Source organism: Solanum verrucosum, unplaced genomic scaffold (assembly GCF_900185275.1).
Source record: "Solanum verrucosum unplaced genomic scaffold, falcon-dt-bn FXZP01000159.1, whole genome shotgun sequence".
Taxonomy (NCBI): Eukaryota; Viridiplantae; Streptophyta; class Magnoliopsida; order Solanales; family Solanaceae; genus Solanum; species Solanum verrucosum.
This window is the reverse complement of record NW_026020705.1, coordinates 1,375,477-1,447,565: the sequence shown is the minus strand read 5'-3', so window position 1 is coordinate 1,447,565 and position 72,089 is coordinate 1,375,477. Positions and strand designations below refer to the sequence as shown.

General features: G+C 35.1%; 1 protein-coding gene and 1 pseudogene across 1 annotated transcript; both read right to left on the bottom strand.

The window, feature by feature from the left end:
- Window positions 1-14,809: 14,809 nt before the first annotated feature.
- Window positions 14,810-57,502, bottom strand: LOC125812429 (E3 ubiquitin protein ligase DRIP2-like; annotated as a pseudogene).
- A 6,536-nt stretch (window positions 57,503-64,038) lies between these two features.
- LOC125812411 (E3 ubiquitin protein ligase DRIP2-like) lies at window positions 64,039-68,964 on the bottom strand. The gene is made up of 7 exons (XM_049491908.1): window positions 68,856-68,964; window positions 67,599-67,698; window positions 66,390-66,837; window positions 65,010-65,575; window positions 64,863-64,913; window positions 64,282-64,354; window positions 64,039-64,206 (listed from the first exon to the last, which is right to left on the bottom strand). Exons 1-7 carry the CDS (start codon window positions 68,962-68,964, stop codon window positions 64,039-64,041), a joined length of 1,515 nt encoding a protein of 504 aa, XP_049347865.1.
- Window positions 68,965-72,089: the final 3,125 nt, after the last annotated feature.

Here is a 72,089-nt window from a genome sequence, read left to right as displayed (position 1 = left end):
CTCCTTCAAGCAATCGAGTGGGATCATTCCTTTAGAAGAAACTGACATCTCATTAACAAGGGGTGCTTTCTTCATAAGATCTCTGATCTCTTGAACTTCAACACCCTTTCCCGGTGCACGAATCACTTCTCCATCTAAAAGTCCTTCCATCATATCTATCTAATTATCAATTCAAGACTTTTGGTGTTATACATTCTTTGTCAATCTTTTAACCAACTTTGTCAGAGTTGGGAATTGTTCCTCAGGGGAAGAAGCAGCGGTCAACATTGTTTGCATAATCATTGGAGATGTAGGAGAGCAACATTGATTGTCGTGTAAGTTGATCTTCAGTGGACTCATGTTACACGATGCATGTGGAGATGATTCATTGGTTGAATCATAGTTCTCTCTTGTGGTAGATTTCTTCAAACCAGATTGTTCAAGTAGAGCCAATGTTTTCTTGATCTTTTCAGCAACACTAATTCCTCCTTCTAAAGCATTTGTGGAGGAACTTAGTCCTTTTGGAGTTGAAGACCCAAAAATAGGAGTTTATGTGACAACACTTGAAGTGTTTGTTGTCCTAGCATAACAACGTTGCTCCCCGTAACAGCTCCAAAACTTCCAAAGGAAACACCAAGAATGTCATCAACTTCAGTAAAGAACTTGAAGCTAATGGCTTTAGAGGCAGTTGATTAAGAGTTGATCTTTATGGAAGTCATCTCAATATTTTTTTTATTCTGAAAAAGTTGATATGAGAGGTAGAGATGGTCCCACTGGGCATGCCAATTTGTTTGCAACAAATTTTAAACATATGGAAAATAAATAAACCACGCCAATAAAATATGAAGAAACATGAATATTTTATTGATAATAGTGCGGGTACAACTCTGTTCCTCCCTTGGTTCTACTCTCGTAAGATTTATCCATGATTCGAGGGCCGTTAGTGGCGAATTTCTCAAACAAGGAATATTTAGATTTGACCTCTATATTAATATTCCATGACTTTTGTGAAATATTTGAGATGCCTTTTAAGGGAATTTAGTACCCTTTATATAGGTATGAACTAGGGTTTAGGGTAGTAGCCTCGAAGAAATCTAATTGAAACCGAACACACCTTCTAGAGTCTCAATTCGAATTGAACACGTCTTGTAGAGTCCCATACCGATTGGGTCTGATCATTCACAGTTAATTCCAGTAAGCAAGATATAAACAATTAATTACAACACAGTAAGCATACATATACATGATGCATAACTCCAATATCATTTTAGGAACAATATACAATTCCCCAATAGCAATGGCATGTAGATACGAATATAGTAGACACAAATGGTTATCTCATGGAACCCATGCCTAAACTGTTAGTGTGTCGGAACGTGACACCCGATCCAATATATATATATATATATATATATATATATATATGTGTGTGTGTGTGTGTGTCGGAACGTGACACCTGGTCCAGTCAGAACAAACACAGTCACAATCACACCTGTTATGCCGTAATTTTACTATCCTTAGAAAAATCACTCTTTGAAATGTTCGAAGTATAAAATAATTTGAGAAGAGTCGCCACTCAATTTTTTAAAGAAATTAAGAAAACTTAATTATTTAAAAAGACTCTAACAGATTAAGTCTTTTAAAATTTAGAGAGAAAATGGGTAACAGGTTCTTATTTACGCTTCAAGAAGGTTTCTAAGGCATTTGAAGCTCCCGCTAACACGCGATTATCCTACGACTTGGTTAATATATTTTTTGACTATTTTTAGGAAGATGTGTTTGACATAAAAAATAATAATTTACAATATTTGATTTGACTTTGAAAAAATAATTAAATAAGGGACACATTTTATTTTATTTTTAAAGAAAAGGACCTAAATTGACACATTTGAATTAAATTGCAAGTGATTAGAAATTTAACGAAACTAGATTAGAAATAATTTAAACCAATTTGGTTAATTAAAATATGAAAACTCTTTTAAATTAATTAAAATTTTAACTAAAGATAATCAATAAAAGTATACGAGTTGATTAAAAATGAAATTTTATTAAAATAAACAAACATAAAGAATATGGTTCATCTTTTGGGACGCACTTTCGATAGTGACTTGATATGTATGCTTAGGGGTTCTAGAAAATTTCAAAAGAGTAGGCTAGAACATCTTCAAATAAAGCAACATATTCATACAAGCAGTTATGACACAAACAAATATTGCGCGTTCTAAACTAATATGTGACTCTTTTGTGTCAAGGGTAGACCTAGCGATTTGAAGGATGTGTAACGTCATTTGAACATTCCATTGCCAAATTTATACAAATTTTACGAATAAAACTGAAAGGGGATACATAATAGGGAAAGGGATACGAATAATCAATCCCACGCAGGGGTACAATCTTAAACTATGCTTCCATAGGCGGTCCTTCTTTTTTATTCTTGTCATCTCCGAATGTACACGCTTTTGGATGAAATGGTACCTTGATACTTCTTCGACTTGAACAAACTATTAAACTCCCAACCCCAAGAGACAATGTTTTGCCAAATGATGTATACATCGTTCAAAATTTAAACACATAAGCATGATTGCCTCTTATTGATCAATGGGCCAAATAGACATACGGTGGACTTCTAATGGCATCTTAGTTCAAATGTGCTAAATTGAGAGATTTGGTTTCGTTGTACGCTAGTTGACTATGAGTGGGATTTATTCGAAGTGGACTAGTGACCCAAGCGGACAACTTAGGCTGGGGCAGTTAGCGACCTTGCCATCCAGTGGCCAACTATATTCATTAGATTACCTCAAGAAGCAATTGGTTAACGAATGACTGTGGCCCGCATAATCGTCCTTTAAGTGAAAATAAAAAAATGTTGTTTGACGGAATAGATGATGTGCATGAAATGATAGTTGATATCACAATTTAAGCAAATAAGACACATATGAGGCAAAACAATTCAACAAATATTAGCAAATAGTAAAAAATAGTCAAGTTATTATGGGTAGAACCTAATTAATTCCCCAGCAGAGTCGTCATTTCTGTTATGCCGTAATTTTCACTATTTTTAGAAAAATCACTCTTTGAAAATGTTCTAAGTATAAACAATTTGAGAAAAATACTTAGAGAAGAGTCGCCACTTAATTTTTTTTAAGAAATTAAGAAAACTTAATTATTTAAAAAGACTCCAAAGAAAATAGGTAAGAGGTTCTTATTTACGCTTTAAGAAGGTTTCTAAGGCATTTGAAGCACCCGCTAACACGCGGTTATCCTACGACTTGGTTAATATATTTTTTGACTATTTTTAGGAAGAAGTGTTTAACATAATTTGATTTGACTTTGAAAAAATAATTAAATAAGGGACACATTTTATTTTATTTTTAAAGAAAAGGACCTAAATTGACACATTTGAATGAAATTGCAAGTGATTAGAAATTTAACGAAACTAGATTAGAAATAATTTAAACCAATTTGGTTAATTAAAATATGAAAACTATTTTAAATTAATTAAAATTTTAACTAAAGATATTCAATAAAAGTACAAGAGTTGATCAAAAATGAAATTTTATTAAAATAAACAAACATAAAGAATATGGTTCATCTTTTGGGGAATTTAATTAAGTTAACCAACAATTTTAAAGTTAGAGTCAATACACAATAAACAATAAATAATCACAATTAAATAATTTAAGAGTAAGGAAGAGATAGAATTTGGGCCTTTCTTGGGCCAAAATCATTGCTACTTTTGGGGTTTAACCCAAAACCCATTTTTGTATACACTTGTTGTATATCAGTGTATATAGGATGTATACAGCCCATTTTTCTGCTTTTCGAGACCTGTACGTCAATTCCAAAGACTTGTTCTTCGATATCTCAAAGTTGGCTAACTTGATAAGGGGTAAACTTGAGCCTTTATGGCTCATCCCGAAGATGCAAGAGAGAGGTCCACCATGGACTCGGAAGGGGTGAGTTCATACAAAAAACTAAAGCAAAGTAAGCAACATATGACTAAAGGAATATGGATTTGAACATAATTTCAATCAAGTTAAACAAGAAGAGAATCTGGCAACAAGACCACTGACCACATTATTAAAATGAGCAAACATGTTATTTAATACATATACCAAAGCAGGAACTTATTCATTTTAGACTTATTGAAGAAAATCACAAACACATGACCAACTGACCATTCTGAACACTAAAACAAAAGAAAACAAGGCAACATTACTCGGGGTGAAAGTGATAAACATCACAACACAATTGACTCTTCAACAAGAACAAAATCAGAGAAAAATGACCCAAAATTTACTTTAAAAGATTAAAATATTGCCAGCCAAACATGCTTAAAGATGGCAATCACACTACAAACTACGATAAGTGCAGGGTAACATAATGTACAAAACACTTATACACTTAAGCACATGGATGCTATGTTTTGCCTAAGAACCAACGCATTGAATGATGCTTCAGAATGGTTTGCATTTAAAATAGGGAGATCCCATCAGAATAGTGATGTAAGGACAAGATGAAATAGAGCAAAAAAATCACATTTCCAAACCAAATGAGACTAGAACTAATCTAAGAATAAATCATGAATAAGAGAACAAGAGTTCAACTACAAGTAGAACCAACTAGCATCTTAAAGGATCAAAACTTCAAACAAACCAAGCTAGTGACGGTGAATAACTGTAAAGAAAATCAAATTCAATCAGGTAGTAGAAATTTAAGCTAAAAGAAGATGAGCTACATGTTACAAGTATGAAAAGCGACATCGAATGGCATCTAAGCGAGCTTTGAAGAAACAGAACCACACTTGAGATTATTAGTACACAAAGTTGACACAAAACATCTAAATTATGAATTACATACTAAAACTAGACCAAAAAGGAAGAAAGATTTCCTTTTTCCGGGCAGCGACTGGGACAACGAGCTTGACCGTGAAGCTTTTACACCACAGTGAGCTTAACTCGAACAAGAAAAGAATTGATACAAAATAAAAAATTTCTCTCAATTTTTTGTCCTTTCAATTAAAAAAATAAACTTATGTTTTAGATTGTAAAAATCTCTTGTCCCCAACTTCTCTTAATCCTCTTCTCTTTTCCCCACCCCAAACATTAAAGAAGATGGAGGTTTATATAGAGGGATTTGAGGTTGATTTAGGGGGAAAACGGTCAAAATTTTGAATTTGAAAATTCATATGCCCTTTTCAAGGCCACAGTGAAAGGAGATGGGAAAAAACTGTGACTTCCGCGAAAGAGGGAAAAGGAGACGTGAGGGCGGCTGATGTCGACGTCTCAGAGTAGCGTCTTTTCCCGAGTTTACCAGATTGATGCGTATGGTTTCGTCCTAGTCGCATGAAGAAGACGGGTATAGGGGTCGTAGGGTATGGCTATTGTACGATGTATTGTTGTATTGGGATGGGATGGGAATTATTTGGGGTTGGAAATTGGAATTGGGCCTACTGGAGTGAAACAAAAGGGCCCAAAATTGTTCTTGAATTGGATTTGTAGAAAGTGTTTTGAGAAATTTACAAATTAACCAATTTCATTTAGGATTTGACCACTTGAATTGTAATTGTGATCTAAATCGGCTTAGAAATATAGCCAAATTGAATAATTGGTAAGTTTGGCTAAAATCTAAATAAGTCAAATTAATATTTAATTAATTAATGAACTTCTTAATCTTAAAGAAATAAACTAATTAAATCGATTATAAAATAATTAATTTAATTACAAACTAATTAACTCGAAATTATAAACTATTGAATAATTAGACTAATTAACCAAATAATCAAATAAACAAAATCTTTTTGAGAAACGATTTTCGAATATTCAAAAAAATGAAATAAATATATATAAAATCATATAGAAAAATAAATAAATATATATATATTATTTTAAAATTTATTAAAAAATGACAAAACTACTTAAAATGACTTGAAAAATATTTTGAATTTTATAAAGTCAATTATTTTAAATCATTTGGAATTTAGGAAGCTCGATGATAAATTTATATTGTGGAGTCCAAAATTGGGTGTCAACAACACCCATAATGAACAATGCACATGGTCACATAGTCAAGCAACAAGTTCATGGCATGTAATTGTTCATACTTAATCATTTCCTTAGATTCAATTCATGGTTCCCTATTCACATACATGCATGCATACAATGGAGCAATTTACAAGCATATATAACACAACAGGAGGTTGAGCCATCAGCTACCCCTATTTCCCCGAATGAGGCTTTCCCCAACGACACACATCTCATTTAACAGCTAGGGGTACATGTACAACCACCACTCTTTTTATAGCCGAAGGCCTAAACATGAATTCTACCATCAATTAGCAATATATTACGTAGGGAGCACGGGTTTATGACTACTCAACTAAGTAAATCTAGCCTACCTGGGCGCCAAGCAGCTGCAAAGGGATTGTAGCTCAAATCCTAGCTTCCGGACAAAGAGATGGTGGATTTTTTCAGAGAATTAGTGAGTTGTCATCCACCTTGCGCTAGAAATCTATTCCTCCTTCCTTCCCAAGCCTAGAGCAACCTTTTGAGGGTTTCTGGGGAAATCCTCACCTCTTTTTGGCACTTAGGGAAAATGAGGAAATAAGACTTTGCGTCATTACCCTGACCATCCCGCTTAGCTCTCCCATCCCGCTGGGGCGCCGCCGCCGTAGCAGCATCACCCCGCTTTGTTGGGACATTGGGCCTAGCTACTCACGATGTTTTTCCCTTCTTAATTAATGACAGTTCGGGCTGTTACAATAGATACCAATTTACCCTCGTTCATCCCCGAACGACAAGCGGAGGAGTAAGCACAAATTTATTTGGAGTACTTTGAAACTAACGGATCGGCCCGTCATGGGACGTGAAAGATAATGGTTCCCAAGGTTTAGGAATAGATGGATCTTTACCCAGGGAACCAACTAGGGAAATGGGGCAATATACAGAGGAAAAGAGACATGCCCAATTGCCTAGCCTAACCCTGCCAGAGCGGTTGGATTCCCGCTGAGGTGGGGCCGCTGTGGCGGGACCCTTTGGCCGTGGTGGGAGGTCGGGATCAATTTTAGAAGGGAGAAAGGGGAATGCTTTCCCCATTTCCTCCTATACCCACTCAAAACTCCAAAAACTCTCTCAATTGCTTGGCTCCAAACGTCAATCTTAAGGTAATGTTCTTGCTCCCTACTCTAATTACTTTATTACCTTCTTAACAACGATTGTATGAAAATAGTTGGTTGGGTAGAATGGCCTTGGGGTAGTTTTCAAAATGCTTACGTGGGTTGGTTGATTCAATACGAAAAATGTAGTGTGGACATTTCCCTTACGTTCACAATGTCTCCATAACGTTCTGAGAAGGATTTTGTGATAATATGGCTGAAACAGTTCCAAAATGGGTGGGGGAAGTTGAATAGTTTTTAGGTGTAAAACTTGAATTGGGGCACCATTTTGGGGTTGAACTGCAGGGGTCTTTGTATAGCTAGGTAATAGGGTACTCTAGAAACATTGATCTGGTGCAAATTTTGTTAAAAATGAGGTTTTGGGGAAAAGGGGCGCCATGATCGTGGCTTGAAGTTCGACCCATCCCGCTGGGGCGGCCTTCACCCCACTGTGGCAGCTTTTATCCCGCTATGGCGGGGCCACTGTGGTGTGATCCTGCGGAACAGTGGCCCCTTGCCACTTAAAATATATATTTTTTCCTTTTCTTAGCCCAGGATTGACTAATTCCATAGAGTCCTAACGTGTATGTTTCATGAATTTTTGCAGGCTTGTCTAACCATGGCTGGAATCAATGAAGAAAACTTGCCCTTCGTCCGGTTCCCCGATGTTGCAAGTTGGGAGAGACACCATGATCACTGGAACACCAAATCTTGTGTAAGAGGGGTTTCCACCTGCTGGGCTTAGCGGAGAAAACCCCTACCTTCCATGCCTAGCTGATGGAGTTTGGTTGGGGTTCGCTAACAGAGGCTCCCCCTACCGCACGCTCAAGCTGGGTAAGGGAGTTCTATGCCCTACTCCCTACCGTCCGCTGGGATGAACATCACCCTACCATATGCATCAACGGAGACGACATCCCTTTGAGCACTTAGTTCGTTATTGAGGTTCTCGAGGTAACGGAGGTCTCCAACTTAGAGTACGAGACCAGACTTAGGGAGATGGATTTGGGTTGGCTACGGGATACACTGTTTGAGATTGTACGCTAGGACCGGGTTTACTGGGCTACTACAGAGGGCATCACCAGTACTCACTAGTCACTGGATGCCAAGAGATAGTTGCATATGGTATCTAGGAGGATTCGCCCTTCTGGTAACTGCACCAACGTGACCTTCTCCCGGGCTCTAGTGGTGGCTTATGTTGTGCAGGGGATTGAGGCTGAATGTGGGGAAACAGATCATATCCGAGTGGAAGATGTTCTACAGAGGGAAAAAAAAGGCATTCTTCCTGCCTGGACTAGTGACGGTGATGTGCAAGCGGGGCGGGGGTGCCACTCTTGGACACTGATGAGGTACTTCTTATGGATCCCCCTTTTCATCCTCTTTTGATCAGGCAACCTTCCACCCAAGGAAGGAAAAGAAGAAAAGCAGATGGGGCCGGCAGCAGCAGAGCAACGGCTGAGGCCGATGACGAAGGTTAGGATGATGATGAGGAGGACGACACTCTTCCAACACAATCTTGGCCTCCACTTTCAAGCACTCGTATGGAGGAGGACCTGACGGCCAACCAGAGAAGGTTGGGAAGCTCTTATGCTAGCACCTCGACTTCAGTTCCACCCTTCACTTCCCTCGAGGTTGAGATGCTCTGTTGCCAGCTGCGATAGAAGAAAAAGAAGAATGTAAAGAGGGATCGTCTGATGGGCCAGATGTGGAAGACCATTAAGTTCATTTTCTCTTGCGTCGCCCCCTAGAGGGAGCTTCCTAGGTTCGAGCTAGAGGACTTTTGGGAGTTCTCCTAGTTGAGCGAGGCGTGGACTGGCGAGGTAGCCCAGAGGACCTAGATTCAGATGTTAACACTCCCCCTCCCCATGGGCCTTGATTTGGGTTTGCCCCACTTGGGCATGTAACAAACGATGTATATATTTCTCTTTTTGCTTTTCCTTCAGTTTTTTAAGCACATGATGCTCGTTTTGCTATTTTCATAGCATTAATTAAATGCTAGGTCATTATAACTCACTGTTCTATTGCGAAGTACTGGTTGGATTGCGGAAATTAGCCCATGCACGATTCGGGGTCCATAGGGGAAACAAGGGAAAAATAGGGGAGGCATGGCTGAGATTCTATCTCGTCCTGTCCCACTCTGGCGGTCCCACCCTGGCGGGATGATCCCGCCCCAGAAACCATGACGGGGTCAGTTTCCAAGACAATACTTCCTGGGAGTTCTCCCTATTTCTAGAGTTTTTCATTGATTCCTAGGGTCATAGTTAAGAATTTAGGATAACCCTCTTAGCTAAGATAGGCGTTGTCCACTCCAAGGTCAACCATCGGTATACACACCAGAACCTTTTCCCGCTAATTTAACCTAACAAGCATGCACATCCTAAGAATATGACTACTAATTATACGGCTTACAATCAGTTGCAAGACACGTCAAGGGAACCTTTCATAACAACAAATTCCTCTATTTTGAAAACATAACCCTTTTTCTTACATGGTTCCCGACCAATCCTGATTGCCCTGAAACCCGAGTTTCCCTACAGTCACAAATCGATCTTTTCCCTTACCCTCTTAAACAATGGTAAGTCCATGCACAACTAACAGTTGCATTCCCTCTCATAAGTATATCATGTCACAAGTCAATAATTAGTTTTACGAAGCACATCATAGTTTATCTGTAGACCTTTGCATGTAACCCAGTGATGACTTTTCCCTTGATAACAAGTTCACGAAAACCCAAGCAATCGTAACCCACCTACTTTCAAACTTTTAGGCAAGTACACTGCACACATCAAAATCTAGACAGACAACACTATGCACATAATCATAAATTCAAGTTACATCACACAAGGAAGTCAAAATTATTAACTTAATTCACTTCATGGATGACCATTAGCTGATCTACCATGCTTTTATACAGCCTTTAAGGCCATATACTAATTGGAACCTTCTTGGTTCCAATTTACCTTGCTTGTGTCCCTTCAGCCGCGACTACGACATCCAGTTCACTTTGTTGAGATTCCAATTGGAATCTGAAGATACCAATTGGACTCAACCCATACCACAAGTGACAACCCGCACGGAAGGAGAAAAGAAATATAACGACTTCGTAGAATGCTTCATAGCTTCCTGAAGATTAGATGTGGACATCAACACACCAATCCACATGAGTCTATTTCGTATTTTGCTCTTGTACAGGGAGACCGACAACTTGGGCTCTGATACCAATTTTTCACAATCCAACCCATCGGACTGTGCAAGCATTTACTCTAACACCTAAGTAGGAGGACCCTTGATCCCCAAACGGTCAAAAATATGCGAAAAATTAAGAAAACTGGAGATAAAAGGAAATTCATGGGATTGTTACATAAATAAGAGTTTAAACAATCCAAAGTTAAAAAAAATTGTAAAATAAAGTTTAATGCCCCCAGTGATCTAGTCTAAACAGGTACAATAGCTTCTAAAATTATAGGGTATAAAATACAATAGCTAATGACACAATTTTCACCACAGGGAAGGAAGAGTAGAAGTAGTTGGAGATTGTCTTCGTCTTCACCTATGAAACATCGGTGACCCTGCAACCAGACTATGCCAAAGGCATACCAAGAGTAGTATTATTACAAAACACACGTACTGCTAGGCATCATCGGTCAACCCACTGTCCACCGCATAATATAAAGAAATCAACCAGCAAGAAACATGCAATAAGAAAGTACACCCCTCAACCTTTATCCTCTGGCCTTTACCATTCCCGTATACCTTAAACGTAGTAGCACACTTGACTCTAACCCCCTAGTCTATCACATTGCTCTCTCTGGTCTTGATCATAACTTAACCATTCTATCTCATGGAGGAGTTCTCGAATACAACCCCTACCAACCAGCCCAACCACTCACGACATCCCCTCGTTTCTTCTGCATCACCATTTAGCCCTTGACCACATAGTATACTCTATCAAGGCTCGATAGACGTTTCGAATACCAATCCATTTCCCAAGGTAGGACCAATGTACTTGTGCCTCATGAACACTACCCTACTTCTCATTGTCTAAGAACACAGACAACCTCTCTAAAAATAGCCGGTAATAACACCTGGACCCTCGATCTCCACTTACCCGGCCTCATACCGATTGGACTTGATCATTCACAGTTAATTCTAGCAAACGAGATATAAACAATTAATTACAACACAGTAAACACACATATACATGATGCATTATTCCAATATCATTTTAGGAATAATATACAATTCCCCAATAGCAATGGCAAGTAGATACGAATATAGTAGTCACAAATGGTTCTCTCATGGAACCCACGCCCAAACTGTTAGTGTGTCAGAACGTCACACCCGATCCTATATATATGTGTGTGTCGAAACATGACACCCGGTCCAATATATGTGTCGGAACATGACAGTCGGTCTAATATATGTGTCAGAACATGACACCCGGTCTAATGTATGTGTAAGAACGTGACACTTGGTCCAGTTAACACAACCACAATCACAATCACACCCATAATGAACAGTGCACATAGTCACACAGTCAATCAACAAGTTCATGGAATGTAATTGTTCATACTTAATCATTTCCTTAGATTCAATTCATGTTTCCCTATTCACATACATACATGCATATGATGGAGCAATTTACAAGCATATATAAAACAACATGAAGTTGAACCATCACATACCCCTAGTTCATCGAACGAGGCTTTCCCCCCACGACACACATCTCAATTAACAACTATGGGTACATGTACAACCTCCCCTTTTTTAGCGCCCGAAAGCCTAAACATGAATTCTACCGTCAATTAGCAATATATTACTCAGTAAGCACAAATTTATGACTACTAAAGTAAGTAAACCTAGCCTACCTGGGCGCCAAGCAGTTGCAGAGGGTTGTAGCTACAATCCTGGCTTCCAGACAACGAGATGGTGGATTTTGGTCGGGAATCAGCGAGTTGTCATCGACCTTACGCTAGAAATCTATTCCTCATTCCTTCCCAAGCCTAGAGTAGCCTTTTGAGAGTTTCTGGGGTGATCCTCGCCTCTTTTTGGCACTTAGGGCACTGCCGCCATAGCGGCATCACTCCGCTCTGGTGGGATAATGGGCCCAACTACTCATGACATTTTGCCCTTCTTAAATAACGACGGTTTGAGTCGTTACATGGTCGAAATGATTGGGAAGGGATGATTGACCCTATTGATCTCCTGTTACAAGAAAAGCCAATATGTTACAGAGATATGTTACAAGCATGTCACAATACATATGATTTTGATCGTAGGTGTAAGATCGATCCTAGTTTCTTTTTCAAAATCACCACTGCACATAATTTGAATCATAACTTTAGCATTGATCCTAATTTCTTTTCCAAAGTCACTAGTGGTGAAAAACATGGCTATGATTTCTCCAAATGCCTCACTCATTCAATTTGGCCTGGTAATTTGAGTCACTAAGCAAATTGGATTGGCTATGTTGCAGTATCAAATGATGAGTACTCAACACACTTAGGATGCCGTGACATAACAATTTCTTGGTGAAAACAACAAATGATGTTGAGGAGATATTGGATATAATGGACTTACAAAGACCAACTAGAGATTACAACATGTCTAGTCGCGATCCAACAATCAAAACTGAAGCTGGATTGTTGAACATCTACACGAGGAAACACGATAAATGCAATGTGTGCAAGTTGTCAGCAAGGTAACAGGTTCTTAACGAAGTTAAGAGACTGATAGATCGATATTTGAATGAGGAATTAAGCATAAAAATGGAAGGACACAGCTTGGGAGGTGGCTTAGCTATGCTAAGTGCTTATGCCACTACAAAATTGGATTAGATTTACGCGAAGACGAACGTGCTATTCCTCTTTGTGTATTTTCAATCTCAAGGCCAAGAGTTGGGAATATTAACAAAGGCTTGAAAGATTAGGAGTGAATGTTTTGAGAGTAGTAAACAAACATGATTTCGATGTTCAAACAAGACTGATTCAAAAACTTGGAGATTATTTTTGGAGTTATTGGCATGCTGGTGAAGAGATAATTTTGGATCATAAGATATCCCATTCCTTAAAGGAAATGCATAATCTCACATACATCACTGATTTGGAGGTTCACTTGGATTTATTCAACTGGTTAGTACAATTTCCATTTTCATTTCTATAGATTAAGGGTGAAAAAATAAAATTCAATCTGTCCAACCTATTTAAGTTTGGGCTCAGCTCATTTCAATCCATTAAAAAATGAGTTGGTATGTAGTCCAAATTGAACCCTCCTACTTAGTTGGGCTGGGAGAAAAGGGCTTTACATGTTGTGTTCAGATGGGTTTAAGGGTTTAGTCGGAAAAGTGATGAGTAGGAGGGTTCAACTAATAGGCGGAGCCAAGTACAAGGGTCTCACAGGTCATTCGACCAATTTAATCTATTATGTATAACCATAACAATTATTTTTATTAGTTACTAAAATCTTTTTAAAAAGTAATTAAAACTTAGTAATAATTGGACGGATTGGGTTATGACCCATTACTTAACCGTTTTGACCCAAACAAATTTGGGTTGAGTTGGATCTTGACCATTTTGACCTGCCTAAATATGACCCAACCCATCCAATTGTCACCCCTACCATATAGATGCAGGGGCAGAACCATCCCTTAACTTACTGGTTTGGCAGAAAAAAAGTAATTTTTCTACAAACTCTATATAAGTAATATATACAGAACACAATGGCCAAGAAAAAATGTGATCCATAACTCATAAAATAAGACGTTTGACCATGTTTCATCGTGAAGATTGAAAAAAGTATAATTTTTTGTTTTCAAATTGAAAAACGATATTTGGAAATTCTAATTCCTGTTATAGAAGTTTATAAAAGAAATCTTCTCAGAACCAAGTTTTCTCAAATTTAACTAGAATGTGTTCATATGAGCAGGTTTCAAGGGAAAGAAAAATGATTTTTGATTCGCAATCGATGTGATATAAATTTGGCGTGAAAAGTAACTGATAGCATGATCAAGACGTATATTGAGATAATCAATGGGGAAAAATAATTCATGAAGTTTGATAGTAACGGGAAAAAATAGTATGTTGAACAATTCGTCTCAAGAATCAATCCCCAGCAAAAGATGAACACCAATCATGATCATACATGTGGACAAAGCCATCTCTTATTGGTATCCGAACCAACTTATGAGCATTTCAACCTGTTAACTTTGATGTTAGTATTATTTTCTATATGCATAAAATAAGTTATTTATTATGAGTGTTCAAATAACCACCCTTGGGTCGATCTATGTAGCTATGCCACTGATTCTAGTACATGATGATTTGTTGGATTCGATATAGATTTTTTTTCTATACCCTATTAAGTGAAATTTTTAACACGAATATAATAGTTTGGCCAAGGTTTGTCAAACCTGTAACCAATGATGTAGATTCGTCCCTGACTCTGGCTGTCAATATCTGGAAAAAAATGCAACCTAACACATCTTTAGCAAAAAAACACAATTCTTAATAAACAAGTGATAGCCAGAGTGCAAAACAAGTAACTCAAAAACCTCTAATCGAGTTTATAAAAAAAACACACAAAAATTAAAGGTGTTTAACAACATGCAACAAGAAGTTTTCTCCTTGCAAATTTGAATGTCTAAGTAAAGGAGAAACTGAAATATTGTACATAGTTAATATACTAATTCAATTTTGGGTGTGACCGAGAATATTTCAAAATCATGACCAATTCTTCAGCAGAGGCTCCAACTTTTACTAAAATTTTTCTAGAGTGAGGTGCTACGCGTAACCATATTTTTTCTATATGTTTGAGAGGCAATCAGGACGAATAAACATTTCTAACATGCGAAGCTCCACCTACATTACAAATGATTAGGATCTAAAATTCAGAATTAATAATCAAGTGTCATATAGAAGATATCAAAGAAAATATTGAATGCCGATATAAGTATATAATTACCTCGTCTTCGCTCTGAAGACACAATTTTTGTGCAAGGTACTTCTTTAGGTAGGAAGACGGCATGTTCACATCTCTATTTAACCAGAAAAGAAGTATAACATATTAATTGAAGTTAAAAGGTATTTTGGAAAGTAAAAAGATGTATAGTATAAAAGAAAATACAAAATTGCAATTACACAGAAAAGCGAGGAGAGGGCAGGGGGGGAGGGGGGGACACATCCATTAAGCTCTCGCTATACGATGTCCAGGAAAGGGCTAGACTATTAGGGTGGTTCATTATACACAATCTTATTCTGCATTTTTCACAACACAAACTTGTGATATCCTAGTCATATTGCAACAACTTTACTAGTTATGTCATTGCTAGCTTTCCTTCTTTTGAGAGTGAATTCATACAAAAGAAAAAAAATTTGCCTTTACCAAATTGATTCATGCATGCCACAATGACTACTACAGTTTAAATAAAAAATGAATGAGCAACATATCAAAATGTATCTAGAACTTCAAGAATATATATATGCAGGACATAATATTTTTGTAAATATATGTTCAAATGTAATTAAAGACTTACTTGATCTTTATGTAGCGGGTAGAAATTTGTGGTAAGGGTGAAGGACCTTCCTTGAAACAATCATATCTAGTCAAACATTGTCACATAAATCAAAATAATATAGAGAGAAGTAATACATAAAACTGAAAGTTATAGAATTAAACTCACTGCTTATCACATGCAACCAAAGTGAACCAAATAGGATGATCTCTTTCATTCACTACTCTAGTACTACCACTACTTGTACCTCCTGTTGTCTCAGTAGTAACTTGAACTTGTGCCACATTAGTATTTGTTCCACCACCACTGCTAACATGAGAAGAAATATACTTTTCTTTTTTCTTTCTTCCACGTCGTCCCTCTTTCCCTTTTCCGTTATTAGTATTATTATTATTATTATTGCTGCTTGATGGCGCTTCTATAGCTTGAACAACATCTAATCTTTTAAAAATATTTTCTTTGCAAACTTTGTGTTTCTTAAATTTTTGCAAAGGTACATATTTCTCGTCTTCTTCTTCTTCTTCTTCTTCTTCTTCATCATCATCATCATCGTCATCGTCATCGTCATCGTCATCGTCATTGTCATCGTCATCGTCATCATCATCATCATCATCATCATCATCATTGTCATCATCATCATCGTCGTCATCATCATCATCGTCATCATCATCATCATCATCATCGTCATCATCATCATCATCGTCGTCCTCATCATCATCGTCCCCATCATCATCGTCGTCCTCATCATCCTCGTCATAATCATCATCATCATCGTCGTCATTATCATCATCATCATCGTCCTTATCATCCCTCATCATCATTGTCGTCGTCCTCATCATCATCGTCCCCATCATCATCTTCGTCCTCATCATCATCGCCTTCCTCAATTTCATAATCATCAAGATTAATTAGTGAAGTACGATCGATGAACTTTGGAACTCGCTCTCTGGCCTTGGATAAATCATTCATCCTATCCAATGGTTCAATACTTTGGTTTTTCTTTGAGATGATATCATTCTTTGAGGACTCAGCAGCATAAACACTACTCTCAACCTTCAACAAGTCATCACAAGAGTTACTACACTTTTCATTCACTAAGGAGATTCAAATTATTTTGAATGATAAGCGAACAAGCCAAAGAATTCAACATTTAGTATATAATATAAGCAAAAAGATTAATCCATTAAGCAAAAAGTAGTGTACTTCTGGAGAATACGACACAAGTGCAACATCAAAAGTGAAAAATGCGTACAACTTATCACATGACTACTTAAAACATAAAGTGGATTTCAATTAATTAAGCACATGTTGTTTAAGTTGAGTAGCTTTGCCCGAACGAACAGGAGCACTTGAACTTCCTGGTTGATCTCCCTTTATCTGATATCAATTATAATTGCATTTTTCATTATAGTTTTTCTCAAAAAATAATTAAAATAAATCCATAGAACAACTACTAATATACGCGCCTCAGTCCCAAATGAGTTAGGATTGTGACTAAAACATAAAGTAGATTTGAAGTGTACGTGTTGGTTATGTTGAGTTAAGCTTCCTGGATGCGTATTTCCCTTATTCAGATCAACAACATCATTTAATATAGATGGATCTTGAAAACGATCAACATTAGAATCATTTTGCGAACATCCTCTTCTTCCTCTTCCTCTTCCTCTACCTCTATCTCTACCTATACCTCTACCTCTACCTCTACCCTTTCTAGTACTACTACTTGAGATGTTGTGTTGATTCAGAATTTCATCATCATGAACAAGTGGTGTAGCATTTATAGTGGAAGAGGTTGATTTATCTTTTCTCCTTGAACTTGTACCAACAACAACAGGAGCAGGAGGAGAAGGCGATGGTAGAGTATCCATGAGCATGACAAGAATTTTATTAAGATCAATATCCTCATGGGCTAACTTTTTGGGTTCACCTTTTTTGACTTTTCGATTAGTCCATGCTCAATTAATTCTCTTCTTTTACTTGACACCAAAAGATTTCTCACTCTTTAAAATCCAAGGTGATACCAAATATCCATCCGCAATCTGTCAAAGTTGTTTCCAAGCTTAAGAATTCAAAGGGCAAGGCTACACATGTGGATATTGGAGTTAAGGGTCCTTTACAGACTCCCAAGGCAGCCAACATCACTGATAACGAGGTGATCAACGTAACTCTTAAGAGGAAGAAACCTTTGAGTTCATCGGGCAAAAGTGTTGAAAAGTCACTTGGCATTGCACCATCTTGTAGCAACACGTCAAAAACATCTATTTCACTCCAAGAGATTGGCATCAGTTCTAGTGCAGCCTCTAGCTCCAATGAGAGAAATGTTAGCCAAGAGCTACATTGGAAGAGTTTGAAGAAAAAACCTAAGGACTTGAACAATAAACAATGCGAGTTCGCTGAATTTGACTCCATCAGTATTGATATTGCAATCTTCGAAGATGGTGATGATGGTTCTACAATGCCCTTGACAGATTTGGCACATCACGTAACAGTCACGTCTTGAATATTTCTCTAAACTTGCCTCTCTTTTTTTTCCTTTTTTTCCATTGGATATTAATTATATATATATATATATTTTTAATTATCCAATTGGGTCTTGGGGACATCCCTAGTGATGTAGATGTATTTGAAGATTGTATCACAAGTTCGAACTCCCTCAATGTGGCGAAAAGTTCTCACCTCCCACTTGCTGAAGTTAAGAGTCAAGCTGCAAATGATATTCAACTAAAAAAGTTAATGGCCCCTTTTTCTGAAAAGGTTGAAACTTCTCAAGATATCTCAACTACTGATGTGTGGGTTGTAGCACATCAAATTGGATGTTCAGATGTCTCCAAGGATTTGATCCGCCCTTTGGTGGGGATTGCCTCGGATTTTGAACCACAAAAGACTATTTCAAGCTTCAAATTATCTTACATTTCTGGAATGTGGCGTACCTTATGTGAGTGTATTACTGAATTCCCTGTTGAATCTTTGAAAAACCTCAAAGAGTTGGAGGCAGGTGTTGCTTTGATTCTTAAAGTGCTTCGAGAAGTTAACATCGTCAACCTTTTTCCTTTGGAGGTTCTTCTTGAAGATTCTTTCAAGAAACATAGAGATTACCATGTTGCAGGGCGGTCCACTTCTCAAAAGATAACTAGGGATTCTCATCAAGAGTTGCTTTCTGCTGCACAACAATGTCTTGATACCGCAAATGAGGAGAGAACCAATATGGACAAATAGTTGGAAGAGCTTCAAAAAGTCCTTATAAGAGCTGAAAAAGAGCTAAAATTGTGGACTTCAAAGAAGAAGAAAACCATCTCACTTATTGAGGATCATCAAAAGAAGTTGTCTGAAATCAAGAGACTATAACTAATCGTGAAGATGAAATTCATGTCATCGAGAAAAACATTCCCTTGTCGGAAACAGAAATAAAAGAACTAGCTAAGCTAAAGGAGGATGCTGAGACAAGTCGTCACCAAATCCTTAGTCATAAGCTTTTTCCTTAGTCTTTTATCCAGCATAAGGATATTCTCTTTCATTTTCTTGTTCTATTGTGTGTTCTTTTTTGTCTTGTTTGTTTTCTGGAACATTGTTCTGATGTACTGACAATCCTTCTTGAATGAATAAAAGTGTTGGTTTTTTTCTTCTCAATTATTTTCTTTTAACTCTCTATTTCAAATGCTTGTCGTGTAATTTGTAACTTTCTCTACATGCCGGACAACTTTGCCCAAGCTTTCAGCTTTGAGCTCATATGTTTGAAATTCAGTAACTCGTAGTAGAAACATTCAAGTAACGAGTGTGTCATTTCATTGGAAATATAACTCACACAAATACAATATATGTGAAACCCATGACCGAAAGATCTCCAGGTTAGTACGACTATTATTCCAAAGTTAGCTCAAATGCTGTCTTGATAGACTTTTCAGCTTTGCGCACCTGCAGTAGAAAACCAATAACTCAATGTGGGAGCATCGAAATAATATGATTCTTCTTTCATTGGAAGAATAACTCATAGAAATACAACATATGTAAAAATCATGGCCAAAATATCTCCAGATTGGTGCAGATGTATTTTTAAAGTCAGCTCATTTTCTGCCTCGCTCAACTCTTCAGCTTTGAGCAATTTTGGGAGAAAATCAATAACTCGTCGTAGGAGCCTCGAAATGATGCGATTCTTTTTCCAGTGGAAGAATAACTCATAGACGTACAACGTATGTAAAAATCACGGCCAAAATCTTTCCAGATTAGTACAGATATATTTTCAAAGTTAGCTCAAATTCTACCTCGCTCAATTCTTCAGCTTTGAGCAACTTTAGGAGAAAATCAATAACTCGGCGTAGGAGCCTTGAAATGATGCGGTTCTTGTTCCGTTGGAAGAATAACTCATAGAAGTATAACATATGTAACAATCACGGCCAAAAGATTTCCAGATTAGTACAGATGTATTTTTAAAGTTAGCTCAAATTCTATCTCGCTCAACTCTTCAGCTTTGAACAACTTTGGGAGAAAATCAATAACTCGGCGTAGGAGCCTTGAAATGATGTGGTTCTTGTTCCGTTAGAAGCATACCTCATAGATGTACAACATATGTAAAAATCACATTCAAAAGCTTTCCATATTAATACATATACATTTTCAAAGTTAGCTCAAATTCTGAAACTATGAAATTCTTGTATCAATGTGAGGAACACGTCTTTGGTGTGAAGTCCAAAATTCGATGTAAGAGTGATGAAACTATGAGTTTCTTATTTCATTGTGATGACAACATCAAGAACAACACAATTTACAGAAGTTACAACAAATTTCATTCCAAATTGATGAGAATAAATTTTTCAAGTTGACTATATGCCCAGAATGCCAATTCCTCAACTTTGTTCGCTCTTGACAAAAAAAAGAATTGTCTCTTGAGCTTGGAGTGTTCACATCATGATCTTTGCGGGTACACCATTTCAACATAAGTAGGGCTTTGATCGGAAGGGTATCCCAATTTGATGTTGTAGGTAAAGATGCCCCTAATTTTGAGTAACTTACTGAAGAATCAGTGAATTACACAAAATTATCTCTACCACAAGCAAAAAAAAAACTCAAGTTGAATCGCAAGTCGCTTGACCCAATACCAATGGAATTCATCAGCCTGCCACATATAAAAAATTCAAATCAAAATACCTTTTGAATTGATTAGATTATTACCCGAAGTTGACTTCCAAATCTAGCATGTTTGATATGCAACTTCAAACGATCATAGTTGAAGATCCATGACTCGATGTAGGAGTTTCTGTATTATGAGCTTCTTCTTTTGTTGCGGAGAGGGCTTCAAGAACTGAAATATATGTAAAAATTATGGTCAAAACCTCCATGAATTTTTACAAATGCGCCTTTGAAGTCAGCTAAGATGTCTTGCTTAAATCTTCTCCTTTGCTCATCTATGACACATTTGAACTCATGTGCTAGCTACATAATTTTAAAGAGCTAGTGTGATGATCACACAATGCCACCAAATCCCCCCCACCCTTTTTTTACTCATTTGACTGAGCTTAGAGTGATTACTCCAAATTCCTACGCACCTCGGTGAAGAGGATCAAGTCATATCGTAGTTCAAGATGATGAGTTTTATTTATTTTATTTTAGTTTTTTTTGGGCCGTACACAGTTTATACTCTTGTGGGCCAGGAGTAACATGCAGTTTATGCTCATACCTTAAGGAGCATAGGCAACTTTGATGGGAAGTATTGCTTCAGAAACTTGGCGTTGATTGGACCAACTCTTATACCGTCTTGGTCTACAATTTATAAGCGCCACTTGAATATACTTCCTTCACAACATACGGCCCATCCCATTTTGATGTAAACTTGTCACCGATGCGTTTGTTTAGGATTATGGGTCTTTGGACTGCTAAGAACAAGTCTTCCACTTGAAATGATCGAGGTCGCACCATCTTGTTGAATGCTCTTGCAAGTCGAGCTTGATAACACTCCAAACTTTGTTGTGCTTCCAATCTCTTCTCATCCAATGCTTCCAACTCTGCTAGAGGAAGTTGAGCGTTACTTTCAGTTGTAAGTACCTCTTGGATTGCTATTCACAATGATGAAATTTGCTTCTCCAATGGAAAGACTGCTTCTACGCCATACACTAATGAAAATAGAGTCCCTTGCGTAGCCGTTCTAAAGGTTGTACAATACACCCACAAATATTCACCAATTCTCTCATGCCAGTCCCTTTTATTCTTTGCAACTACTTTGTTTAATAGGTTACCAAGTGTCTTGTTAAAAGCTTCAACAAGACCATTGGCAGGTGCATTGTACATTGAAGACTTATGTTGCTTAAAACTGAACTTCTCACACGAACTACTCATGAGTTTATTGTTGAAGGGTGTTCCATTATCAGTAACTATACATCTTGGTACGCCATATCTAAAAATTATGTTTGATTTTATAAAATCAACAACATTTCCCTTCTTCACCTCTTTTAATGGCACAACCTCAGCCCATCTAGAGAGATAGTCAGTGGCAGCCAAGATATATATTTATCCTTTTGATGACTTTGGAAGAGGTCCAACAACATCAAGTCCCCATGCATCGAAAGGCCATGAGTCTACATTTGGATGTAGAGCCTCTGGAGATTGATGGATGTAGTTAGCATGGAATTGACACGTTTGACACTTCTTGGCATGCTCCAAGCAGTCCATTACCATTGTTGGCCAATAGTATCTCATCCTCTTGATGCAAAAATAAAGTTTAGGTCCTGATTGGTGTGCTCCACATGTGACAGAATGTGCCTCCTCCATTGTTTGTTGAGCTTCTTCTTTGTCAATACACCGCAAGAATAGTCCCTCATAAGAATGACAAATAATATTCCCTCATGAAAGATGAAACGCGGTGCCCTTCTCTTAATGCCTGCTCTTACTCGTGGATCCTCAGGCAGCCTTCCATGTTCAAGATATTCAATCAGTGGTTTTCTTCAATCTTCTTTTTCAACCACTCGACAGATTTATGGTGACTTTCATTTATTTGAAGATCAAGACAACCAGGAATAACCCATCGATGACATACACGTACCTTTATTGTCTCATTTTCTCTGAGTGCCATTGTTGTGGCCAAGTTAACCAAAGCATCTGCCATGTGATTTTCTTCTCTTGGGAAGTGACTCAAGAACACTTGATCAAACCTTTCACGTAAGAAAGTAGCATATTGGTGATATGACAAAATATCTTCCTTTTTCACCTCGTGATTCCCCAAGAGTTAATTAATGATCAATTGAGAGTCACTATAGATATCCAATTGAGGAATCTTCATATCTGATGCCATTTCAAGGCCCACAATCAAAGCTTGGTACTCCGCGTTGTTGGAACATGTTTCACCTAGAACAAATGAAATGGTAAGATTAGTCGTTTTGGAGATATCAACACGACTCCTGCCCCTGCACCATCTCGACATGCACATCCATCAAAGAACATTGTCCATGCCGACAGTTCTTCAGTAAAGAATGCATCTTCATCAGAACACTTATTTGAAGTTTCCCATTTTTTTGAAAAAGGGTGATCAGGAAGGAAATCAGCAAGTGCTTGCCTCTTCACAACTTTTTAAGGTGTTTATATGATCTCATATTGATTATATAATATAGACCATTTTGCTAAAAGTCCTGAGAGAACTGGTCGAGTCATTACGAACTTCACGGGATCAACCCGAGAAATTATCTTGATAGTGTACGCTTCAAAATAATGCCTCAATATTATTATCGCATAAAGCAATGCTAAACACATTTTCTCAATGGGCGTATAATTCAACTCAGCTCTTATCAAGGTCTGACTCAGATAGTACAATGCTTGTTCATTCTTAGCTTCGTTCTCTTGAGCAAGAAGTGCCCCAAGTGATCTCTCTTGCGATGCAATGTATAGTATCAAAGGCTTTCCAGGAGTTGGTGCCCCTAATATATGTGAATTCAACAAGTATCTTTTGATGCTTTCAAAAACATTTCAACATGATTGATCCCAGTGGAAAGGAGCATCTTTCTTCATTAAACGGTTAAAGGGTTGACATCGTCCAGCCAAGTTAGAAATGAATCTCCGAATGAATGCCAAATTTTCTTGTAGACTGCGAAGGTCTCTCATGTTCTTTGGCTCATGCATTTTTTTTAATGGAATCAATCTTTGCAGGATCGACTTTGATTCCATGGTGGCGCACAATGAAGCCAAGAAACTTTCCTAAGGTAACCCCAAATGCACATTTGAGTGGATTCATCTTCAAGTCAAATTTCCTTAACCTCTCAAAAACAATTCGAAGGTCTTCAAGATGGTGTTCCTTTTCCTTCGTTTTCACCACCAAGTCATCGTCGTAACATTCCACCCTCTTATGAAGCATGTCATCAAATATGTTTTGCATTACACGTTGGTAGGTGGCAACAACATGCTTTAGACCAAAGGGCATCACTTTGTAACAATAAATCCCTTTTGGAGTTCGGAAAGCAGTGTATTCTTCATCTTTTAAAGACATTCTGATTTGATTATATCCAGAAGAACCATCCATAAATGACATAGCTTCATGCCTATTATAACATCAACCATGAGCTCAATGATTGGTAGAGAAAAATCATCTTTTGGACATGCCTTGTTCAAATATTGAAAATTAACGCAGACAAGTATTTGACCATTCTTGTTCTTAACAGGTACAATATTTGAGATCCACAATGGGTACTTCACTTCTCGAATAAATCCAGCTTCAATGAGCTTGTTGACCTCCGCTTAAATTTGTGTTACCAACTCAAGGCGAAACACTCGTTGTGATTACTTTATAGGATGTGTTCCCTTTTTTATCCCTAAATGATGAATAGTTATCCTGGTACTAAGGCCCATCATTTCTCTATACGACCAAGCAAAAACGTCTTTGAACTCAACCAATAACTTGAAGTGTGTCCTCTCTTCTTATGGTGTAAGAATTGCACTAATGAAGGTTGAGTGTGGATCTTCCAAAGTGCCTAGATTTAGTTCCTTGAGGTCGTTTATGGTTGATTGTACGCCATCCTCCAGTTGAGGGGGAGCCTCTTGAACATCATCATCCGTATCATTAATGTGTGGAACTTCTTCCACTGTTATGTGATAGGTGATTGTATCATGTTTGAATCCTCCCTCTAACTTCATACGAAGACTATGATGGCTTTATCTTCCTCCTTCTTAGTTTCTCCATGAAACTGGTTGGTGACAACAATTGTTCTTCTTTTTACCTTCAATAAACCATCGGTGGTAATTGAAAATATGGCCTTTCTCTTCATACGTGATGGGAAAACACTATGAATCTCTTTGTCATCGGTTACATCACAAAAATCTTGATTTTTATGCTCCAACAACCTCCTTTATGATAATGACTTCCTTTTAGTTCCCAAGTGATGAAATACAAAGGTCTTTGAGGTGGTGGCATAGCCGTCCACTTGCTTAGAGGATTCTCTTTCATCCTTGCAACCCAATCTTTTAAATGTAGAGACATGAGGTGTCAGTCTTCCAATGCATTCAAACACTAAAGTCCATCGTGGTGTTTTACCTTTTTTAGATTCTCTTGTTTTTTTCTATAGAGGTGTGGTGGGATGAAGCTATTCCCTTTCCCTTCTTAGATGAAATCTGAACAGGCTCCGACAAGCTAAATCCTAATCCAAACCTAGGAGTGGCGACATGATATCCTTTCTTTCTCAACTACATTTGAGACTTTATAAGCCCATGTATCTTTTCACCAGTGACTTCATCCCTGAGTTCTTCTAACTTCACTGGATTTGAGAAGTCGTAACCTAATTTTTCAAACAATGTGAAGACCTTTTGATCAAAGGTACCTCTTATGTTACCAACTTGGGAATTGCCTTTGGAGGGCTCCAAAGAGATAGACGGGACTTGTGCAACTGGTAAAATCATTTTCTCCTTCAAATCTTGGAATTTTATGTGACTGAATTCCTTCCTCGGTGGGTGGACTTGTTGAGTGCATTCCTCTAGCAGTGGTTGTCCCTTTTATTGACGCTCACGTGGAATGTAGCAAAAAATTGGTTGCTCATTATCAATATTGGTCTGCATGTCTCCGTTAGACGGTAAAAGCTTAATGGAAACCTCTTCCGTTCTTTTCTTAGACATCTTGATAGCATCCCATTGAACTTTACTATCTTCGAGATCAACTGGGTCGGCTTCTACATGTTCCTCCATATTTGATCTTCCAAAATCTAAATAGAATTTTGCATCTGCAAAATATGACTCCGTCTTCGTGAAAGGATTGATGGTTGCATCTATTTTGAGTACTTCACCATCTTTCATATAATTCATGCATTGATGCAAAGTAGATGGCACCAATCCATTTTCATGAACCCAAGGATGCCCGAGAAACAAGTTGTATGATGTTTTGGCATCTATGACATAAATCAAAGTATTTGATTTCACGTCGCCAATGGACTATCCTACACGAATCTTCCCTATGGATCGTTGTCCTCCTTGATTGAAACCTTGGATCGTTAAGTTACTTTTGGACAATTCATCAATAGAGATCCTGAGTTCTTTCAAAATAACTTTTTGCATAATATTGACTACTGAACTACCATCGATTAGAATGCGATTGAGACGTTGTTCTCGAATAGATCCTAACAAACAAGGGCCTATTATGTAGCTTAGACCCTAACAACTAGTCATCATTTGTGAAGGAAATTGTAGCACAACATGGGGCAACTTTTTCATTAGCTTGATGTTCTTGTGTTATTGTTGTGTTATGCTTGCCTTTGCTTTCCTTAGTTTCTTCTATGCTGGAAACAACATATGTTGCACCAATTTGACTCCCGCAAAAGAATTTTTCAGGGAAGAATTCATCCAATGTAATGGGCATTCGAACCTTCTATGATAAAGAACCATTGATATTTTGGCTAGTACAAGGCTTGACGTTTTTTTATGGTTGTAGTTGATTCACTTCACTCCTTGTTGCTCTTGTCTTAGAAAGTCGTATCCTAAGAACTGCTTGATATCTCCGCTTCTTATGAGTAACTAGAGTCCTACCATCAACTTCATTGTCGTTTATCTCTAGTGAACTTTGAGGGGTTTTCCTTGGAAATTCAACTTCAACAAGTGTGAAACTACCGAATAGCAAGGAAAAGGTGTTTGGCATAATTTGGGACCTTGAACACTTCTTTTGATTGGATGCTACACTAGCATGATTCCCCTCCCTTGTTTCATCCATTTCAATGATGATTTTTCCTTCACTTACTAACATCATGATTTTCTCCTTCAAGATAAAAGCATTTACTTGTCGGGTGGCCAAGGACGCGATGGAACTTGCAGTATCTAGGATCACCAACCTTATTGATTTCTTTAGGCCTCTTTGATTCAGGAAGATCAATAACTTTCTTAGCTAAGATACATTTGAATATGGAAATGGGTAGACCTTTGTCTCTAACTCCTTCAAGGTTGGACGTCGCCTCTCGTCCTTTGGATACTGACTTGGGGCTTCCTCCTCTTTTAGTTTACTCTTGGTGGTGACCTTTACAGAAGTTGCTTTCACCGCTATAGATTCGTTAGTTTGGATCTTTGAGGTCATACATTTTATGAACTCCTTCTTTTCTTTTGTCAGATTAGCAAAAGGAGATGCCTTTCCATGACTTGCGATGCTCAACTCCATGTCATGCGCTCATGTAGCAAGTTCCTCAAGAGTTCGCAGTTTGATTCCTTGTAGTATGTATAGAAGTCCTCAATGCATACCTTGAATGCACATTTCCACAACAGGTATTTCAGAAAGACGATCTTTGCAGTACAAACTCAGTGATCTCCAACGATTGATGTAATCCACCATCGGCTCGTCCTTTCTTTACTTAGTGCAAGTTAATTCTATCATGCTTACGGTTTGACAGGTACTGTAAAAACGATTGAGGAATTCCTTGTCAAGTTGCTCCCAACTATCGATGGACTTATGTTCCAGGTCGATATATCAGTCAAATGCATTCCCTTTCAACAAACGAACAAACTATTTTACCAAAAGGTCACCATGTGTTCCACCATTGCTACAAGTTTCAACAAATTGAGCGATATGTTGCCTTGAGTTCCCCTTGCCATCAAATTGTTGTAGCTTTGGTGTTTGATAGTTTATTGGCATTGATAGACAATCAATCCATTTGGTATATGGCTTGGAGTAATACAAGGAACTTTGCGGTGTTCCGCCATATTGAGCCTTTATAGTGTTCGCTATCATATCTTGCAACTATTGGACAGATAATTCTGCAACTGAAGCAGATTGTTTCTGTCACGACAGGAGTCTGCACCCTGGACGTGGCGGACACTCGAGAACAATTGTTGGTCCCCAAACGAACCCTCATCCTGGCTGATTACAAGCGGAAGACTAACTCAAGCATGCAAAAGCTTAAAAATTGAATTCAATTCAAATAGTCAACTTTAAAATAATCTGAACAATATCAAATAGATAACTCTGAATAAAAATAATATATTCAACTCGTCATAAATAGGCAACTCAACTCTTTAAAACATTTAACAACATAAATGAACAGACTTCTAAAACTCAACTATTTATCTATGAAGCCTTTACTATTACAGAAGGATATCGGGACAAGACCCATGACATCTCAAAACTACTAACTGTAAGATAAAAGTGAAGTCCTCCGGAATATAAGAAGGTTCACCAAAGCTAACTGAAACATCCCATGACCTCAACAAAATGCAAGTTGATGATCTTGAATACCTGTATCTGCATCATGAAACGATGTGGGCCAAATGGCTCAGTACATGGAATGTACGAGCATGTAAGGGGAATTCTAAACCATAAACAGAAGCTTGAACTTGTGGAATAAAAACATACTTACCTCTTCTCAAATCACTCAACTCAACTCGACTCAAAGAAACATAGTTCAACTCAATGATAAGATATTCAACTCAGTGAAATAAGGCTCAACTCAATAATAAGATACTCGACTCTGGGTACTCAACTCTGGATACTCAACTCAATATAAAGCAACAATACATATGCAATATATGGAAAGCTTTTAAACAGTAGAAAACAACTCAGTTTGTATGCAAGGATACAAGATAAACTCTTCTTGTATATGAAAATACAAAGTAAACTATGTGTATATAAGAATACAAAAATATCTCCGTGGGAGTTTCTCTAATCGAAAACCATCACTATGAGCTATGTGATGATACAACGTCTAGCCTCACGCTTCCTAGGCCGTCCTATACTTTGTCGAGGTATATAACCTACTACTAAGTGGATCCACTAGTCGATACTAAAACCATTAAGGAATCATCTAAAAAATATGACCCTTTCTACCCATGTTGGCTACACGGTTTATGGAGACTTTGAGTTATCTGAACTCGTCCCCATATCGGTGCTCAATACTACTCCCAAAATGTAACTAGCTCATATGTTTAAAAACATAAATTTTTCTGTGGTTTGAGATTATTTCTCAAAAACCTTTCGCTGAAAAGAGGTGGTACTCAAACTGCTCAAAACTCTTTTGGAAATCTCAATTTCCTCTCCTCTTAAATGTAAAAAACATTTATTCTTGGGAATACTTAGTTCAATATATCATTTTAAAGAAAATGAACTCAACTCTGCACTTTCTCAAAAACATTTCAAATCATTTTATAATATGATCATTGATGACTCGAGAAGTCATACTGCATAAATATTGATGGTATATCTAGATACCATACTGCTCATACATTTATGGCATACTCGATTGTCATACTAATCATGTTTTAGAAAATTATTTTCTCAAAACTCATCTTTACCTTCTCAAAACTTAGTTTAAGAACTCAAGGGTTGACTTTAAAAAGCTTTTTAAAATTTATAACTCAAATCATAGGGTTCATGTGGAATTATGGGCATGAACAACCCAACTCAAGGACTTCATGGGTAATATGTAGTAGTCCCATAAGTAGGAATATAATCTCAAAAGGATTAGGAACTCAATACTCAAGACTTAGAACTTGAAGATACTACTCCTCTCAAAGATGATCAACTTATGAAGTTCATGCAAATTTATGGGCATGAACGACTCGACTTAAGGATCAACATAACAATATGGAACTCATGTGTACGAATCTTCTCATTCTCATACTTACATCCTCAAAACTTAGTTCAAATCGATTGTTGATGTCAAAGGATTCACAATTGGACTCAAAGACTTTCTTGAACTCTACTCTTAACTCTCTCTTGAACTTCAATTATGAATTCAATTGTTATGGTTCATGATATGAAGGATCTTGTGATGATAATATAGACTCATGAATACATTCTCCTAATTCTCATACTCACTTGCTCGAGTCTTGAAACAAGTTATTAGAAGTTGTAGAAGACTCCTCAAAAAGACTCAAATGGACCTACTTAAAATGTTCGGAAGAAATCTCAAAACTTAAATCTTAACTCTACCTTGAATTTGAATTATGAATTCAAGATTATGAATTATTTGTAGGTGTTTAGAAATAGTTTGGAGTAGGTAGATCAAAAGGGAGTTCAGGTATACTTTAAAGGGACTCAAACGGGATAATCGATAGAAAAAGAGTTGGGGCAGGCGACCCTGCCGTATTCCTGGCACGGGGCGCCATACCCTTAACTTTAGAGGCTTCTTATTGGTGCACTGCAGGTGCATCCGTGGTGCGCCGCACCACCATTCCCCTAGACAATTCCGATGATTTTTTCTACTCGTTTTCTGACCTTAATTCGACTAGAATCGAATGGTTTCTTCCCCAATCACTTGGATTCAATTTCTCAACATAATTACACTCTAATATACTCAATAAAGACCTCAAAGCACTTACTTTCATCTTATGAATTCATCAAAACCCCAACAAAACAAGATTTAGAATGAAACTTCAAGTATACTTATCAAGAAGTTAAATCTTGCAATCTTTATGGACGAATTCGAATATGAAAATTATGTTTGGCGTGTGGGTGATCGAACCCAACACTATGGAAACTTACATACTTCTTAGGGATCAAACCCATGGCGAAAATCCGCAACAAAACTCAAGAACCTCGACGAACGCCTTGATCCTTTCCTCTTTTCTCCTCTTTTTTCTTCTTTTCTCTTCTTGAACATTCAAATAAAACCCTAGGCATATATTAGAATTATTAAACTGAACCTTATCAGATTATAACCCTAAAACCTTACTAAAAATGAATTAAATCTAATTGGGTAAGAAAAAGTCCAAAATACCCCTTACTATTTTCAGGTAACTTTCCTTATTTGGACAGCCTGACTTCAAACGGGAATATCTCACTCATCCGACCTCAAAACTTAGCAAAATCGGTGGAGTTGGAAATATAATTCAAAGACCTTTGATTTGATATCTTATGGGCCACCTAACTCATCCTGCATTGAAAGTTATGGTCATTTGAAGTTGACCCAAAATTTAGAACTTAGGAATGACTTGAATGAACTCTCTTTAGTTCTCTTTTTTGAAACTCAAGGTGCTACGTCTAGTGATCTTAATACTTAAGAAATTTTAAATTCCTCGGTAAATTCCTACTCACAATGAAGGATGGTTCGAGTCTTAGCTCAAAAAAATTTCTGGGGTGTTACAATATCTCCCCCTTGGGATCATTCGTCCTCGAATGATGGCTGGACTGGGTATGGAACGAGGCTACTCTTAGCCTATCTCCCATACTAACTAGACTTTGCCTGCATTACTATTCAGAACCAACTAAGGGCTCTCATTTAGCTACGATATTTTTCATAGCAAAACCTCATTTTCTTCTCCCTCCTCATTAATAACCTTAGATGGAATCATCTCACCATCATTATGATGATAGGATCATTAACCTTCTTTTTCTAACATCACTCCATTACTAAAAGGACCTATGAAAAGATATCTCCCATACTCTTTGGAACTCATTGCTATCTTATTCTCAAACACTTGACTTGATTTCTAATCTTGTCATCCCCCCCCCCCTAGGTCTAAAGCTTACACTTGAAAGCTATGGACCTATTCCATCATCTCTAACTAGTCTACATCCCTTTTACTATAATACACGGGATAAGTCTACCTCATGACTACCGAACTCTCCATAAGCAAGTACTAAGGCCTCATTTCTTAATCAGTTCTATAACCTTCTGAACATCATGTACCTCTCAAAATAAATCATATGCCTAACTTAGATCTACCACATCATGAATACTCCGTGCTTTTATTCAACACATATCTCTAACACGATGACACATCGACATTAACTCTATTTTGGTTAAAATATATTCTATCTCATCATGCCTAGTAACTATTCCTCTTCCTTCTATCGAGAACTCTCTACAGCATTATTATTCCATCTTTCACTCATAAAGGAACTCATCACGTATAACTGACTGGGTGTAGGATTGCAATAACATAATCTTCCCCAACACTATCTGCATACTTTCCTCTAACTCTGGGAACTTTCACTACTAATGCTCATAATTTCGTAACTCATGCTAACTTTTTGGATGAGAATACTACCCAAGCTCTAAACATACTTCCTCATAATGATTTCATCTGAAACGGGGCTTAGAGAAGAGAGTACAACTCACTTTTATCTCAAATGTATGATTCACATGAATATGAGTGCATTTTCTTAAACTTAACACTTAACTCACTCCCAGGCTTCTCTCAAGCCCCTCTGGAGTCTCATGGCTTCCTCAAGATTTTGCTAAGAGCAACTCATCGATAAATAACTGACTTTACTTTTCAACCACCTCTAGTATGAGGGGTAGTCGAATGGATATGAAAATGCACGAGTTAGAATAAATCTCTATGAGATAGCTCTATTGAACAATTTAGAGTATAAAAGAAGGGAAACTTTTCTAAAATGTATGTAGTTCCTCATTTATAGAAGTGGGGCCCTCACAACCATAAATAAGATCCTATTGACTGACTTCATAGACACCCTAGGACACTTGAACTCTAAGCTCTGATACCAAGTTTATCACGACCCGAATCTATAATGTGGACGTGACCGACACTCAAGTACCATTACTGGTCCCCAAGCGAACCCTCATCCTGGCTAACTACAAGCGAAAGACTAACTCAAGCATGCAAAAGCATAAAAACTGAATTCAATTCAAATACTCAACTTTAAAATAATTTGAACAATATTGAATAGATAATTCTAAATAAAAATAATATATTCAACTCGCCATAAATAGGAAACTTAAGTCTTTAAAACATTTAACAAAATAAATGAACAGACTTCTGAAACTCTACTGTCTATCTATGAAGCCTCTACCATTACAGAAGGATATCAGGACAAAACCTATGAAATCTCAAAACTACTAATTGTAAGATAAAGGTGAAGTCCTCTGAAATATAAGAAGGCACACCAAAGCTAACTGGAACATGTCATGACCTCACCAAAATGCCTGTTGATGATCCTGAATACTTGTATCTGCATCATGAAATGATGCGGGCCAAATGGCTCAGTAAATGGAATGTACGAGCATGTAAGGGGAATTCTAAAGCATAAACATAAGCTTGAACAGGTTGAATAGAAACATACTTACCTCTTCTCAACTCACTCAACTCAACTTAAGTCAGAAACATAGTTCAACTCAATGATAAGATATTCAACTCAGTGAAATAAGGCTCAACTCGATAATAAGATACTCGACTCTAGGTACTCAACTCCATATAAAGCAACAATACATATACAATATATGGAAAGCCTTTAACCAACAGAAAGCAACTCAGTTTGTATGGAAGGATACAAGATAAAAGATGCTTGTATATGAAAATACAAAGTAAACTATGTGTCTATAAAAATACAAAATATCTATGTGGGAGTTTCTCTAACTGATAACCATCACTATGAGCTATGTGATGATACATCGTCTTGCCTCACGCTGCCAGGGCCGTCCTACACTTTGCTGGGGTATAGAACCTACTACTAAGTGGATCCACTAGTCTGTGCTAAAAGCATTAAGGAATCATCTGAAAAGTACGACCCTTTCTACCCATGTTGGCTACACGGTTTATGGAGACTTTGAGTTATCTGAACTCGTCCCCATATATGTGCTCACTACTACTCCAAAAATGTAACTAGCTCATATGTTTAAAAACATAACCTTTTTCTGTGGTTTGAGATTATTACTCAAAAATCTTTCTCTGAAAAGAGATGAAACTCAAACTGCTCAAAACTCTTTTGGAAATCTCAGTTTCCTCGCATCTTAAATGTGAAAACATTTATTCTTAGGAATACTTAGTTCCCATATATCATTTTAAAGAAAATGAACTCAACTCTGCACTTTCTCAAAAAAAATTCAAAATCATATTATAATATGATCATTGATGACTTGGGAAGTCATACTGCATAAATATTGATGGTATATCTAGATACCATACTGCTCATACATTGATGGCACACTCGATTGTCATACTAATTATGTTTTAGAAAACTCTTTTCTCAAAACTCATCTTTACCTTCTCAAAACTCAGTTTAAGAACTCAAGGGTTGACTTTAAAAAGTTTTTTAAAATTTATAACTCAAATCATAGGGTCCATGTGGAATTATGGGCATGAACAACTCAACTCAAGGGCTTCATGGTTAACATGTAGTAGTCCCATAAGTAGGGATATAATCTCAAAAGGATTAGGAACTCCATACTCAAGATTTAGAACTTGGAGATACTACTCCTCTCAAAGATGATCAACTTATGAAGTTCATGCGAAATTTATGGGCATGAACAACTCAACTCAAGGGTCTACATAACAATATAAAACTCATGTATACGACTCTTCTCATACTCATACTTACTTCCTCAATACTTAGTTCAAATCGATAGATGATCTCAAAGGATTCATAATTGGACTCACAGACTTTCTTGAACTCTACTCTTAACTCTCTCTTGAACTTCAATTATGAATTCAAGAGTTATGGTTCATGATATGAAGGATCTCGTGATGATAATGTAGACTCATGAATACATTCTCCTATTTCTCACATTCACTTGCTCGAGTCTTGAAACAAGTTATTAGAAGTTGTAGAAGACTCCTCAAAAAGACTCAAAGGGACCTTCTCAAAATTTCGAAAGAACTCTCAAAATATAACTCTTAACTCTACCTTGAATTTGAATTATGAATTCAAGGTTATGAATGAAATAATTTGAGAAAATTCTCCAAAGAACACCGTATGCAAGATTTCCCCTAGGTGTTGTAGTTATGACCATCACATGAGAGTTGTTGTTTTTCATCGTCTCCAAAGAAGTGAAGTATTCAGATCTAGCTAGCCCACTATTCTTGAACTTACGACGTGTAATTGGGACAACATGACTGAGATCAGCAGGTACAACACCAGTAAAGGCTTTGTATGAAAAATCACCACTCTTTCTGAAGGCCATCACAGTAGTTGACTTTGTAGTTTCTGGTTTGCAAGAAAAAGAGATGAAGAGCAGAATCGATCCCACTGGGTGTGCCAAATTTGTTCGCAACAAATTTTCTTAAGCACTGAAAATTGACTGCAAGAAAAATAAATAAAAGAAAAATGTAATTTTTATTGATGAATCGTTGTGAGTACAATTTTGTTGTTCTCTTGATTCTTCTCTCCTAAGCTTCTCCAAGATTTGTGGCCCTTCAGTAGCGTGCTTCTGGAATTGTTGGATGATGTAGACCTCATTTAGATGTTGTTAATCTTCGGGAACGTCGGAAAGTGCTTCGTCGTTTCAAGTTGATCTCCGGGAAGAACTCCATTGACCACTCCTTTGAAGAGCTATGTAGTTGATGTTGTAGCTTTATCCAACTGCCGAATGCTTGTTGAAGAGTTTTCTTGATCATCTTGAATGTCATGTCTATCCCCTATTTATAGTTGTAGGGAGTGGATAAGGTTTCTTGTGATTGGCCAAAGGATGTCATTTTCACACTTGGCGGATTGTGATTGGTTCTTGCATTTGACTGGGACTACCACCTCATTTGGACACGTGGCGTCACCTTGTTGGTCTTGGATGCCTAGTCACTGTGACATGTGGCATGGATTTGGGTTTCAAGGTGAAATGGACCTTGGATATGAATTTAATAAAATGAATTTATTTATTTGGTAAGCCAAAATTAATCATTCAGCCCAAATGAGCATGGATTTAATTCATATTTTGTATGAATTGTAATCCAATAAAATTTATGTGTCTACAGAGACGGATTAATATAATTCGATTCATGGGAGGTAATACTAATAAAAAAAATCACGCATCAAAATACCACAAGAAATAAAATATTCATTAAACTCAATGATAGGAGAGTTACAAACAAATATATTAAATACTCATCACTTATCTAGTTAGAAACCGAAAATAATTCCTTCTAATATAAGGTACATGTACAATGCATTTTTTGAATTAATATCTTATCTCTACCAAAAGCAAAACTTAAGTAGTACTAAGTGGGTGTGCAAACTCTATTGAGAATATGAGATATAATACATTAATTAGATCATAATATTTTGAATAATCCTAAATAGCAAAATTCAAGGCTGATTTATACATATAAATCCATGCATCTCGAATAGCCAATCGATGGATTGGAGAACTACCCGTGTAATACAATGTACAATGACCGATTATTCACTCCATAAGCTTATACAGACCTAACTCAGATGAAGAGTCGATTGTTAGTTTAAGTCAAGTGAAAATCCTCTAGTTACATTTATCCAATCATTTATTACTCAATTTAGGAGAGTTGGTACATATTATCAAAACTAGACGATTAAATACATAGTGACTTGTATTAATTTCATCCGATAGGGAGGAAGGTCTAAGCCAACACATAAAACTAATACTTCACTACTATTCAATCTTGGTAATCAAGGGAGGGACCCCTAGAACCAAATAGGACCAAAAACTCATATAACGATCCAACAAAATTCTTACTAGGTCGTTTTTATGAATCTATCAAATTTCAGATCAATCAGAGTCCTCCTTTTTTTTCGAATTCCAAAACTATGATAAATTTGGTTGAAAATGTTATATGATCAAACTAGAATTTAAAATTTTTTTGTTCGAAAATTCTTATCACATAACACATAATCATTTGTGTAATAGATATACAAATCAAGAACAAAGAACAAAATTCTAAAAACTATTTACTTTATCTGAATACTATTTTCCAAAAAAAAAAAAACACAGCATGTTTATGCATACATTGAATATTAAAATTCAAAACACACCTATAGATATCCATGCATCTTGAATTATATATTAACGGTATCCCTTTTCTTTTCTGTACAACGTCGACTAAATATTACAACATATTTATGTTCATAATTGTACGGCACATATATAAATATATATATGTTGGGTTATATATTTAGATGCAAGCACAACTCTTGATGCCAATTGGTGGAAAAACTATATGCAAAGCGGAAGCATATTAGAATCTTACTGCTTACATGAATAATAGATAACCAAATCGTTTATGCTAGAACACATAAACTTGCTTAAATTTAATTCAAGAATTACTTCTTGAAGCGTGAGAAAATACCTTCAAGAGAATCCCCAAGTTAGACAAACCTTCAAGCGAATCCATAAGATAAACAACAACTATGGTCTTCTACATTGATCCCAATTTCATATCCGAACTCTCTCAATACTTGGGTGGCCAAGTATCGTATAAAAAACTAATCTCTCTTTTCTAGGTTAGGAGAATCCCTACTTATAGAGATTACTTCCCAATCCAAAAAGGAGAAGAAAAGAAAAACCAACGTTAATTGTTGAAAAATTAAATCACACGTTATTCTTCCCTCTTTTCCTTAGAAATAGGATTCTGAGTTCTAGTTAAATATGGACACTGTAGGGACCACATAATTAATTACTGAGGCTTCCTATTACGGAAATAATTCCAAATAATTAATTTCAATTATTCTTACCATGATAAATTACAAATCATTCCACTAGAAATTCGTAATTGCACTCCTTTATTTATATTTTGAAATTCCCCATTAAACACTTATGTAATTCCCCATGTTAAGATTACAGATACTAATCAATAAATTAAATTACTGACGAATTTAATTTAATGATTAATTTTCTTTAGAGCACTACTTAACTTATTTCATGTGTCAGATCATAAATCCACTTGCAAGGTTTGACACGATGAAAACTTAAAAGCTTCTCAAAAAGGCATATCAATCAATCCCTATAACGATACATGGATTCCATCAACTAACTTATTATTTCACCAATATAAATTATTATCATCCAATCTACCAGGCATATTGAACCTTCTCAGAATCTCACCTTTTAATAAATCAAAACGATAATTAATATATACAAATCATAATAGTTATATCAGTATTAAGAATATAGGTACATTTAATAGTTTAGAGAATATGTTTTTGTCAGTCAGTCTAAAACAACTATCTCTACTCGGTCACATTCAATACATAAAAAATGCACTAGCACAGGAAGTTGGAACTATACCGTTCCCATAATCAAGATAAATTATACTCCCTCCGTCCCATTTTATGTGGCAACATTTGACCGGGCACGGAGTTTAAGAAATAAATGAAGACTTTGAAATGTTTACCAAAATGCCCTTTAAAAAGTAGACTCATTTTTCTCTCTCCTCATAAATATATTGGAGTATTATTTTAAGATTAAGTGGGACCAACAAGGATAAAAGAGGAATTGTACCTTTAAATACTTACCATATAAGGAAATGTGACATTCTTTTTGGGACTGACTAAAAAGGAAATGGTGCCACATAAAATGGGATGGAGGGAGTATATAATCTTGTGCTACAATCATACTGATGACATGTCCAATTTTCGTCCTAGATTGAGACCAAATTTTTTTATACTTATAAGAACCGATGATTTAATCCTCTCTGTATAAGCTAAAACTCTATACACTAAATCATCTACTATATAAGTAAATAGACACCATAAACGAATAGATGATCTATTAAAACTGAATATATATTTATTCTATAATAAATATTATATCTAAACATATGGTTAGTAGTATATATCCAACACCCAGGTCCTTATGAGTGGTCTTGTAAAGGTTCTGGAAAAAAAGTACCCAGATGACATATCACCAAAAAATTTATGGGTTAATACACATGTAAAATTGAGAAATTTATCTAATTCATGTTGAGTGACCCATAAATGCTAAAAATAAGTGGCACGGATCAGGGTGAGGCTAGAAGAGTTTTTCCCCGATTCCTTGCAAATGGTTCTGTAATGTTTCTGAAAAATAAGTGTTCGGAAAACATATCACCAAAAAGATCCATGTGCTAACACATACAAAAAATGAAGAAAATGGCCTAACTTTTGTTGAGCGGCCCTTATATGCAAAAAAAAGTGGTGTGGATCATAGTGAGGATATATTAATTGTTCCCCAGGTCGTTACAAATGGTTCTGCAAAGGTTCTGGAACAAAGTGCCTGAAAGTCATATCACATAAAATCCATGCATTAACACATATGAAAAGCTGAGAAAATTGTTTAATGCTGGTTGAGTGACCCCTAAATGCTAAAAAAGTGGCATGGATCAATGTGAGACTATTATAATTGTTTCACATGTCCTTACGGATGGTTCTGTGAAGGTTTTGGAAAAAAGTTCCCGAAAGACGTATCACCAAATAATGCATGGGTTAACACACGAAAAACTAAGAAAAATCACCTAATTCATCTTGAGTGTCCCATTCATGCTAAAAAATGTCACGTGGATCATGGTGAGGCTAAATGAATTGTTCTCCGGGTCCTTATGGATGGTTTGTTAAAGGTTCTAGAAAAAAGGTTCTTGGAAGCCATATCACCAAAAAATTCATAGGCTTACACACATGTAAAACTGAGAGAATCGCCTAATTCCTATTGAGAGGCCCCTAAATACTAAAATAATGGTGTAGATCATGGTGAGACTATAGGAAATGTTCCCGGAGTCCATACAGATGGTTCTGTAAAGGTTCTGCAAAAAAGTGACCGGAAGTCATATCACCAAAAAATCTATGGGCTAACACACACGTACAACTAATAAAATCGCTTAATTACTTTTGAGTGACCCTAAATGCTACAAAAATGACGTGGATCATAGTGAAGCTATATGATTTGTTTCCCAGGTCCTTACGGATGGTTCCGTTAAGGTTCTGGAAGAAAAGTTCCCAAAACACATATCACTAAAAAATTAATGGGGGCTAAAACATACGAAAAACAAAGAAAATCATCTAATTCCTATATTATATGTGGCCCTTCAATGCTAAAAAAATGTGGTGTGGATCATGGTGAGGCTTTATAAATTTTGTCTCAAGTCGTTACGCATGGTTCTATAAAGGATTTGGAAAAAAAGTGTCTGAAAGTCATATCACCAAAAAATTCATGGGCTAACACACACGAAAAACTGAGAAAATTTTCTAGTTCCTGTTAAGTGGCACCTAAATGCTAACAAAATGGCATGGATTATGGTGAGGATGTAGGAAGTATTCCTCAGGTGCTTATGGATGGTTCTATACATATTTTGAAAAAAATAATCTGGAAGCCATATCACCAAGAAATATATGGGCTAACACATGCGAAAATTTCAGAAAAATCATCTTATTCATGCTGAGTGGCCCCTAAATGCGAAAAAAGTGGTGTGGATCACGGTGAGGCTACACGAATTGTTTCCCAAGTCCTTACGAATGATATTGTAAATGTTTGAAAAAAACTCCTAGAAGTCATATCATTAATAAATTCATAGGCTAACACACGAAAAACTGAAAAATCGCCTAATTCTTGTTGAGTGGCCCCAAAATGCTAAAAAAAAGTGGTGTGAATCATGGTGAGACTATATAAAAATTGTTCCTCTAATCCTTATGGATTGTTTTGTAAATGATTTGAAAAAAAATTGTCCAAAAGTCATATCACCAAAAAATTCATGGGTTAACACACACAAAAAAAATTAAAAAAATTGTCTAATTCTTGTTGAGTGGCACCTAAATGCTATAAAAAATGGCATGAATCATGGCGAAACTATAGGAATTGTTCCCACGTCTTTATGGATGGTTTCTTCAAAGGTTTTGAAAAAAAAAAGTACCTGGTAAGCATATCTCCAAAAAGTATATATATATATATATATATATATATATATATATATACACTACACCACTTGTTACGTTCTTTTCGATGTTTATTTTATTGCTCATCAAGGCGGAGTTATCGAAACAATCTTTCAATCTCTGCCATCTGCGGTCGGTATCTTCAAACCTACTTTGTGAGACTACTGATGAAGGTGGTTGTTGTAATTTTTGGGTTTCCTTTTAAAAAAAAAAAATCGGAGATTTTGATAAATAATTTGTTCTTGTCATTTCCCGATCTTGAATTTTTGTTTTCTTCGTCCTTTCCAATGTTTTTTGAAAGATTAATTAGAATGTAAATTTTTGGAGGTTCATTATTATTATTATTGTAACACCACGCTACTAGAAAGACTTAGAATTAGAAAGTGTCATTTTTGGAAAGAATGAAAATCTGGAAATCTAACAAAAATTAAGTTAAGTATGAGTTTTGGGTCAACCTCAACCGACCATAACTCCTAGCTCAAAATGATTTAGGTGTGATAAAAGATACAGTAGGAAAGATCATTGAATTATCTTTCCAATTCCGCCAAATTTGCGCGATTTCGAGTTCGTATGAGGGAGATATGCCCATTTGAAGTTGGGTTGTCTAGATAAGGAAAGTCATAACCGGATTTTAGAAGGGTACTTTGGTCTTTTCCCTACCCTATTAATTAATTTCATTTTTGGTAATTAAGTTGGGGTCTAAACTGATTTGCTTCAGTTTATGCTTCATCAAAAAGAGTTAGGGTTTTGAGAGAAGAGAAAAGAAGAGGAGAAAAGAAGAGAAGAAGCACGGATTCGTCGAGTTCTTGAGGAATTGAGTGTGGATTTCGCCAAGGATTTAATCCTACGAGGTATGTGAGTTCACATAGCGTTGTGTTTGTTCACCCACACGCCAAACATGTTTATTTCAGTATGATATTCGTCCTAAAAGATTGAGACTTTGATGTTCTTGAGTGGTATTCTTGAATTGCTTTCGTTCTTGAATTTGGGATGAGATTGAGGAGTTCTTGAGACTTTAAGGTCGATTTTAGAGTTGTGTTTGATTAGATTCTTCTTTACATATGCTGGGTATCTGAATCTAAAGAGGAATTGAGAAAAAAATCGAGTTTAGGCAAATTGGGGTTAGAAAACGAAGAAGGAACAAGTCGAGCAAATCTAGGTACCAGGTCCGCGGCCTCCGGATTGACCAAATTATTCTCCGTGTCGCGGAGTGGTCACGGACCGTTCTTGCTCAAAAATTATTTCGCGACCAAATAATTAAATGCATTTCCACGTCGCGGACTTGCTTCCAGGCAGTGATTTCTTTATTGTTTCTCATGTTTAACTATCTAAAACACTCCTAATCATCATGAGATCTTTCCTATCACAAATCACAATCCTTGAATCCATAATTCAATTCAAGGAAAGTTAAGAGTCAAGTCAACAGAAGTTCTTAGAGTCTTCCAAAAGTCTTTTACAAACGTTTCAACTTTGTTTTAAGACTTGAGTTTTGAGTAAAGAGTAAAAGGTTTGAAGTTCATTTCTTCAAAAGAGTATATCGGGACTATGTATTCCCAAAGAGTTTAAAATGTTTTCACATTTAAATAAGTAAGGAATCCGTGATTTCCAAAAGAGCCTTTGAGCTAGTTTTGAGTTAAAGAATAAATGCTTTCACAATTAAGCAAAAGAGGAAACTTTGATTTCCAAGAGGAGCCTTTGAGTTAAGTTTTGAGCAATTATCTCAAACCATAGAAAGAATTATGTTTTTAAACATAAGAGCTAGTATAATATTTTGGGAGTAGTATTGAGCACAGATATGGGGGAGAGTTCTGACAACTCCCAGCTCCCATAAACCATGCAACCATCATAGGTAGAAAAGGGTCATACTTTTTAGATGATTCCTTAGTGCTTTTTAGCATAGACTAGTGGATCCACTTAGTAATAAGGCTCTATGCCCTTGGCAAGGTATAGGACGGCCCTGGCAGCGTGAGGCAAAATGTTGTATCATCACAATAGCTCTTAAGTGATGGTTGTCGGTTAGAGAAACTCCCACAACAGTATTTTGAATTCTTATATACACAGAGTTATTGTAGTTTTATATACATTCAGAGTTTGTATTGTATCTTTGCATACATTCAGAGTTACTATTGTATTTCTAAATACATAGAGTTGTTAATCATGTTTTAAAAGCTTTTCTTTATATTGCATTTATTTTATTGCTTTATATTGAAATGAGTTAAGTTGAGTTGAGTTGAGCTCAGGTATGTTTTTTCAGTTCCTTTCAAGCTTCTGTCTTGTTTTAGAATTCCCCACGCATGCTCGTTCATACAATGTACTGATGTCAGTTGGCTTGCATCTTATTATGATGCAGATTCAGGTATCTGGATCAGCATCCAACGCATGGTTGATCGAGTTGAGCTTCAGAGTTGTTGGTTAGCCTCCTTGCTTCTGGAGGATTCCCTTTTTCATTACTTTATCATTTTAGTTCATTAGGATGTTGGGGGTCTTGTTCCGACATCCATCTCAGTCTTAGAGGCTTCATAGATAGACAGTCAATTAGTTATTTGTCTTTACCTTGTTATTGACTTATGTTCAGATTTGAGTTGTCACTTTGGCTATGTTAAATGTTTAATTTTAAAACATTATGAGTTTAGTTTGAGACAGTTGATTATCTTGAATTTGAGTTCTTTTCTTAATGCTTAAAGCCTTCTGTTGAGTAAGTGAGCCAGGCCAAGGGTTTGCTTGGGGCTAGCAATGGTTCTCGAGTGCCAGTTGTAACACCCCGACTTTCTGAAACGTCTAAAATTACTCGTATCTCCATGGAAAGACAAGGATGGTGGGTAATAAATTAAGAATGATGTGGTATGTCCTATTTTAAGTGTTCAAGTGTTGCATCTCAAGTTTTGAAGTTAGGTAAGTGGCAAAATAAAAGTTGGCGGAAGTTATCGTAAGTTCCTTCTTAAAGATTTCTCTGAATTTTGGGTCAAATGTCTTGGAGGTTTTGTCCCAATCTATAAAGAGTTATGGTCCCACGAACTATCGAATAGAAGGTCTACGGGTCTAGTTTCCAATGCATCAAACCGTTTGTTCATACGACTTCAGAATAAAGAGATATTCGCATTTTCGTAGGACTGCGCAAGCAGGGACGTGAGGTGGGGCCCTAGGTCGGTGGAAAGTTACATATATCTTCTTCTTCGAACTTTTTCTTCATTTTAAAGCTAATAACCAGAGAAATTAGAGAAACCCATTTCTAAGATCAAGTGAAGTATAGATTTTCTCGACTTAAGTCCTTGACGAAAGTTGTTCTACGTGTTGGGCTCATCATCGTGGTATAATTTGTTTTATCGATTTCGCAGCATATCACACTTTAGTGTTGGGACAACAAGGGTTTGAATATATTTGAAGGTTTTGAGGCGTATTACGAACCTAAGATCGAGGTAAGACCCTTCTTTCATCGACTCTGGCTTTTATAAGCAACAAATAGCAATTTAAGATGGAAATACATATCTTTTATCGTATTGTCATAGTATCTTTTATTTTGTATGTTGATTATGGTCCTACCTTGTTGTAGTATCGAGGGAGTTACAAGTAAAAGTCGTTCGGCCACGTGAATTTAGCGAAAAAGGTATGTTAAGGCTATTTCCTACTTACGGCATGTTCCTTAATATACTTGATATACTTGTAGCCGTTATTGTTGATTATTGGCTGCTCGAGTTGATCTAATCCTCCCTTGTCGGGATTCTTATTCAGTTAGTAGCGTCCCTATGTTGGACATAACTTAGAGGCTATTTGTACAGGTTGCTTATAACTAGATTGATCGCTTTTAACGATTTGATTGTTATTGTTGCCCTTGGGGCTATTGTGGTTAGCTGCAGGAATGTGATTTATGCCTAGAAGGGCTATGTTCTGCCTACGGGGCTATATGGATAACTAAAAGGGCTACGTGTTACCTACGGGGCTATATTGATGCCTAGAAGGGCTATGAGTTGCCTACAAGGCTCTATTGACGCCTAAGAAGGCTATGGGCTTCCTACATGGCTATGTTGTTGCCTAAGAGGGCTATGAGTTGTCTATAATCTATGTTGATACCTAAGAGAACTATGTGCTGCTATGGGGCTATATTAATGCCTAAGAGGGCTATGTGATTGCCTACAGGGCTAGGGGACTATCGATAGGGGTATATAGACTGATTGGCACCTTCCGAGCTTATGGGGGCATGAGTAGGTGGTCTTGTGTGTTGTTTGTACGTGCCGAGCTTATGGGGGCTCTGTTAGGTTGTTGTTTTTATTATTTTTGATAAGTTTAGATTTAGGAGCAAGTCAGTACACTAATCTTATCCTTATTTTTTATCGGATTATTCCAGTATATTAGGATACTTTATCATAGCCTATTGCCTTTCATACTCTGTACATTATTTTGTATTGACGCCCCATTGCCTGGGGGCGCTGCATTCATGTATGCAGGTCCTGACAAATGACTGAGTAGACCTCCTCAGCAGCAGGATTGACTTCTATCCGGTTGGCTAGCCCCTTTCCTCCGGAGCTGCCAGTGTTTGGAGGTTTGTTAGATTTTGTTGTACATATTTTTATGGGTAGGCTGGGGCCTTGTCCCGCCAATCGTTAATACTCTTAGAGGCTTGCAGACTAGTGTGTGGGGTTTATAACTAAGTTATGGCCATACTGGCCTAGTTTTTTGGTTAGCTGAAGCTTGTTAGTTGTGTGATGCATTGTCTTGTTATATACATGCTTTCAGTTTTGGTATAGAGATCATGGTGGCCTTGACGGCCCAATCAAGACTTCTGTGCTAGTTGGCAATTTCTTTATATGAACTCTTTGGATTAGCTGTGTCTTTTGTAGATTTGTTGACAGGGGCCTTGCCGGCCGAGGGCATAGTTTTAAGCCGAGATATACTTGTTTGTTTTCTTAATTGCATGTGACTTCCATGCGCTAGTAGCAAATAGTTCAGCAAGATCGGCTCGGGCCTGAGTTTTGGCATTAGGAGCTAGTTGCTCCCCTTGAGTTTGGGGCGTGACACCAGTTTTGCCTTGGTTATAGGCTCGGGGCGTGACCAACTTGGTATCAGAGCCTAGAGTTCAAGAGTCCTAGGGAGTCTATGAAGTCGTGTCTGTAGAGTCCTAGTTATCGGTGTGAAGCGCGTCACATCTATAATTAGGAGGCTGCAACATTTAGGAAATTCCTTCACTTCTTTCATACTCATTTCGTGTGTTAGAGTTTTATCTCTAAAAAGTTTCTTTCTAACTCATGCTTGCGTGTAACCGATTGTGAGTTGGACTGTCTTGAGAGTGCTTTCATGGGGTGTTTCTTTTCCCGTGAGCTAAGAGAAACAAAGAGTTAGGTTGCCTCGTCTGTCAAGTAAGTAAAGTAAGGCAGCCATGATAATAGGTGACATGGGTATAGCAAGGCTGATGATCCATGTGCAACAAGTTGAGGAGTACAAGCTGATGGATAGGGAATAACTTAAGAAGAAGAGAGTTAAGACATCACGGGATGAATTCGGGCAACAAAAGAATAATGTGAACCGGTCTTCTTTCCAACATAAGCAGAAGGGACCTGCTCCATTATCTGCTAGTGCACCTGCACCCAGAAACAAAGGTGAGTACAATAATCAAAATTTTAGAGCTAAACCTGCCTATTCTAATAAGCTGATTTGTTTTTTTTTAGAATTCAGAATCCTTAAACTTAGAATGATACCTCCGCCTCTACCGCCATAGTGACATAAGTGCTCTTGTCAAGGTCATATAAAACTAGTTGTCTTTCTATACTGCTTCTTTCCACATTATGGTTTTAATTAACTCGGGTACAAATCGTTCAAATTTTTAAATATAAAAAATATATATTTGAAAATTACACGAAAAATATTGCAAGTCAATATCCGATTGATTCAAAACATTTTGATTTTTTTGGGAGAAAACTATAGTCAAAGAAAATATTATTTGACTCCCCAAATACTAACACATCCACAATAAAATGAGACAAAAGAAGTATATAACTTTATCCGTTCCACTTTATGAATACGATTTTCATGCTTTTTCAATAAAACTTACTTACTGGAAGCTAAAAAAAAAGATATACGTCACTATAATTAACAATTCAAAATAATTTAAGTGGAGAATAATTAATATATACCTGATTTTTAGCGAGGGGGCAACATCTAAATCCATATTGCATTATGGACAAACATCCCATTTTTCTTTTGATATCTTCCTCGTTATGCACTTCTTGCAAACTGTTAAAAAATTATTAAACATAAATTGATCAAATTTCATTAAAAAAAAATAAAAAATAAAGAAATTTGTCATGTAATGAATTAAAAATAACAGTGACAAGAGAGAAAAAAGAAAAGAAAAATGTTGAACCATATATATTGAAACAAATTGGTCACACAAGAAAGTTAATAAATAAATAAATAAATTGTTTAATCAAGAAACATGATATATACTAAGTTCATGTATAAAAGACATGGATCACATAAACCTTGAAAATGACACAAATTCTATTGGAAAAATCATTTGAAAGAACGATAACAAAAAAAAAAAATTAAAAATCAAGATCATTAATTCACAAGGGCAAATGATTTATCAAAAACACTAATATCAAAAAAGAAATCCCCAAAAGCAAAAGAACAAATTTTAAATTAAAATAAAAACAATGAAAAGAATATTAAAAAAACTCACAAATTCAAGATCATGAAATCACAAATACAAATTATTTATCAACATCACTCAAACAAAAAATGAACCCCCAAATAACTAGCTCTCGGCGTTCTCTAGATGATTTAGAGTTGTTTTTCCAACTCTTGTAATGATGTTTATATAGACTGAGTTAGGGTTTAGGCTTACATTAACTAATGAGTCAACTCATTTAGCTAGCACCCCTTATGGGTATATTAGGCCCAAAAGATATTGTTTTGAAAAACTTTATCAGATTTTGACCTCATGTATATATCCCGAGATATATTTATCTGGACATATCAAAATCTGATAAAGTTTTTCAAAAAAATATCTTTTGGGTCTAATATACCCATAAGGAGTGCTAGCTAAATGAGTTGGCCCATTAGTTAATGTAACTCTAAACCCTCACTCAGTCTATATAAACGTCATTACAAGAGTTGGAAAAACAACTCTAAATCTTCCATAGAACGGTGAGAGCTAGTTATTTGGAGGTTCATTTTTTGTTTGAGTGATGTTGATAAATAATTTGTATTTGTGATTTCATGATCTTGAATTTGTGAGTTTTTCAATATTATTTTCATTGTTTTTATTTTAATTTAAAATTTGATCTTTTGTTTTTGGGGATTTCTTTTTTGATATTAGTGATTTTGATAAATCATTTGCCCTTGTGAATTCATGATCTTGATTTTTAATTTTTTTTTTTTTTTTTGTTATCGTTCTTTCCAATGATTTTTCCAATAGAATTTGTGTCATTTTCAAGGTTTGTGTGATCCATGTCTTTTATACACGAACTTAGTATATATCATGTTTCTTGATTAAATAGTTTATTTATTTATTTATTAACTTTCTTGGGTGATCAATTTGTTTCAATATCGTTCAACATTTTTTTTCTCTCGTCACTTTTTATTTTTAATTCATTACATTACAAATTCCTTTATTTTTTTATGGTTTTTTCTATGAGATTTGATTAATTTATGTTTAATAGTTTTTAACAGTTTGCAAAAAGTGCATAACAAGGAAGATATCAAAAGAAAAATGGGATTCTTGTCCAGAATGCAATATGGATTTAGGTGTTGCCCCTTTGCAGAAAATCAGGTATATATTATTCTCCACTTGAAATGTTTTGAATTGTTAATTATAGTGACGTATATCTTTTTTTTTTTTTAGCTTCCAATAAGAAGTTTTATTGAAAAAGTATGAAAATTGTATTCATAAAGTTGAACGGATAAAGTTATATACTTCTTTCGTCTCATTTTATAGCGGATGTGTTATTATTTGGGGAGTCAAATTTTCTTTGACTATAGTTTTCTCCCAAAAAAATCAAATATTTTAAATCATTCGCCATATTGACTTGCAATATTTTTCGTGTTATTTTCAAATATGTATTTTTATTTTTAAAAATTTGAACGATTTGTAGGCGAGTTAATTAAAACCATAATGAGGCAAGAAGCAGTACAGTAACACAACTAGTTTTATATGGCCTTGACAAGAGCACTTATGTCACTATGGCGGTAGAGGCGGAGCTATCATTTTATGTTTAAGGATTCTGAATTCTAAAAAAAAAACAAATCAACTTATTAGGTTATGGATACATTGTTTATACTCCGTCCTATTTTATGTTAAAGTGTTACTGTTTGAGGAGTCCAACAATTTTTTATAAAACATATGTTGATTCATTAGTTGTGTTGATTTGGAGTACTTTTCGTGTAGTCTTTAAATCTATACACATTTCATTTTTATAAACTTAAAAATTTATATCCAAATTCATAGTTTCAAGCCTTATAATTTCACATATTATAAGTAAATTTTCAAATACAAGTATAAATTTTTGACTTTAGGCTATGTTGAACCAGTAGGAAGAACTGTAATTATGTTCCTTCTATATATATATATATATATATATATATATATTGAAAAAATAAGTATTGATATAACCTTATAATGATCAATTTTAATGCATGATCACCAAATGTAAGGGATCAGAGACATATTCTCAAGTAAAGGAAGAGAATTAATTGAGCTTGGACTAATCGAAAAATTCAATAAAAGCGAACCCAAAAAGTTAGCTCATGAGGATATTGATTTTAATTATAGTGATGACATGCTCATTGATAATACACCATCTCCTCCTCCTCCTGTTGTTGTTTCTACAAGCTCAAGGAGAAATGAGGAATCAATTTCTTCCATAGTAAATAATACACCACTTGTTGTTGGTGATCAAGTTTCGAATCAACACACTCTTCCTCTACCTCTATCTCTACCTCTTCCCCTTCCAGTACTACTACTCGATATGTTGTGTTGATTCAAAACTTGATCATCATCAACAAGTGGTGTAGCATTTACGATGCAAGAAATTGATTTCTCCATTCTCCTTAAACTTGTAGCAGCAACAACAACAGATGGAGGAGGAGGAGGAGGAGGAGGAGGAGGAGGAGGTGGTGGTGGTGGAGTATCAATGAGCATTTCAGGACTTTTATTGATATCAATATCCTCACGAGCTAACTTTTTGGGTTTACCTTTTTTGGATTTTGTGATTACTCCACGCTCAATAAATTTTCTTCATTTACTTGACACTATGTCTCTGATCCCTTGCACTTGATGATCAGGCCTAAAACTTAAGCATTATATGAATTTATATCAATTATTTTTCACACAAATATATATGTATAATGAACGAAACTACTTATTCGACATAAACCTAGAGTCAAAATCTTGTACTTGTATTTGAAAATTTACTTATAAAATGTACTTCGTTTATCTGAAGTTATGTGAAAAGGTATGGAGTACGAAGATTGAAACATCTTAGTGTGACTAGGAATTTGGCTATATATATTCTTCAATTTTTAAAAATAAAAATGTATACACAAAAAGTGCTACAAATCAACATAGCGAATGAATCAAAATATTTTTTAAAATGAAATTGTTTGGCTCCTCAAATAGTAACGCTTTAACATATAATAGGATGAACAGAGTATAAATAATGAATCCATATAACATGAACCAAATGGAAAAATAAAGCCAATATCAAGCGACAATGGCCCTTTTTACATTATGAAAAAGAGTGGTGTCTAGGCCAATTTAGATACAACCTTAACTTGTTTTATTAAGTACATGTTATTTTTCTTCAACACAGGAATAAAGAGAACTCTAATCACCATAGACATTTAGAAGAATAATCTAGGGTTGCATTAGAAGTGTATTTTGTTCTTACAATTTAAGCCTACAGTCAATATAAGAAAGTCAAAATACTTAATTTCACTATTGATTCGGGTACAAATTCTTCAAACCTTTTTTTAAATAATTACATATTTGAAAAATATTGTTAGTCAAGATAAAGAATTTTTCAAAAAAAATTTTGAATTTTTTTTTTTTGTGAAAACTATAGTCAAAGAAAAAAATTGTTTGACTGTCTAAACAATAACACCTTCACATAAAATAGGACAAAGAAACTATATAACTCTTTTTGTTCCAGGTTATCTGATACAATTTTCATGCCTTTTCAAATAAAATTATTTAAAGTAAAAACAAAAGAAGAAGATATAAATCAAAATATATAATAATTCAAAATATTTAAAAGACTATAAAAAATGAAATTAGAGGATATACCTGATTTTTTGCAAAGGGGCAGCACCTAAATCTGTATTGCATTCTGGACAAACTTTCAATTTCCCTTCTTTTACCTTTCTCATTATGCAATTTTGCAAACTGTAAAAAAAAATATTAAACATAAATTAATCAAATTCCAATAAAAAAAATTGATATATAATAATTATTTTTTTCACCAAAAAATGATATATAATGAATTAAGAAATAAAAAGTGAAAAGAAAGAAAATCGAAAAATGTTGAACCATTTTGCAAAACCCGCCTCTTTTATGTTGTTCATCTTGTATTCCAAAGATAATTAGAATAAAAACTTTGAAGAACTTGATAAGAAACAACAAAGTTTAAAGAGTATTTTCAAAACTAGAAAATTGAAACTAGTAGAGAAAATAGAATCAAAACCATATTAGAAACAATATACAAAATATTTTCCTTAAAGAAGAAAATCGAGCCCACTGAATGCATAGTGTCCCCTTAAGGAAACTATTCCCCTAAAATACTCGAGGTTAATGGAATATATCCTCCCAGGATAGAACGATCTTACTCACCAGTGTATCAGTACCTAAAACCACGATGTCAGCGAACCACTCAACGGCAATAAAGTACACGTAGAATGCTAGATTTAGTAGTAGTAGTAGAAGAAGTCCAAAAATTTGGTTCTTTTAAAATGAGAGGAAATCCTTCAATTTATAGAAAACAAAGGGTAGTGTGAAAAGGTTCTTATTATGCCTTACCGGAAAGGTCACAACCCTTTGGAAAAGTCTCAATCATTCGGAAAGGTCACAACCTTTCATAAAAGTCACAACTTTTCATAAAAGTCACAACTCTTCATAAAACTCACAACTCTTCATAAACGTCACAACTCTTCATTTTCCATTCACACCTTTTAAAACCCAACAATTCCATGCATGAATGGGGAATGACTCCAAGACAAAGAAACAGACAAGTGTGTACTTTACAAGCAAGAATTAATTGCATCTAGATAGGTAGGTTTCCCTTTGAACTTTCCGTAGTGAACATATGTCGGATATACTTGGTCAATCGTTAGATTTGATGTCTTTGAACCGTCAAGCCTTGGTGTATACCTAGACAACCATATGTCACACAATCAACCCTTTACCGTTTATGGTTCTTACGGTTGTATTCGTTTCACCCATGAACACCTCCTGGTTTATGAGTGTATATAGAGATGGAATTTTGACAATCATCCTCTTTGAAACGGCTTACACTTCACACTCACATAGGTGATTTCTAACCGTGTTATCGCAGAGTTACACTATTTGGTCAAATCTGCCAAACTTAGCAAATCATTAAAAACTTTAAGCTTTATTAACTCATTAACAAGCCTTAATGTTGTATCCTTGTTCCTGAGCATTGTCTTCATCATGAGAATGGATTGAGTTTGTTGACAATGCCAAACCGTTAGTCACAACTTTGTTTTTCTCCTTGAACCTAGCTCTTTGGATCTCCAGTCTGCTAGGTAGAGTTACCACCATGATGACTTGTCCTAAGCCGTAAACCCATTCCCTTAGATGATCTTTCAACTTTCTCTCTATTTAGGCCTTTTTGTATGTGGATCCAACACATTATCCTTTGACTTTACAGAGTCAATTGTGATAATTCCACTAGAGAGTACTTTTCTAACAGAATTATGTTTATGTCTTATATGATGAGACTTGCCGTTATACATCATGCTCCATGTCCTACCTATTGCATCTTGACTGTCAAAGTGTATGCATACTGATGCTAAAGATTTGGACCAAAAAAGAATATCTATCAAGAAATTTCGGAGTCTTTTAACTTATTCACCAGCCTTATCTAGAGCACCTAGCTCAGAGATCATTGTAGAGCTAGCGATACATATCATTTTGGAAGATTTCCAAGAGACTGCTCCTCCACCAAGAGTAAATACATATCCACTCGTGGATTTTACTTCATTTGATCCCGGTGATCTAATTTGCATCACTATATCCTTTCAATACTGTTGGATATTGTTATAATGAAAGACATAGTTTTTAAGTTTGTTTTAAATACCCCAAAACTATTTTCATTGTCATCCAATGAGTTCGATTGGGATCACTTATGAATCGACTCAGTTCATTAATAGCACATGTTATATGTGATCGCGCACATTTCGTGATACACATCATACTTCTCAATACTGTAGCACAATCCAATTGTGAGTAACTTTCGTCTTCACTCTTTTGAAATGCAAAGATCACATTTTTTGGAGTCTTGACAATATTGAAATCCAAATATTTGAACTAGTCAAGTACCTTTTCAATGCAATGAGACCGTGACAATGCTAAACATTATGGAGTTCTAAGGATTCTTATACCTAAGGTCGCATCAACAACTCCAAGATCTTTCATATCAAACTTACTTTCTAGCATACGTTTAGTAGCATTTATGTCATTAGTGTCTCTACGGATGATCATGTCATCAATATACAAACAAACAATGACCTTGTGATTTTAATGTAAAAACATTTATCCCTTTCATCATTCTTAAATTCATTTGCCAACATCGTTTGGTCAAATTTCTTATGTCATTGTTTGGGTGCTTGTTTTAGTCTATAAAGTGACTTAACAAGTTCACACACTTTCTTTTCTTTACCAGGAACCACAAAATCCTCAAGTTGTTCCATGTAAATTTCTTCCTCCAATTCTCCATTTAAGAAAGTTATTTTCACATTCATTTGATGAATTTGGAGGTCATATACCACAGCTAACACAATTAACATCCAAATGAATGTAATTCTAGTTACTGACGATTATGTGTCGAAAAGATCAAGACCTTGTTTTTATCTAAAGCCTTTGACAAAAAATCTTGCTTTATATTTGTCAACGGTTCCATCGACTTTCATTTTCGTTCTGAAGATTCACTTGGAACCCAAATGTTTATTTCTTGGAGGAAGATCAACCAACTTCCAATAGGATTGCTCAAGATTGAACCAATCTCACTATTGACACCATTTTTCCAAAAGGTTGAGTCCACATAAGACATAAGAAATGTTACAAAATCATATCCAAGGTGTCCTTTGACATTTACTACGCGTTTGAATCTCTTTATTAAGTACATTCTTCTTTTGTTCTTTCCAAGTCTTTTACACCTCTCGCTAGACTACTCAAGTCTAATTTTACAGTCCACAGTTCTTAGGTCATATTTTAATCCTTTTAGGAATAGGAACTCGGACTTTGGCTATACACCCTCACACTTTGAAATATTTCAAGTTGGATTTCATTCCTTTCCATTTCTCATATGGAATAGATTGTGACATGAAAAAATAATTTTTTTATTGCTTCTTTACTGGAAAGACAAACCTTTTTTTGTTGTGCCCTTTTGTTGTAAGGATAGCTTCTCCACACAAGTTTTGTGGTAAACCTGAACTTAAAAGTAATGTAGCCATCATTTCCTTCAAAGTTTGATTTTTTTTTTTCATTTTTCAATTCCAATAGATTGAGGTGAATAGGAAATTTCCAAACATATTTATGCAAAAGGAGACTTATACTCTCCATCCCGATCACTTTTTATCTTTTTTTCCAACTAGTTTTCAACTTCAATATTATATTGTCTAGACGTTTCTATTGATTCATCCTTACCATTCAACAAATAGATATAGTTGTTTCTAATGCAATTGTCAATGAAATTTATGAGATATTTTTCCCATCACGAGATGGTGTTGACTTCATTTCATAAATGTCACTGTAAATCAACTCTAAGAGATTAGAATTACTTTCAACTGATTTATAAGAATGTTCAACATACTTACATTCCACACAAACTTGACATTCTTATTTATTGCACTCAAAGTTAGACAAAACTTCTAAGTTGATCAGTTTCCCTTACAAGGTTTTGTAATTGACATGTCCAAAGTGTTCATGTAACAAACAGTTTGACTCAAGCAAGTAAGAACAAATAAAAATATTGAGTTTAAAAAGCTCTCCGCGAGGTAGATTTTTCTAATAAATATTTGTTCTTATTTCTTACAATTTTTTGTGATACAAACATTGTTTAGAATCATCACCTTGTCAAAATGTCCTTTTCGGAAGGACCTTTCCATAACTTTCAATTTGATTGTCATACCCATTAACAAGGTTTCATCGGGTCCAATACAGGCAATATAGTCCAAATGCTTCTTTTACAAAACATGACAAATGACTATTCGCCAATATTCATGTCTATACAAATAGTTATATTTAATAGAAATATCTTTTCATGAAAAATCACAACATTTTAAGTGACACTTTTTCATTAAAGACTCAAATATCTTGAACAAGTATACATATAATTTGGTAGTTTCATACTAGTCATACCATATACTAGCAAAAGAGAAACTCAATGACCACAATATCAAATATACTCCAAGAATTTTGTGGGTCTAACATAATACAAAAGCATCATCGAATTTCATATCTTGTGCTCCAAATTTAAATTAGACATTAATTCTAATTTTATCTGAGAAAGAGTTGGAGGGAGGTGGAATGGCGGAATGGGGGTTTTAATAGTGGAATGTGGGAGAAAGAAGGTTGTGTTGGGACTTTAATGGAGGAAATAAGGGGATGAAGGAAGAAGAAAATGTGAGAAAGAAGAAGAAGAGTTTTTAGGGATTTGTAGGGGTTGGGTCGGTAGGGGTAGTGAAAATGGGGGAAGAATTTAGGATTTGAGGGTTTAGAAGGGGTGGAATGGGTTTGGGTCGGGTTTGGGGCTTGAAATTTGGCCGACCCATTTGGGACCAAATCTGTGCCTAGGCGCGTTGGTGGCGCAATGCGCCCTGGTAGCACCATGAAGACGCGTCTGCTGGTAGGGCTCTGGCATAGCGCACCAGGAAATATTCTCTGTAGTTTTCTTCCTAACGTGGCGCTCCAGTTAGTACGCCCCCCTTCGATTTTTTATTTTTTTTCACTATTACAAACTAAGTTACAAATAATGAAAATCCTATCTATAAAAAAAAACTAATAAATAAAAATACTTCATAGCTCCTAAGAATTTAAACTATGCTAAAACAAAAACACTTCAAAATTTAAGCAAACTACCTATCTATTACAAATTTTGCACGGGTTGCCTCCCGTGGAGTGACTGGTTTACCGTTGCGGCTCGACTCAGCTTGGATCATTCATCATTTAGCTCAAGAGCCTCCCGATCACGATCCGAATCTTCCCCAAAGTAGTGCTTAACTCTTTGCCCGTTCACCAAGAACGTTGGGCCATGTTCACCTTTAAGTTCAACGACACCATGATATGTCATTCTTACCACTTCGAAGGGACCACTCCATTTAGACCTTAGTTTTACGAGGAATAACCTTAATCTAGAGTTAAAGAGTAGTACATTTTATCCCAGAGTGAAAGTGTGAGGAACTATGTGCTTGTCATGCCACTTTTTTGTCTTTTCTTTGTAGAGCTTGGCATTCTCATACGCATGGAGCCTAAAATCCTCAAGTTCATGCAATTGAACCACTCTCTTTCTGCCGACTAACTCAGGGTCAAGATTTAGCTTCTTTATTGCCCAATAAGCTTGGTGTTCTAATTTTGCTGGAAGATGACATTCTTTACCAAACACTATGTGATAGGAAGAAGTTCCTATGGGTATCTTATATGCAGTCCTATATGCCCACTATGTATCATTTATTAAACCGTTTTATACTTGTAGCTACCCCCGGGGGAGTACGTGTAATATCCCCATGGGGAACCCCCGCCCGGAGGCGGGAATCATCCAACTTCTCGGACCAATCCTTTCTTTGAGCATTCACCGTTTTCTGCAAGATTTACTTCACCTCTCTATTCGAAACTTCCACTTGACCACTTGTTTGAGGATGGTAAGTTGTAACAACCTTATGATGAATACAATACTTAGGAAGAAGATTTTTCACTAGATGGTTAATGAAATGCTTACCTCCATCACTTATGATAGCCCTTGGAGTGCCAAACCGAGTGAAAATATGCTTCTTGATGAATTTAATCACGACCCCTGAATCATTCGAGGGCAGAGCTACAGCTTCAACCCATTTACTCACATAATCAACAGCCACAATGATATATTGGTTTTAATTGGATGGCGGGAAGGGACCCATAAAGTCAATACCCTACATATAAAAAAATTCCACCTCAAGAATGTTACTTAGCAGCATCTCATGTCATCTTGATATCGTACCCAACCTTTGGCATTTATCACAACCCTTCACAAAAACAATCATCTTTAAATAAAGAGGGCCAAAAGAAACCGGATTGTAGTACCGTATGTGTCGTGCGCTCTCCTCCATGGTGACCTCCATATGGGCTAGCATGACAACTTTCGAGCACTTTCTTTACCTCAAACTCCGGAATACATCTTCTCACCACCCTATCCATGCCTTGCTTGAATAAAAATGGTTCAGCCCAAATATAGAACATAGCATCATAAGTTAGCTTTTTCTTTTGTTGAGTGGTTGCATCCGGAGGGTACTCTCCACTTACTACCAAATTCACTATGTTTATAAACCAAGGTACTTGAGAAATATCTAGTGCCATCAACTGTTCATCCAAAAACTCTTCCCAGATTTTTTCCCCTTCATTTACATGTGAAAAATCTTCCAACCTAGACAAATGATCAGCTATTTGATTTTTAGTACCCTGCATCACTCAATACGCCAGGGTCGCCAAGTCTTCTACCCTTTCCCACTTCTTTCCGTTTGAGTTCCCACGAATCGTACCTATGTTTTCTAGTTGATTTCAACACTCTAAGGTACATCTAAACATATAGAGATCATCCATAACATGAGATCTTAACCTTGAATCCATAAATTCAAATTCAAGGTAGAGCTAAGAGTCAAGTCTTGAGAGTTCTTTAAGTCTTTTCAAAAAGTCTTTTACAATTGTTTTAAACTTGTTTTAAGAATTGAGCATTGAGTTGAGTAAGAGTAAGAGTGAAGTTCATTTTCTTTAAAATGATGTATGGGGACTAAGTATTCCCAAGAGTAAATGTTTTCACATGTAAGATGAAAGGAAACACCGATTTCCAAAAGAGTTTTCATGAGTAGTTTTAGTGCCATCTCTTTTAAGAGAATTACTTTTTGAGTAATAATCTCAAAACATAGAAAGACTTATGTTTTTAAACATATGAGATAGTTACATTTTGGTAGTAGTATTGAGCACTTATATGGGAACGAGTTCAGATAACTCAAAGTCTCTATAAACCATGTAGCCAACGTGGGTAGAAAGGGTCATACTTTTTAGATGATTCTTTATTGCTTTTAATCATAGCTTTGTGGATTCACTTAGTTGAGGAGTACTATATCCCGACAAGGTATAGGAAAGTTCTGGAAGCATGGGTGAGACGATGTATCATCACATAGCTCATAGTGATGGTTGTCGGTTAAGAGAATCTCCCAAACAGAGTATGTTTGTATTTTTACATACATCTGAGATATTATTGTATTTTAAATACATTAAGTTGTTATTTATTGTCTTAAATGATTTATATAAACTGCATCTTTAGTATTACTTTATACTGAGATGAGTTGAGACGAGGTAAGTGTTTCTTTCTATTCTTGTTCAATCTTATGTCAAGTTTTAGACTTCCCCTCACATACTCGTACATTCCATGTACTGATGCCATTTGGCATGCATCTTTTATGATGCACATACAGGTAACCAGGATCAGCATCCAGCGTTTCGATGATCCAGTTGAGCTTCAGAGTCATTTGGTGAGCCTCTTTGCTTTTCGAAGGATCCCTTTTATCATGTTTCGCTATTTCAGTTGTTAGGATGATTAGGGTTCTTGTCCCGACATCCCTCATATTATTAGAGGCTTCATAGATAGATAATTATTGTTCATTTCGGCTATTGATGTCTGCGGCTTGAGTTTCCACTTTGGCAAGTGAATGTTTTTCCTTAAATATTCTGAGTAGTTATCTGAGTTAAAGTTTTCATTTGAAATATTCAATGTTGAGTAAGTCTTCAGCTAAGATTTATGCTAGGCCAAGGGTTCGCTTGGGGCAAACAATGATTCTCGAGTGTCAATCACGTCCAGGGTGTAGGCTCGGGGGTATGAAAACGACACTATAAGATTCACAAAACAAAAGAATCAAAAACTCAATTGTTAAAAAATCAAATTCAATATCAAGAAATACGAATTGATCATTTTGATGCGATGATTTATGACTAAATTGAGATGTAGGACGTGAGGACGAACAATTCCAACATTGTGAGAAGTCTTACATATCTAGAAAGAACAAAGTTTCTTGGTGAAAATCGATGGAAACTTGAAAACGCTTGAAACCTAGCTTTTTTATCCTCTTGGAACTTTGCTCTAATTCCTCTAAGTGTTAAAGAACGTGAAAAGATGTTGTAACTCTTATTATACCCTTAATTAGGTGAAGAAAAATAGGGCTAGGCTTAGGAAGGATGGAAAAAGACCAAACTACCCCTCTAAAATGATTTAGGTGCCTTAAAATGAAGGCTTCACTAAAACGGGCATATCTTTTTACTCCAAGCTTGGAATCAAGCAAACATGGTGGCATGCTTTTCGGTGTTGAAGGAAAGAGGCTTTAAACCTTCATCGACGCCAACACACTGGAAAGATGACTCAAAATAATTTACTTTTATAGGCTATGGGTCACCTAATTCTTTATGTTCTAAGAGATATTATCTTTTTAACTTGACCCAAAACTTGAAACTGTTGGGTGGCTTGTACGAACCCCTCTTTAGCCCTTTTCGAAGTCCGAGGTGTTACATAAAATGTCTCTTCAATGCCCAATGTATGTGCAAAAAAGGGCGAGGCTTCACGTACTTCTCCCCCAACTCCTTATAAAGGGTTCCACAAAGTTTTTTAGAAAAATCATTCTGAAGCCATATCACTAAAATATTTATAGGTTAACACTAAAAAACTTGAGAATATTGCCTAATTTCTATAAAATGTCTCCTAAATGCCAAAAATATGTGCAAAAAAAAATGGTGAGGCTTCACATACTTCTCCCTCAAATCCCTGCAGAGGGTTCGTGAAACTATAGGAATTGTTCCCCATATCCTTACAGATGGTTCTGTGAGGACTTGGAAAGAAGTACTCCAAAACTATATCACCCAAAAATTTATGGGGTAACACGCATAAAAAAACCAAGAAAATCTTCTAATTCTTGTTGAGTGGCCCCTAGATGTTAAACAAAAAGTGGATTGGATCATAAGGAGGCTATAAGAATTTTTTTCCCAAGTGTTTACAAAAATTTATGTAAAGATTATGAAAAAAGGTATCCAAAAGCCATATCTTCGAAAAATTCATGGGCTAACAAACACGAAAAAAATGAGAATATTACTTATTTTTTGTTGAGTGGCCCCTAAATGCGGAAAAAATGGTGTGGATCATGCTGAGGATATAGGAATTGTTTATCAGGTCCTTACGAGTGGTCCTCTGAGGGTTATGTATAAAAAAGTACCCAGAAGACATCTCACCAAAAAATTCATGGGTTAATACACACGTAAAATTGAGAAAATTACTAATTTCTGTTGAGTGGCCATAAATGCTAAAAATAAGTGGTGTGAATCATGGTTAGGCTATAGCAATTGTTCCCCGGTTCCTTACTAATGGTTCTGTAAAGGTTTTGAAAAAAAATATTCGGGAACCATATCACTAAAAATATCCATGGGATAACACATACGAAAAATTGAGAAAATCGCCAATTTTTTGTTGAGCGGCCTTTATATGCTAAAAAAGTGGTGTGGATCATGGTAAGGCTATATTAATTGTTCCCTAGATCCTTACAAATCGTTCTTCAAAGGTTCTGGAAAAAAATGTTCAAAATTCGTATCACAAAAAAATCATTGCACTAACACACACGAAAAGCTGAGAAAATTTTATAATGCCTGTTGAGTGGACCCTAAATGATAAAAATGTGGTGTGGATCATGGTGAGACTATAAGAATTGTTTCCATATCGTTACAAATGGTTCTATAAAGGTTTTGGAAAAAAGTTCCTGAAAACCTTATCACCAAACAATGCATGGGCTAAAATATACAAAAAACTGAGAAAATCGCCTAATTCATGTTGATTGGCCCCTTCATGCTAAAAAATGTGGTGTGGATCATGGTGAGGCTAAATAAATTGTTCTTCAGATCCTTATGGATGGTTATTCAAAAGAATCTAGAAAAAAAGTTTCTATAAGTCATTACACCAAAAGTTCACAAGGTTAACACACATGAAAAACTAAGAGAATTGCATAATTCTTGTTGAGTGGCCCCTAAATGCTAAAAGAAGTGGCGTGGATAAAGGTGAGGCTATAAAGATTGTTTTCGATATTCTTACATATGGTTCTATAAAGGTTCTGGAAAAAAAATTCCTAGAAGCCTTAACACCAAAACAATGCATGAGCTAACACACAAAAAACTGAGAAAATCACCTAATTCATGTTGAGTGGACCCTTCATTCTGAAAAATGTGGCCTGAATCATGGTGAGGCTAAAGAAACTACTCTTCAGGTCCTTATGGATGGTTCTGTAAAAGGTTCTTAAATAAAAGTTCCCAGAAGCCATATCACTGAAAAATCCACGGACTTAACACACACGAAAAACTGAGAGAATCACTTAATTCATGTTGAGTGACCCCGAAATGTTAAAAAAAGTGGTGTGGATCATGGTGAGGCTATAAGAATTGTTTCTCATATCTTCACGGATGGCTCTATAAAGGTTCTGAGAAAAAGTTCCTAGAAGCCTTATCACCGGAAAAAAAAAAACATGGGCTATCACACATGAAAAATTGAGAAAATTGCCTAATTCATGTTGAGTGGCCCCTTCGTGTTAAAATGTGTAGCGTGGATCATGGTAAGGCTAAAGAAATTATTCTCTAGGACCTTATGGATGATTTTGTAAAGGTTCTAGAAAAAAAAGTTCCCTGAAACCATATCACCAAAAAATCCACGGGCTTAACACACATGAAAAACTGAGATAATTGTCTAATTCCTGTTGAGTGACCCCTAAATGTTAAAAAAGGTGGCGTGGATCATGGTGAGGCTATAAAAATTGTTTCTCATATCCTTACGGATGGTTCTATAAAGGTTCTGGAAAAAAGTTTCTGAAAGCCTTTTCACCAAAAAATACATGGGTTATCACACATGAAAAATTGAGAAAATCGTCTAATTCGTGTTGAGTGTCCCCTTCATGCTAAAAATGTGGTGTGAATCATGGTGAGGCTAAAGAAATTTTTCTCCAGATCTTTATGGATAAAGTTCCTAGAAGCGATATTACCAAAAAAATCCATGAGCTTAACACACATGAAAAACTGAGAGAATCACCTAATTCCCGTTGAGTGACCCCTAAATACTAAAAAAAGTGGCACGGATCATGGTGAGGCTATAAGAATTGTTTCCCATATCCATACAGATGGTTCTATAAAGGTTGTGGAAAAAAGTTCCTGAAAGCCTTTTCACCAAAAAATGCATGGGCTAACACACATGAAAAACTTAGAAAATCGCCTAATTAATGTTGAGTTGCCCTTTCATGCTATAATATATGGCGTGTCTCATGATGATGCTAAAGGAATTGTTCTCCAGGTCCTTATGGATGGTTCATTAAAGGTTCTGGAAAAAAAGTTCTTAGAAGCCATATCACCAAAAAAAAATACACGAGCTTAACACGCATAAAAATTGAGAGAATCGCCTAATTCCAGTTGAGTGGCCCCTAAATGCTAAAAAAGTGGTGTGGATCATAGTGAGGCTATAGGAAATGTCCATGGGTCCTTATTGATGGTTCTGTAAAGGTTCTGCAAAAAAAGTGACCGGAAATCATATCACCAAAATATATATGGGCTAACACAAATAAAACTAAGAAAATTGCTTAATTCCTTTTGAGTGGCCCCTAAATGCTAAAAAAAGTGGCGGGGATCATAGAGAGGTTATAGGATTTGTTCCCCATGTCCTTACGGATGCTTCCATAAAGGTTGGAGAAAAATGTCCCTGAAACATACATATATAACAAAAAAATTCATGGGCTAACACATACGAAAAAACTGAGAAAATCATCTAATTCATATATATATGTGGCCCCAAAATGCTAAAAAAATGTGGTGTGGATTATAGTGAGCGTATAGGAATTATTCCTCAGGTCCTTAAGCATGGTTTTGTAAAGGTTTTGTCAAAAAGTGTCCGGAAGTCGTATCATCAAAAAATCCATGGGCTAACACATGAAAAACTGATCAGAAAATTATCTAATTCATGATGAGTGAAACCTAAATACTAACAAAATAGCGTAGATTATGGTGAGGCTATAGGAATTATTACTAAGGTGGTTATGGGTGATTCTATATTGATTTCAAAGTAAAATTGTCGGAAGCCATATCACCACGAAATCTATGGGCTAACAACACACACGAAAAATTGAGAAAATCGTATTATTCATGTTGAGTGGCTCCTAAATGCGAAAAAAGTGGTGTGGATCATGGTGAGGTTATAGAAATTGGTCCCTAGTTACTTACAGATGGTTTTGTAAATGTTTGAAAAAGAAATACCTGGAGGCCTTATCACCAAAAAAATCAATGGGCTAACACACGAAAAACTGAGAAAATCGTCTAATTTTTGCTGAGTGGCCCCTTAATATTGAAAGAAGAGGTGTGGATCATGGTGAGGCTATAGAAATTGTTCCTTAGGTCCTTACGGATGGTTCTGTTCCCGATAGCCATATCACTAAAAATCCTTTGTATATTAAGCATAATGTTCGAAAAAGCAGGTTTTGAATGAAGCTCATTGGTCCCTCTTCCTCTGCCCCTGATTTCAACAACCAAAAAAAGGAGAAATAAGATTCTTATTCTCCTTTATTTACTGTTCTTTTGTTTGTTAGTGAAAAAATTATCCACATTTAAGCAGGTCTCAAATGAACCTTTACGTACAAATCAACCATCCAAAATGTTTCAATTTCTACTAGCTAAAAGTAAAGAGAATTTATCAACATTTTGTATTCTAAGTTTTGACTTAATTATATAAAAAAACACACACATACACACAATTCTTAATAAACCACTTATAGCTAAGGTGCAAAACAAGTAACTCAAAAACATCTAATTGAGTTTACAAAAAAACATACAAATGAAAAGTAATTAACAATATGCAACAAGAAGTTTTCTCCTTGCAAAATTTGAATATTTAAGCAAAAGGAGAAACTGAAATATTGTACATTTTTGATACACTAATTCAGTTATGGGTGTGGTCGAGAATAGTTCAAAACCATGACAAATTCTTGGGCAGAAGCTCCAACTTTTGCTAAATTTTTTCCAGATTTAGGTGCTACATCTAACCACAATTTTGCTAGATGTTTGAGAGGCAAAGAAGGCTGAATTGGCATTCCTAGCATGTGAATCTCCACCTACAAGACAAATTATTACGATGGAAATTAATAATCATGTATCAAGCAGAAGGTAGATGATAAGTATTTAATTACCTCGTCTTCGCTCTGGAGACTCAATTTGTGTGCAAGGTACTTCTTTATGTAGGAAGACGACTTGTTCACATCCCTATTTAACCAGAAAAGAAGTATAACATATTAATTGAAGTTAAGAGGTATTTTGAAAAGTAAAAAGATGTATATAGTATTTGAAAGAAAATAAAACATCGGGGGGAGGGGGTTACACTTCCATTAAGCTATCGCTATACGAGGTCCAGGGAAGGCCCAGACCATTAGGGTTCATTATACACAGTTTTATTCTGCATTTCTGTAAGAGGTTGTTTTCCTAGCTCGATCTTGTGATATCCTAATCAAATTGCAACAACTTTACCAGTAACGTCAAGTCTTCCTTTCCTTTGAGAGAGAATTTAAAAAAAAAAAAAACTAATTACCTCTGCCAAACTGATTTATGCATGCCACAATGGCTACTACAGTTTTAATAAAAAATGAATGAGCAGCATTTCTTATATAGTGGTAAGATATGTTCAAAGTGTTATTCTCCATCTAGAACTACAAGAATATATATATAGACAGGACATAATAATTTTGTAAATATTTAAATGTAATTAAAGGCTTACTTGATCTTTATGTAGCGGGAAGAAATTTGTGGCAAGGGTGAAGGACCTTTCCTGAAATAATCATATCTAGTCAAACAGTGTCACATAAATTGAAATAATACAGAGAAGAGTAATACAGAAAATTGAAATTCATAGAATTAAACTCACTGCTTATCACACGCAACCAAAGTGAACCACATGGGATGGACTCTTTCATTCAATACTCTTGTACTACCACTGCTTGTACCTCCTGTTGTCTCAGTAGTAACTCCAACTTGTGCCACATTAATATTTTTTCCACCACCAACAACACCGCCACCAACAGGAGGAGGAGGAGGAGGATTATTTATTTCTTTTTTCTTTCTTCCACGTCGTCCCTTTTTCCCTTTATCAATATTATTATTATGATTACTTGATGGTGCTTCAATAGCTTGAACAACACTTTGTTTGCTAACTTTGTTTTCCTTAACTTTTGGTGAAGGCACATACTCCTCCTCTTCTACGTTATCATCATTGTCGTCCTCATTTTCATAATCATCAAGATTGATTAGTGGAGTACTACTGATGAACTTTGGAACTGACTCTTTGGAATTGTCTAAGGTGTCACCTTTTGTTACCAAATTGTTCAATGGTTCCCATAAGTCATTCATCCCATCCAATGGTTCAATACTTTTGTTTTTCTTTGAGATGCCATTATTTTTTGAGGACTCAACAACATAACCAATACTCTCAACCTTCAACAAGTGATCACAAGAGTTAGTACAGTTTTCATTCACTAAAGAAATTCGAAGTATTTAGAAAAAATTTAAATGAACTAGTCAAAGAATTCAACATATAGTATATATAAGTGCAATTTATTGCTAAGAGTTGTCAATTGACTCCCTTTGGATGTGGATAGATCTGCCTCATGGATCTTGGTCCAACGTTCAACAAAATGTTTAGAGCTTATATATACCTAGGTTGAGAATGAGTGTGATCCACATATGTACACAATTTGAATAAAAAATAATGATATCAGTTGAACTCACTTAATCCAACCTAAATTTGGCTCAGATTCCAACCAAGTCAATTACTTTCACCTAACACATGTTGAACATTAACTAGTTGTTCAAACTCGTTAATGACTAGACAAGAAATAATTACCTAATACAAACATATGATCGACCTACAGTATTCAGAGTCTTTAAAAATGTCAATGAATGTATGTCAAATTCTTCAAAAGTATAATTTATTTTAGAAGAATCCAACTCAAGTACGATATTAAAAGTAACAACTTAGCGTATGATTAACTCATACTTGTTTTTTTATGTTGAGTAGCTTTGCCTGCAAGAAGAGGAATGCTTGAACTTTATGGCTGATCAGTTCCCTTTATCTGATTATATCAATTATAATTGCATTTTTTATTTTAGTTTGTCCCAATAAAAATAATTGTTTTTCCATATAACAATAGCTATTACAATTCCCCCCCCCCCCCTTCTCAATACCCATAGGTTAAGGTTAGCTATATGAATCATCATGACTAAAACATAAAGTAGATTTCAATTGTACCTGTTGTTTATAATGAGTATCATTGTTAGAATGAAGAGGAATGGTTAAACTTCCTGGATGCGCATCTCCATTATTCAGATCAACAACATTAGCATTATTTTGTGAACTTCCTCTTCTTCTTCCTCTTCCTCTTCCCCTTCCCCTTCCGGTACTACTACTCGAAACGTTGTCCTGATTCGAAACTTGATCATCAACAACAAGTGGTGTAGTATTTACTAGGGAAGAAATTGATTTCTCCTTTCTCCTTGAGCTTGTAGCAACAACAACAGGTTCAGGAGGAGGAGGCGATGGATCAATGAGCATTTCGGCACTATAATTAAGATCAATATCTTCACGAGCTAACTTTTTGGGTTCATCTTTTTTGTATTTTTCTATTAGTCCAAGCTCAATTAATTCTCTTCTTTTGCTTGAGAATATGTCTCTTATCCCTTGCATTTGGTGATCAGACCTGTAAAATTAAGCATTATAAGGTTATATCAATACTTATTTTTCACACATATATATAGAAGGAACGGAATTACGGTTCTGCCAACTGGTTCGAGAGAAGCTAAAGTCAAAATCTTGTACTTGTATTTGAAATTTTACTGATAATATGTACTCCATCTATCTCAAATTATGTGAAAGGGTACAGAGTATGAAGATTGAAACTATGAATTTGGATATAAATTCTTTAAATTTTTAAAAATAAAATGTATATATATATATATATATATATTTAAAAACTACACGAAAAATACTCCATATCAATATAGTTAATGAATCATACTATGCTTTATGGAAAAAAGTTGACTTCTCAAACAATAACACTTTTAACATATAATGCTGCAACAGGTGCCTATGCTCAACAGAAGAAAATCAAAATACTGAATTTGACTAAGAATTTGGGTACAGATCGTTCAAATTTTTAAAAATAAAATTATATATTTGAAAACTACATTGCAAGTCAATATAGTGAATGATTCAAAATATTTGGATTTTTAACTTTTGGGGAAAAACTATAGTCAAAGAAAATATTATATGACTCCCCAAATAGTAACACATCCAAAATAAAATGAGACGAAAAAAGTATATAACTCTCTCCGTTCCACTTTATGTAATACGGTTTTCATGCTTTTTCAATAAAACATACTTATGAAAGCTACAAAAAAATAAGATATACGTCACTATAATTAACAATTCAAAATATTTAAAGCGGAGAATTATATATACCTGATTTTCTGCAAGGGGGTAACACCTAAATCCATATTGCATTCTGGACAAACATTCCATTTCTCTTTTGATATCCTCCTTGTTATGCATTTCTTGCAAACTGTCAAAAAAAATTAACATAAATTAATCGAATTTCATAGAAAAAACCCATAAACTATAAAGAAATTTGACATGTTAAAAATAAAAGTGACAAGAAACAAAAAAATGTTGAACCATATTGAAACAAATTAATCATACAAGAAAGTTAATAAATAAATAAATAAATTGTTTAATCAAGAAACATGATAGTATGTACTAAGTTCATGTATAAAAGACCTAGATCACATAAACCTTGGAAATGACACAAATTCTATTGGAAATCATTGGAAAGAGCGATTAAAAAAAATAAACCCCCAAAAACAAAAATTCAAATTTTAAATTAAAATAAAAACAATGAAAAGAATATAAAAAAATTTCAAAAATTCAAGATCATGGAATCACAAATACAAATGATTTATCAATATCACTCAAATAAAAAATGAACTCCAAAAAAACTACATTTCAATTAATCTTTTTTTTTAAAAAAAAACATTGGAAGAATGAAAAAAAAAAGTAAAAATAAAAAATTCAAGATCCTCAAATGACAAGAACAAATAATTTATAAAACACTGAATATTTTTTTTTTAAAAAAAAACAAAAATACAACTACATGCACCAATAGTCTCACAAAGTAGTGTTTGATGATATGCAGAGATAGAATGTTGTTTTGATAACTCCGCCTCGGTGAGAATAAGAAAAATATCGGAAAGAACGTAACAAAGAAAACAAAAAATTCAATATTATGAAATCACAAGTACAAATGATTCATCAAAATCACTCAAATAAAAATGAACTCCAAAAAAATTATGTTTAAATTCATCTTTAAAAAAAGACATTCGAAAGAACGAAAAAAAATAAAAAATTCAGGATGCTGAAATGACAAGAACAAATGATTATCAAAATCACTGAAATTAAAAATAAAAAATCCAAAAAAATTACAACAATAACAACAACAACACACACCATTACTCTCACAAAGTAGGGTTTAAGCCTACCGACCGCAGAGATAAAAAGTTATCTCGATAACTCCGCTTCACCGAGAATAATAAAAAAACAATGAAAAGAACATAACAAAGAAAATCTGAACATTAAGATCATGAAATCACAAATACAAATAATTTATTAACATCACCCAAATAAAAAACTAAACCCTCCAAAAAAAAATTAAAATTTTCTGACATCTGTGACAACATTCTTCAATAATTGTGACATCTTTGCATAGCTTTTTGCAAATTTCACATGTCAAAACACTCTTCAAACTAGCTAGACGTTTATCAAAATCATTCATCTTCCTTCATACACTGCAAAAAAAAAAAAAAAAAAGTTAATTAAAGGAAATTAAAATCAAATATATTTGTTCCTTAATTATAAATATATACATTCCAATTTTGCATATAAATCATATATTAAAAAAATCATACAAAGAGAGAAAAAAAATTAAGTACCTTGTTTTCTTGATTCTTGATATAGAAAAAAAAAAAAAACAAAGAAAGACAGATGGATATAAAGGAAAAGGGGGAAGAGGCAGGTTTTGCCGTTTTGGGAAGAAGTAACAAAAATTTAAAGAAGTTTGAATTTTTAGGATTGTTATAATTTGGATATTTAATATGGGTGAAGAGGTTTTTTGAATTACAAAAAATAATGATATGGACAAAATTGGTTTATATTTTCAAATATAAATTTCATCGTGTAAGTCACATTATTTTCATATTTTAGTCATGTAAAATTTTAAATTCTTTTTTACATTTTATTTTTCTTTATACCGATCAAATTTAATTAAAATTCAATTTATACCTGACCCAACCTAACTCATTTTCTTTTATATTTATCTCACAAATTACTACATTGGATGCATGTATTTGATATACTTTATGCATGTATTCATTTAGTACGATTAATTTCACTATTACGTGATTAATTTAATAAAATAAAACACATATTAATTAATTAAGATTAAGTAAAATGAACTGTAAATTTAAATACATGATGTGTGTATGTATTGAATTGGTGTATACACCCGATGCGGATAAATTTTTTCGCTGTCACCACCACAACATAACCAATTATATCAAATATATCTAAATTTACTTACCCAAAATAATTTCTTTAATTATTTCGAGTCGGCAAAATTAGATATTTTTTAAATATTATTGAGTATGTTGGAAGGGTGGCTGCTCTAAATCATCCAAAAGATTTCAAATTGAGAAGAGATGGAATTAGCAAGTTTTTTTTTCATGTAGGGATTTTGGTTGTGACTAATAGTGATGTCTAATTTAGTTTATGTGCACATTAATTATCCGGAAAATCACTTATGTGTACACTTTTTAAAAAATATTTATGATATTTGTCAACATTATATATAACAATTTGGCTGAACGGCAGTATTGCTAAAAGTTGTGAATGACAACATTTTTTGCTAAGTTTAAAGAAACAAAATTGTTTTAGTAAGTATTGCTAAAGTTGACAAAAATGGTAATAAATTAAAAGTATACTTAAAAGTGATAATTATTAAATAAAAGACCTTCACTTATGTAATTTTTCCTTAATCACTCAACAAGATGATACCATTCATATTTTATTTTTTTTGCCTTTTTTATATTTTGTTCTATAATAATTTAATTTAAGGAAAAAATTTAGGCATAGAACAAGTGCTTTAATCAAAGGCAAAAAATTAGCATTCTTATTCTTTACGATTTATAAAATATTCTTTTAAATACTTTAAAAAAATAATCTTTATACTACATCGGAAGAGTTTAAACTATGTTTCTCACATTTCAGTTAGAAGTTTAAACTTGCAATTTAACAATTAAATGTTAGTTTTGAAACTTACAATAAATGTCCTCGACGAAAGTGTATCGTCTGCAGAAATCCTGATTTGAATCGCTAGTGATTAGGAATCCTTTATTGACTAGATGAATTTCCTAGTTCCGCAGACTAATAGTCATTTAGTGTTGTAAAATAACTAGCACTCGCCGTTCTCTGGACGATTTAGAGTTGTTTTTCCAAATCTCGTAATGGCGTTTGTATAGACTGAGTTAGGGTTTAGGGTTACATTTACTAATGGACCGATTCATTTAGCTAGCACCCCTTATGGGTATATTAGGACCAAAAGATATTTTTTGGAAAACTTACTAGATTTTGATCTCGGGATACATGAGGTCAAAATTTGGTGTAATTTATTCTAAATACATTGTATCCAAGTGGATTCATATGTATATGGGATATGAATGATACTTGATACATGCAGAGACATGTATCTAGTGTGATTCGTATATATCTGAGATACTAGTATATCGCTCGCCTCCCTCCCCATTTCGCACACCTCTCTCCATACTTTAGCGTATTTGGTATCAAAAATACATATATTACCAGTTAGCTATATCTTTTTTAATGTATGATAGGAAGCTATTAGTTAGTGATATGATACATAATTATTTGAAAGAACATAAAAAATTAATAAATATGATATGGATGTATGTCTAATAAGATAGTTTCCTATTCTTTCTAACAACAAAATTAATGTCATATCAACTTTAAAAATCACGAAACTTGCTCGTGAAATTTTTAAAATTTGTCCTCTAAATATCATTCTTCTTTAAATCAACCTCAATATTTTGATATTCCTTTTTTATATTAGTGATATTTTTCGAAAAAAAATAGTGTTATCTCAACAATGAATGTCCATCATAATTTGAAAAATATTCTTTTGAAATTTTATTTTAATTTTTACCTATTATTTAGTAAATTATGTCAGATCTTACATTTAATAAGAATTTGTGATGATTTACATCACTTTTATTTTTGGAAATGAACAGTTCTCATATTTCAGTAATATAACCTGCACATGAAATTTCAAAGTTTTTTCTAAATATCATTTCTTAGGTCAGTCTAAACTTACTAAATTTGATAGTAAATTTACAATACATGCAACCAAAAAAATTGATGGTAAGAGGATGACATAATTCAATTCAGTTAAATATATTTTAAAAAATATAACGCACATCGTGCACAGAGACGGTAGGGTGGGTGCACGTGCACTTGTTAACTTCAGAAAAATTCATGTGTATATGTGTATATCTATCATGTGAAACTGACATAAATTATGATATAATTAATTGTGCACCCATGAAGAGTATATGTTTGCCATTGTACTGGTACAAGCTAGAGGAACCAACCTCGAGACTTGAGTTCAAATCTAGCTAGAACGCTATTTTATTGTTTTTATTTTTTAAGTTTATCTTAGATGTAATATTAATACACCCAAAGTTTTCAAATTCTGAATTCGCCTATGATCATGCAGGTAACGTTATATTTTAGTTTTGCCAAGTTGATTAGGCAAATCAAGTTTTTGATTTTATAACTATGAATAATGAAAGGGTGAATCTTACTTTTTAATATATTTAGGATTGATTT

Coding starts and splice junctions, on each gene's coding strand:
- LOC125812411 (XM_049491908.1), bottom strand. CDS start 68,964: ATGAATGATTTTGATAAACGTCTAGCTAGTTTGAAGAGTGTTTTGACA. Junction 64,355..64,862: donor TCCCGCTACATAAAGATCAA/GTAAGCCTTTAA, acceptor CTGGTTAAATAG/GGATGTGAACAAGTCGTCTT. Junction 64,207..64,281: donor GTCTCCAGAGCGAAGACGAG/GTAATTAAATAC, acceptor TTTGTCTTGTAG/GTGGAGATTCACATGCTAGG.